Raw genomic sequence first — 71,295 nt, forward strand, 5'->3', positions numbered from 1 at the left:
GAAGTCGATACCCGGTGCACCCCCCGTTGGGGTGCCGGCGCCGTTGACTTGCTCGACAGCCGACGAGGCGCTGCCTCCTGCTTGGCCTTGGCTGCCCTGCCTTCCCCTCCGTCGGCGGGGAAGAAGGCGGGACGAGGTCGAAGGTTGTTCTTCCACCACGCGGGGAAGACGTCGTCGATTTCGCCGCCGGCGGGCGGGCTGTCGGCCGCCATTGTCGTCGTCGCGCGGCGGGGGAAGGAGTATCATGTCGTAGCTGCCGTCGAAGGACATGAACTCAAGACTCCCGAAATGGAGCACCGTCCCGGGTTGGAGAGGTTACTGGAGACTGCCCATCTGGAGCTTGACGGGAAGCTGTTCGTCAACATGCAGCAGGCCCCTACCTGGCACGCCAACTGTCGGCGTTTCGAGACCGGGGGGTCCCTGGGCCGACGAGTGAGTGTCGCCGCGTGCCCCAGGCCAGATGGGTCGAGCGCGAGGGCGAGCGCGAAGGGGGGAGAGCGAGGCGGCCGGAGACCGGCGTGAGAGAGGTGGGAATCCCGCGGCCTTCGTGTTCGTCCCGCGCCCAGGTCGGGTGCGCTTGCAGTAGGGGGTTACAAGCGTCCACGCGGGAGAGGGAAGCAAGCGGCTCTCAAGCGAGCGCCTGTCTCGTCCTCGTCCCCGCGCGGCCAACCCTCTCTAAGAGGGCCCTGGTCCTTCCTTTTATAGGCGTAAGGAGAGGATCCAGGTGTACAATGGGGGGTGTAGCAGAGTGCTACGTGTCTAGCGGAGGAGAGCTAGCGCCCTAAGTACATGCCGTTGTGACAGCCGGAGAGATTTTCGCACCCAGCTGGTGTGATGTCGTGGCCGTCGGAGGAGCGATGGAGCCTGGCGGAGGGACAGCTGTCGGAGCGGTTGGGTCCTTGCTGACGTCCTCTTGCTTCCGTAAGGGGGCTGAGAGCCACCGTCGTCATAGAGTATGCGGGGCGCCATCATTGCCTATCTGGCGGAGCTAGCCTGATGGGACGCCGGTCTTGTTCCCTGCAGCCCAAGTCAGCTCGGGGTAGGGTGATGATGGCGCCTCCTGTTGACGTGGCTGGCCTGCGCCCTAGGTTGGGTGATGTGGAGGCTCCTCCGAAGCCGAGGTCGAGTCTGTCTTCCGTGGCCGAGGCCGAGTCCGAGCCCCTGGGTCGGGCGAGGCGGAGGTCGTTGGCTGAGGCCAGGGCGGAGTCCGAGCCCTGGGGTTGGGCGAAGCGGAGTTCGTCGTCTTCTGGGGCTGAGCCCAAGTCCGAGCCCTGGGTCGGGCGGAGCGGAGTTCGTCGTCTTCTGGGGCTGAGCCCGAGTCCGAGCCCTGGGTCGGGCGGAGCGGAGTTCGCCGTCTTCCGGGACTTAGCCCGAGTCCGAGCCCTGGGTCGGGCGGAGCGGAGTTCGCCGTCTTCTGGGACTTAGCCCGAGTCCGAGCCCTGGGTCGGGCGGAGCGGAGTTCGCTGTCTTCCGGGACCTAGCCCGAGTCCGAGCCCTGGGTCGGGCGGAGCGGAGTTCGTTGTCTTCCGGGACTTAGCCCGAGTCCGAGCCCTGGGTTGGGCGGAGCGGAGTTTCCTATGGTGCCTTCGGCAGGGCCTGACTGCCTGTCAGTCCCACTCTGTCAAGTGGCACTGCAGTCGGTGTGGCGCAGGCGGCGCTGTCCTTCTGTCAGGCCGGTCAGTGGAGCGGCGAAGTGACGGCGGTGACTTCGGCTCTACCGGGGGGCGCGCGTCAGGATAAAGGTGTCAGGCCACCTTTGCATTAAATGCTCCTGCGATTTGGTCGGTCGGTGCGGCGATTTAGTCAGGGTTGCTTCTTAGCGAAGGCAGGGCCTCGGGCGAGCCAGAAATATGTTCGCCGTCGGAGGGGGGCCTCGGGCGAGACGGAAATCCTCCGGGGTCGGCTGCCCTTGTCCGAGGCTAGGCTCGGGCGAGGCGTGATCGAGTCGCTCGAATGGACCGATCCCTGACTTAATCGCACCCATCAGGCCTTACCAGCTTTATGCTGATGGGGGTTACCAGCTGAGAATTAGGAGTCTTGAGGGTACCCCTAATTATGGTCCCCGACAGGGTCGCTGATGAAAACAGGAGCGGGCGCGGGCCTGCTCTTCATCTCACCCCTCGGGAAGCACCTCCGCTACGTGTTGCGCCTCCATTTCCCGGCGTCCAACAACGTGGCCGAGTACGAGGCTCTGGTTAACGGGTTGCACATCGCCATCGAGCTAGGGGTTCGACGCCTTGACGCTCGTGGCGACTCGCAGCTTGTCATCGACCAAGTCATGAAGAACTCCCACTGCCGCGACCCGAAGATGGAAGCCTACTGCGACGAGGTTCGGCGCCTGGAGGACAAGTTCTACGGGCTCGAGCTCAACCACGTCGCTCGACAATACAACGAGACTGTGGACGAGCTGGCTAAGATAGCCTCGGGACGGACAACGGTTCCTCCAGACGTCTTCTCCCGAGACCTACATCAACCCTCCATCAAGACCGACGACACGCCCGAGCCCGAGAAGGCCTCAGCTCTGCCCGAGGCGCCCTCGACCTAGCCCGAGGCACCCTCGGCTCAGCCCGAGGCAGCCTCGGTCCCGCCCGAGGCACCCTCGGCCCCCGAGGGTGAGGCACTGCGCGTCGAGGAAGAGCGGAACAAGGTCACACCTAATCGAGACTGGCAGACCCCATACCTGCAATATCTCCACCGAGGAGAGCTACCCCTCAACAGAGCTGAAGCTCGGCGACTGGCACGGCGTGCCAAGTCGTTTGTCTTGCTGGGTGACGAAAAGGAGCTCTACCACCGCAGCCCCTCAGGCATCCTCCAACGATGCATATCCATCGCCGAAGGTCAAGAGTTATTGCAAGAAATACACTCGGGGCTTGCGGTCACCACGCAGCACCTCGGGCCCTCGTGGGAAACGCCTTCCGACAGGGTTTCTACTGGCCGACCGCGGTGGCCGATGCCACTAGGATTGTACGCACCTGCCAAGGGTGTCAATTCTACGCAAAGCAGACCCACCTGCCCGCTCAGGCTCTGCAAACAATACCCATCACCTGGCCGTTTGTTGTGTGGGGTCTGGACCTCGTCAGTCTCTTGCAGAAGGCACCCGGGGGCTTCACGCACCTGCTGGTCGCCATCGACAAATTCTCCAAGTGGATTGAGGTCCGACCCCTAAACAGCATCAGGTCCGAACAGGCGGTGGCGTTCTTCACCAACATCATCCATCTCTTCGGGGTCCCGAACTCCATCATCACCAACAACGGCACCCAGTTCACTGGCAGAAAGTTCCTGGACTTCTGTGAGGACCACCACATCCGGGTGGACTGGGCCGCCGTAGCTCACCACATGACGCATGGGCAGGTAGAGCGTGCCAACGGCATGATTCTACAGGGGCTCAAGCCGAGGATCTACAACGACCTCAACAAGTTCGGCAGGCGATGGATGAAGGAACTCCCCTCGGTGGTCTGGAGTCTGAGGACAACGCCGAGCCGAGCCACGGGCTTCACGCCGTTCTTTCTAGTCTATGGGGCCGAGGCTATCCTGCCCACAGACTTAGAATACGGTTCCCCGAGGACGAGGGCGTATGATGATCGAAGCAATCGAACCAACCGAGAAGACTCACTGGACCAGCTGGAAGAGGCTCGGGACATGGCCTTACTACACTCGGCGCGGTATCAGCAGTCCCTGCGACGCTACCACGCCCGAGGGGTTCGGTCCCGAGACCTCTAGGTGGGCGACTTGGTGCTTCGGCTACGACAAGACGCTCGAGGGCGCCACAAGCTCACGCCTCCCTGGGAAGGGTCGTTCATCATCGCCAAGATTCTGAAGCCCGGAACATACAAGCTGGCCAACATTCAAGGCGAGGTCTACAGCAACGCTTGGAACATCCGACAGCTACGTCGCTTCTACCCTTAAGATATTTCAAGTCGTTCATGTACCTCATTTACATACACAAGCAAAGTCTAACCTTCAAGGAAGGGTCAGCCTTGCCTCGGCAAAGCCCGACCCTCCCTCGGGGGCTAGAAGGGGGGAACCCCCTCTGCGTCAAAATTTTCCTCGGAAAAAAGTCTTCCGCCAAAACGACTTTCGTGTCTCCCGGCCATGTCAGTAACAGAACCCCAAGAGACGAATAAGAGTGCATGTAAGCGGCAAGGCCGACCGAGCCGAGGGACTCCTACGCCTCCGGGATACGGATACCTCACTCGTCACCTACCGCGAAAAATAACTCTAACTTGGGTAAACGATCCTCCTACTGACGAACAAGTCCGGGTACGCGAAACAGGAGGAAAAAGATACAGCTTTATATCACGTAGACAAAGTGTTCAGGCCTCGGCGGCCGCAAAAGACACACACATGTTCAAAGCAAACTGCTCCGGCAGAATCAAGCATCGCCCGGAGGAGGAGCGGCACCCTCGGCTTCATCTCCGACCTCCGCGCCGTCTCCACCCTCAGCAAGACCCGCCCCGGCCTCGGACGGCGGCACGGGCAGAAGGATCTCCACCTCGAAAGTGGACGCCAGCACCACGCTCGGGCCCGCGGCGGCCGCGTCAAGCCTCTGAACTTTGGACAGGGCAGCTTTGTCTTCATCGGGAAGGCAATACCCCTCGCTGACCTGCTCTAGATCCACATCATAGTGGGAAGCGAGCACGGCGAAGGCCCGCCTAACACCATGATGCAGCGCCTCGTGGAGTCGGCTGCGCGCGTGGTCGCCCAAGGCCTGCAGGTGACTCTGAGGGGAGCTTCCCAAGGGGACGTCGTCAAGGCCAAAGATCTGGCCAAAGGCCGAGATAGCCTCAGACATGGCCGCGCGGTCGGCCTCCTTCTGCTCAATCGCCTGGGCAAGTGCCTTGGCGGACTCGCTGAGGGCAAACTCAAGCTCTGCAAACAGCCAAAGCAGAAGTCTTCAAACGCAAGCTGAAGAGTGAAGCTGAATCAAAACCTCAAAACAGCCAAGACATACCTTCCGCCCATATCCGCTGCTCCGAGGCTGCGGCTTGGGCGGACTGAGCAGACCCGATGGCCACGGCCAGGTCCGCCGCAAGGGCTCTGGCCCGAGCAGACACCTCGACTAGCTGGCCCCCAAGGGCCTCAGCCCGGCTTTCAGCCTCGGCGGCCCGGCCCCGAGACTGATCCCGCTCACCGATGGCCTAGCCAAGCTCCGACTGCCACCGCCGCGCCTCTGCGCGTGCCACCGCTGCCTCTGCCCCCAGCTCGTCATGGAGCAAACGAAGGTCCGCCGCCTCGGCGCTTTGTTGGGAGAGGTGCTTGGTAGCCTCGGCAAGCGCGGTCCTCAGAAACCACAGCGAACCCCAGACGTCGGCCTCGCGGTGAATGAACGATGACTTGGCGGCGCTCAGATTCGTCAGATCCTGAGGAAGGGAAGCGAGGCGTCACGAAGAATGCCTTGGTCACGTGAAAGGTATGCCTGAAATCCTTACCTAGAGGATCCTGGGAACGTCCCTAGAAAGGACCTCCAAGGTTGACCGAAGCGACCCCACCGTTGCCTCGGCACGCTCGCGAAGCTCGCCCCAAGACTGCTCCTCTCTCTCATCGTCAAGAACAAAGAGGGGTTTCGAAGCACCATGGGCCTAGAATCGGAGCGGTCGATGCCGCTCGCTGGGACCTCGCCGCGCAAGGACGAGGTCACCGCTCCCCAGGACGGGCCGCGGTTCTGCGCCCCCCTTCTCCAAGGCATCGGCACCCCCTGCGGTCGACGCGTAGGGAACCTCCTCGGCTAAGGGGACAGGTTTCCGATCGCCGGCCTCAAATAGCGGCGCCTCGGCCATCTCAGCATCGGCGGTGGCGGGTGGCCCCACAGCCGGAGCAGCTACAGCCTCGGCAAAAGCCGGTGCTAGCACCGACAACACGACTGGTGGGCTCAAGGCCGCGGCCGCGCCGGCAGTCTCCCTCGACTCGACGGCTGCCCCGACGGAGGGGTCAGCCTCGGGAGCTCGCCCCACGACAACTTGTGCCGCCTGAACCCCCTGCTCGGGGGCACCTTATGCAGAGGCTAGCCGGTCGCCGAGGCCCGGTGCGGCACCAGCTGCAGAAGCTGGCGCCGTCTTGAGGGCTTTTCGGGGAGTCAGACCGGTCGAACTGTGCCTCCGTTTGCTGGGAAGAAAAGGAAAAGCAAGATCAGGACAAACGAAGAAGGCGACGGGACAGAAGTACCCCCATATACTTACCCACTCCGGGCCACGACCAATCGTGCCTGCGGGGAGGCCCCTCGAGCCTCGGCCTCCGCGGGCGCCACCAAGGTTTGCCCCGCTGCCGGCTTTGGCACCATCCCTGCCTCGGGCGCCCGGGGCGCCGAAGGGACGGTCCGCCTAGGCGCGGACACGGCGACCCGAGGATCGGCCTCCTCTACTGCCGACACGGACAGCGGCTCTAGGGGCGTAGGCGGGATGGCCTGACTCCCTAGGGTCACCTTAGCTACCTGGGCCAAGGGGTCAAGTACCCCCTCGGCCTACCCCTGTTCTTCGGGTCGGGACCCTGACGCCCCCGCCCCGGATACCGACAGCGCCGGCCCACTCGGGGGCTGGCTCGACGACCCCTGGCCCAGCCTCAGATCCGGGCTGAGGCCAAGGCAGGCGGCCATGTCGTCGTCTTCGTCATCATCATCGTCGTCGTCATCATCAGGTGTCTCCGGCGACGGCTCCCTCGGGAGCCCATCCCTCTCCTGCCACCGACGACGCTTCTCTAAGGCGTCCCGAGCCCACATTCGCTCGCGGGCCCAAGCCTTCTTCGCGTCTTTCTTCTCCTTCTTCCTCTCCACAGCAACCCTCTGCGCGGCTCGGTCCACCGCGTCCTCTGGGACCAGTGGCAGGGAAGGCTTGTGAGGCCCCAGCTCCTGGAGACGAACGAAAGGTCTCGACTATGAGAACCAGGGGCAATCCAACACAAGAAAGAAGAAGGAGTGGACACTCACCAGGAGCATGCACCCGCACTCAGGACGCATCGGGAGCTGGGTGAGGGCGCCGGCGTCTAGCTTCCCTACCATACCGGCCACCCGGGACCGAGGACATCTGTGAACCCTCCAAGCCAACCCCAGGCGTCATCTCCGAAAGTAGCAGCCGTCGCTCCGTTAAGGGGAGCACCCTCCGGCGATGGATGGCGACAACCACCCCCGCGGCGGTGAGCCCTCCCTCTCGTAGCTTCTCCAAGGCCTCCAGAAGGGGCTGGAAATTCTTCTGCCTCTCGCGCGGGGCCCCATAGCGCCAATGGCTGCCGGCGGCGGTCACCAATCATTGAGAAAACAACGGGAGCCTCCCGTCGTCATTCCGGAGGTAAAACCACCTGCGCTGCCACCCCTTGTTCGAAGACACAAGGATGGCGGGGATGTACTGCTGCGCACGCGCCTACCTCAACTGAAGGATGCAGCCACCGGCCCGCACCGCCATGCGGACCCTCTTCTCCCCCGTCGCCGAGGCAAAGGGCTCCGCGGAGAAGAGATGAGTCCACAGATCCCAGTGGGGGGCAATCCCCAAATATCCTTCGCAAACCGCCGGGAAGATGGCCGCTTGCGCGATGGAGTTGGGGCTAAGGTTGTGCAGCTCCACCCCATAGTGATGCAGGAGCGCCCGCATAAAACGGCTTGCTGGCACACCAAACCCCCGCTCATGGAAGGAGACGAAACTCAGCACATACCCCGGCGGCGGGTTCGGGTCGGCCCCACTCGGAGGGACCATCCACTCCGGCCGCAGGACATCAGAGAGGGGGCGAAGCAAGCCATCGGCAACAAGGGCCTCCAGGTCGTCCACCGTGACAATGGAAGAAGGCCATGGGTCGCGCGGCGGAACGATGGTTACCCGATCGGCCATCGCCAAGCGAAGGAGGTGGCGGCGGGGCGGACAAGGTGCGAGGTTTTCTTTCTCTGGCTATTCCCTCAGGTTGCGGAAACCTAAGCATAGGCGAGCAGCAGAGTAAAGAACCACCACCAGACCCTCCTCTGAATATATAAAGACTCGGGCAAGACCCGTTCAACGCTCCGCCCGAACCCGCCGCGAAATCCAAAACTCGAAGGCGAAACGCCCGTTCCTCGAACGGCTCGCGCATACGCAACGGCTGCCCCACGAATCACTCGTCCCGTCGCATTAACTCTGTGGCAGGACAGGTGACACCTTTGGCAGGCGAAGCGGGCGACGCTTCACCTCCGCCATAATGACCGCGTCAGAAAAGGTGCGCCACATCGTTCAATTTCGTATCCTTTTCCTCTTCCCCTTTCTCTCTCTTGCTACAGGGACCGGGAGAGGGGATACTCTGAAAGGGATCCTTCTCCGCGAAGGAAGCGGGCCCCGAGCCCCCTACTGATCAGAGGTTCGAAGGCTTGCCCCTCGGAAGGGTTCGACAGCCGCCTCAGAGCACTCGGGCTCCGCGCCCACTACTGATCAAGGGTTCGTAGGCTAGCCCCCCCGACGGGTTCGACAGTCGCCCCAGAGCACGCAGAGTGAGGGATGACTCTGGGTATGTTCGATACATAACCAAGGCTCGGGCTACGCTCCCGAGGTACCCTAGGACATTTCCGAGACCAGCAGGAACGATTCTGTAACGGAATCCCATCAGAGGGAGGCATCGAGCCCTCAGACCCTATCGAACGGGACCGGGTCCGGCAAATCACCTGCAGGTACTTTTGGAGCGCGCCTCTGGGCCACTAGCCGACCTTTATCGAACGGGGCACGGGCGTCCACTCGGATCACCCGTTAGCAGCTCACTGGAGACACCATGTTCGGCGCCCACTGAGGGCAACATGGCACTTCCCCCCCTCCTCCTTGCGGAAAGGCAACGCAGGGGCGTATGAAAAAAGCCGAGTCTGCCCTTGACCGTCCTCTCGCCCTGTGCAGAGGCTCGGGGGCTGCTCTCGCAAACCCGGCTCCGGCCAAACCGTTGACAGCGTCAACATACCAGCCCGAGAACTCGGAACCTGACTATGCACCCGGGCAACGACCAGTTCGCATGAGGGAACGACCAGACCGGCCGAGCCATCACGAAAGGCATTAAGACCTCGAAGGAGTCAAACCACTCCTCCGAGGCCTCGGGGGCTACACCCGGCGGGTGCGCTCGCGCGCACCCACCGGAACAAAATGCAACCAAGAAAGGTCGGTCCCCTTGCAAAAAAGTGCGACAAAGCCTCCAAGCAAGTACCCACACTCCCTTTGAGGCTCGGGGACTACTGTCGGGGACCGTAATTAGGGGTACCCCCAAGGCTCCTAATCTCAGCTGGTAACCCCCATCAGCACAAAGCTGCAAAGGCCTGATGGGCGCAATTCCGGTTAAGGCTCCGCCCACTCGAGGGACTTGATCTCGCCTCGCCTGAGCCCAGCCTCGGGCAGGAACGGAAGACCAAGGCAGATTCACGCCTCGCCCGAGGGTCTCCTCAAGCAATGGGCGCACCTTTGACTCGCCTGAGGCCCAGCTCGGGTAGGCTTCACGGAGAAGCAACCTTGGCCAGATCGCCTCGCCCGTCGACCGGATCGCAGGAGCTTTCAATGACAGGATCGCCTGACACCTTATCCTGACGCGCGCTTTCCAGTCGACAAGGCCGAAGTGACCGCAGTCACTTCGCCCCTCCACTGACTGACCTGACAGGAAAACAGCGCCGCCTGCGCTGCTCCGACTGTTGTGCCACCCGCTAGGGTGAGGCTAACAGCAACCAAGTCCAGCCTCGGGCGCCATAGGAATCTCCGCCTCGCCCGACCCCAGGGGTCGGACTCGACCTCAACTCGGACGACGATCTCCGCCTCGCACGACCCCCGGGATCGGACTCGACCTCAACTCGGACGACGATCTCCGCCTCGCCCGACCCCCGGGCTCGGACTCGACCTCACCTCGGACGATGATCTCCGCCTCGCCTGACCCCCGGGCTCGGACTTAGCCTCAACTCCGGAAGACGGTCTCCACCTCGCCCGACCCCAGGGCTCGGACTCGACCTCGACTCCGGAAGAAGGTCTCCGCCTCGCCCGACCCCAGGGCTCGGACTCGACCTCAACCTCGGAGGAGTCACCACCTCGCTCGGGCCGACCACGCCACAAGGGGAGGCCATCATTACCCTACCCCTAGCTAGCTCAGGCTACGGGGAACAAGACCGGCGTCCCATCCGGCTCGCCCCGGTAAAACAAGTAATGATGACACCCCACGTGCTCCATGACAACGGTGGTTGTCAGCCCCCTACGGAAGCAAGGATACGTCAGCAAGGATCCAACAGCCCCGACAGCTGTGCTTCTACAGGGCTCAAGCACTCCTCTGACGGCCACGACGCCACATGAACAGGGCTCCAACACCTCTCCGACAGCCACGTCGGCACGTACATAGGGCTCTAGCTCCTCTCTGCTAGACATGTTAGCACACTGCTACACCCCTCGTTGTACACCTGGACCCTCTCCTTATGTCTATAAAAGGAAGGTCCAGGGCTCTCATACGAAAAGGTGGTCGCGTGGGAGAACGGGCAGCCTCACGCCCCCTATCTCTCTCTCTCTCCCTCGTGAACGCTTGTAACCCCCTACTGCAAGCGCATCCGCCCTGGGCGCAGGACAACACGAGGCCGCGGGTTCCCCCTTTACTGTTTTCCCCCCTTGTGTCTCCGTCTCGCGCCGACCCATCTGGGCTGGGACACGCAGCGACAATTTACTCGTCGGTCCAGGGACCCCTCGGGGTCAAAACGCCGACAGATGTGTTGGCATAAATCACCAAAAAGGGGGAGATTGAAAGGGAAATATGTCTTTGGGACATTTCTATTTTGTTTTTGATGATTAAATGCTCAACACATTGTTTTTGGACTAACATCTTGATGTATGAGCATAAGCACAAGTATTTGAAAGGCAAATTAAAAAACATAGGAAAAGTGCATTTTGGTGTATATTGCAAATCCTATTGCATTGAAGGAACAACGTATGATTTTAGCACTTAGTAAATTGTTTTAGTGGCTAACTATGTTTATCTAAGTGCTAGGAAATTTCTCAAGTTGAACAAATTTGGAGAAATCGTGTTTTGCTTGTGCCAGTCTAGGGAGCACCAGACTGTTCGGTGTACACCAGACAGTGTTCGGTGTTGAGGCTGTCAGCCAGCAAACAAGTCGCTCTCGGGAATCAGCCAGGGTGCCACAGTTATAAATCACTAGACTGTTCAGTGTGGCAGTCGAGCGCCTGGCCAACGGTCGGCCGCACAATCAGCGCCGGCCACATCAGCCTGGCCGATGATCACTAGGCTGCACAGGACTGTCCGGTGCACCACCGGACTTTCCGGTGTGCCGAGTGACCAACGACCGGCTTCGCCAGAAAAGGAAAGAAATCGTCTACTGTGTAGTGTCCGGTGTGTACCAGAGAGTCCGGTGCACCCTCGGACAAAAGGCAACCAGGGCCTTCCAAATGAAGATCAAATGGCTCATTTGGTCCCTTGGGCTATAAAAGGACCCCTACGTGCTTAGAGTAGTAAACAAAGCACTCTTTGAGCACGCTACAACTCTGAATCTTTGCGACCATGCTATTGTTTTGCTAGAGAGAGATTTGAGCGCGTTCTTGAGCTGCAACTCTGTCATTTTGTTTCGTGCGCTGTCTCTTTTCACTTGTGCGCGTGTTGTTGTTGCGTTGTGCTCTTGTGTGCATTTCTACTCCCATTCTTACTCCAGTTTTTTTTGTAATCAATTGTGTAAGGCGTGAGAGACTACAATTTGTGGAGATTCCTCACAACAAGATTTTGGTATAAGAAAAATATCTGTGACACTCAAGTTTGATCTTTGGATCACTTGAGAGGGGTTGAGTGCAACCCTTCACTAAAAGAGGTCACCACAACGTGAGGGAGGCATTGGTCAAATCACGGTAAAAATTGTTGTGTCACTTGTCCATTTATTTATCGCGATTACTATCTTCTTGGGTTCTCCACTCTCTTGCAATATATCCCCTAAGTTTAATACACATCTTAAAAGAGCAATCAAGAGAAGACTTCTCTCTCCATCTACCTTCTCATCCTAACTTAGTTTTAGTTTTCACTAACACTTATTATAAACCATGTTTGTGTTGTTTGGAGCTGATTTTCTCAGGATCACCTATTCACCCCCCCTCTAGGTGCTCTCAAGTGCTATGCCGTTGGATGGCAAGCACATGCGGTGATTGGTTTGAACACCAACTTGCAAGATTGATGACGTGGTGGGGCAGGTACTGTTGCTTGTGGAGTGGACTTTCAAAGTCGGCATGTTTGAATTGTTCGTGCTGCAACAACAACCTATTCTGTAAAGGGGAACATATCTGGTGCATATTAGTATTTGGTGTATATAGGTTGTACATGAACTGACAAAGTTCACAAAAAATTCTGAAAAAAATTTATACATATTTTTCCCAACATATTCCAACTATATACAAAATTTCAAGTTTGAACTAGTTATACTTTAATTGTAATAAAAAAGAGAACATTTTAGTTGATTTTCGAATTTAAACTTATCAGAATTTTTATCTTTTTATTATTGTTTATGTAATACGAATTTAAACTTAATTTTTTGTATATAATTGGAGTAGGGTGAAAAGAAGTATGGATTTTTTCAGAATTTTTTATAAACTTTGTTATTTCATGTGCAACCTATGTGCATTAAATGCTCATATGCACCGAATATGTCCAGTTCAACAACAGTGAACATACTAGAGAATCAAGAATATCACATGTTACAAAGAATCAAGAATATCATATGGTTATACTTTATTTTAATAAAACATAAAAATATGTGTGTTCTATTGGTTATATGTATGTAAAGCTAACAGCTAAGGTTTAAATCTCCATTTATGCACAATTTTTATTTTAATTTTGTATAAAGTGATTGTGGAAAACACTAAAACCGATGCTTTATATATTAGAGAATAAAGGTTTGTCCAGTTTCAAAAACAGACAAAAAAACGCATCATCCCATTTCACAATTTGTTTCTGTAGTTTTCTGTAAGTATGATAACAGACAAAATAAATATAAAAAATGATGCGTGTGTTTTTTTTCATAAACCGCCTCACACCAAAAAGAAAAGGAAAAGGCTTGCCTAATAACAAAAGGAAAAGATAGATTTAGAGCATAGTCGGCTCATGATGTATGGACTATCAATAAGGATTTCAATACTTGCTATTACTGTTGTGGTCCCTCAACTCCAAATAGCAATATCTAAGTATCTAGAAAAAACTTACAATTTAAATGCAACGGAGTAATATTTAGGCTCATGCCATTGTTGTTTAAAATTTTGTTATGTTTATGTCATTGTCATACTAATTGTAATGACAAAAGTTGTTAGATCATGAACAACATTTATATGCTACCAGTAGCATTGGTATAAATCTATACTACTTATTAAGGCTCTACGGGTAGCCTGCCTTTTCTCGTTCTGCCATCCGTGAATCTGGACCGTTCGCTTCATCCAGGGCGATCTGACCTGTTCTGCCTCCCAACCGTGGACGTACTCCCCGCGCCAAAAAATACATCTAAGTGCGGCACCAGAGGAATTAGTCTGAGTAACAAACAATCCACGCCAACCTTTATAAGCCACGTTTGGTCTGTCTCAGTGGCCGATATGGTACTAATCAAATAAATCCCATAACAGTGCCTACGTGCAGCCCAGTGGTTCGTGTGGCCCAACCGTTGGTGCGGCCCATTGTGCAGCCCAGCCTACAGCGCCTGTTATCCTCTTCGGCAGCCCTAAACCCTCTACCTCCACGACGGCGCGCCGCACGCAGAGATGTGCCCACATCCTCAATCTGCCTCCACGACGGCGCGCTGCACCACGACTTCAATCTCCTCCCCCACGACCTCAACCGCTCTGCCAGAGTCAACACCGTCCAGCTCCGATCACCGGTTCATGGCGGCGGCGGCGGTACTCCTTCGGCAGGCAAAGGAGCAAAGTTGGAGGCGACGAGGGTCCAGATCCGGCCGCCGGCGGCCTCCATCCGGGGTTTGGAAGCGCCGCTGGTCCAGATGGCGCTGCTGATGGCCTCGACCCTGGCGGAGAAGGGGAGGTCGGCCCTGGCCCCGGCACCTGTCCCGACCTCGGCGGTGGAGCAGGTACCTGCGTGCCGAGGGACACAGCGCGCTCGACAGGGGCAGGTGGAGGCCGCGGCCGCGGACCCGGCAGTGGAGGCGCCGCGCGCCACGAAGGGGCGAAAGCCGCCATCGCTGGCGGTGGAGGGGCACGCTGCTGCAGGTCGCCCGTCCGCCTTGCTCCCGGTGCTGGAGGAGCTGCGCGCCACGACGGAGCAGACGCGTGTGCATCTGGTGGAGGCACGTGCCCACGTACAGCTCGACGGCGCAGGCAACCCCGATGACGCACTCTGGCATCTCGACACGGGTTCGACCAACCACATGACGGGGTCGCGCGTCGTCTTCTCCGACATCGACGAACACGTCACCGGCACCGTCAGATTCGGTGATGGATCCCTCGTCAACATTGAAGGGCGGGGGACGGTCCTATTCTCGTGCAAGACCAGTGAGCACCGGCAGCTCGCTGGAGTCTACTTAATCCCACGCCTCGACATCAACCTCATCAGCGTCGGGCAGTTGGACAAGGATGGGTACGACATCCATGTCAATAAGGGGGTCATGCGGATCCGCGACGAACGCCGATGCCTCCTTGCTCGAGTGCGTCGCTCCCCCAACCGGCTCTACTCGATCCAACTCGACATCACGCACCCTGTGTGCCTTACTGCTCGGCGCGTGGACACGACGTGGCGGTGGCATGAGCGCTTCGGGCATATCACGCTCCATCGCTCCTCATGGTGATGCCGCCGAGGGAACCGCAACGACTACAACGAAGCCGTCCGCGATGCCGTCAGTGGTTGCCCACATAGGGGCATGTTCCACCATGCGCACACCTTGCCCTGCACACCGGCGGACACACCCTGCGGCTGCCCACACAAGGGTGAGTCTGTCGCTGCTCATACACGCGACGAATGCACAATCCCGATGAGTTCTTGGAACCCGATCGGCTTCTTCTTGATTCATGATTTGCTGTTGGTTCTTGTTCCTCCAAGCTACTACGAGTGCGCTTCCACACTCGGCACAGTGGGAGCTCTCATGGCAGCAGACGTTGTGCGACTCCGGACTCGGCGTAGATGGCCCACGAGGAGATTTGTTTCTCCCCCTATTTTTGGTTCGTTTCCCCCATTTTTGGTAGTAGCATCATGTTAGTTTTCACACACCACCCTCCCCCCTCTCATGATTTGCTGTTGGCAGCTGCTAATGGCGGAGGCTGAGCGCCGCCATGGATCTGACACAGTGTGGAATGGGGAGGAGCCGAAGTGGAGATTGGATCAAAGTGGACTGGGCTGGAGCCAAGCAAATCCCTGTATTCCCTCCCTGTTGTGCAAATTAAGCACATGAACCCTAAATTTAGCTTTTTTGTATTCGAATCATTCTTATCGAAGTGTAATACTAATACATGTATTCTGCCTATGCTATTTCTTTGGAATGCAGCCGCCAACTTGAGGTGTTGTTGGCTCATAATTCCAAGAAGATTTACCTGACTGCCTATGCTATTTTTCATTACTTAGTTTGTATTTAAAATTTTAGAATATGAGAAAGGTTTTTTGACACTCACTATTTCGATTGAAGATACTTTTGACTAGGTGTCCAGGACGACTGGGTTCGCTATGCTAAGATGACTGAAGAAATTGGAGAGCAACTACATATTGTCGGTGATGACCTTGTCACTAATCCCACTGTTAGTACATTGTTTTCTTTCCTTCTAAAATAGAAGTTAAAATTCCAGTTTGGTTGTTGCAATACCCTTATGTCAGCTGCTTTTAATATAGTAGAGATATGTTCTGGTGTTTGCTAATCAGCAGATGTCATGTGATTTACTCCCTCCCCAAAGTCTCGCGTCGCACCCGATCGGCCTCGCCTGCGCAATCCACGCGTCCTAACCTTCAATCAAGGCTCCGGGGCAAGGTTTGCATCGACGGCATCATTGAGGCGATAAAATGTCATGCGTTGGTGAGGCACCAACTCCCATCCTTCTCGGCGCTCTCCCAGGAAGACTACAGCCAGGTACGCCGCGCATCCTTCAGTAGCACGCAAGAGAAGGCAGTAGTAACGGGGATTTGCAATGTCCAGTACTTTACTATTAGTGGTGCTCTCGCAGTGACAGTACTTTACTATTGTCTTCTCTTGCCTTCTTGTACGCACTAATCTTTTTAATTTTCATCCTCCATCAAAAGTTGTGTTCTGGTGTCATACCATCATCTGAGAAAATAATTCGATAGCAACCCGAGTGATTGTACACTTCATAGAAAACAGAAATGAACTCTGACCTCTCTCACAGCTTAAAGTTTGACACAACTAGATCAATTTCAGATCGTATGTCTTTCTTGATTCATTGTTTGTTTAATTGAGTTTAAAATAAGCAAGATCATAGTCAGCAGACTAAAATCACGTCGCAAACCTCATTGTCACACTTAATCATGTGCTTCTCAATCCTAGGTTACATTTCTGTTTTTAATGGAGTGATCAAATATGAACAAACTGAATTGTTGCAACTACATTTAATTTTAGGTTTCCTATATGCATGGTTTTTGTTATGATCTTTGAAACATTGCAACATGGTATTTTAGAATGAGGGTACTAGTCCCCCTAGGCGCCATATGATTGTCCTTTTGCAAAGGAAACTCTGAATCTGGTTAACTTGTTTATCTTGTATTTTCATGTACTTGAAACTATGTGTTTTACAGACTTATCACTTATCAGTCCTCACAGTGTTGCTATTTGTATTTTGTTTCTGAAAATTTTTACGGGTTGCTTGCCTAAGTAAGTCTTCATAAACATTTAAGTGGTGATGCTATTACATGCTACTTTTAATAAACCATTGCTTTCCTTGCTATTACATGCTATTAGATAAAGTTCTCATCACTTTTACATTACTAATGCAGTTTTGGATTGTTGGCAGGGTCCAATTTTGTGAAAGGAATGCTTTTGCTCCCCTTGCCTTTTCGGATCGAAATCTTGGTGTTGACTGCTAATGAAATTTTGGATTGTTGGTAGGGTCCAATTTTGTGAAAGGAATGTTGAACTGTTGATGAGTGATGAGGGGCGATGATGCTCAACCTTTTCCAAAATGCATGGCACTGAGCAATGAAGGCTGCTACAAGTGTCTACTTTGAGCTAACCCTCTCCCCACATGAAGCCTATTTTAATCACCCCTTTTTGGTTTGTGGTTGTGCCTAGGATGGTCATTCGGATATGTGACAACCAGCACAGTTCCACTTACATTGAGGTGATTAGGTGGTGCTACAAGAGAAGTGAGAAGTCGGTTTGCATGGTAGAATAAGGGTGATTCTGAGCCTTTTTTGTGTTTTACAGACTTATCACTTGTCTATTCTCATAGTGTTGCTATTTGTATTTTAATTCTGAAAAAATTTACGGGTTGCTTGCCTAAGTAAGTCTTCATAAACATTTAAGTGGTGTGTACTTTTGGATTGTTGGCAGGGTCCGATTTTGTGAAAGGAATGCTTTTGCTCCCCTTGCCTTTTCGGATCGAAATCTTGGTGTTGACTGCTAATGCAGTTTTAGATTGTTGGCAGGGTCCAATTTTGTGAAAGGAATGCTTTTGCTCCCCTTGCCTTTTCGGATCGAAATCTTGGTGTTGACTGCTAATGCAGTTTTAGATTGTTGGTAGGGTCCAATTTTGTGAAAGGAATGTTGAACTGCTGATGAGTGATGAGGGGCGATGATGCTCAACCTTTTCTAAAATGCATGGCACTGAGCAATGAAGGCTGCTACAAGTATCTACTTTGAGCTAACCCTCTCCCCACATGAAGCCTATTTTAATCACCCCTTTTTGGTTTGTGGTTGTGCCTAGGATGGTCATTCGGATATGTGACAACCAGCACAGTTCCACTTACATTGAGGTGATTAGGTGGTGCTGCAAGAAAAGTGAGAAGTCGGTTTGCATGGTAGAATAAGGGTGATGCTGAGCCCTTTTTTGTTTTATGTTATGATGCTTTTTGTCCAATATTTTTATTTTGTAGTAACTCTTGAGTGGCTATGATGGTTTAAATTTCCATGGTAAAGCTGTTTACGTGCATCTGTTCGATCCGTGGCTTCTCGGCGCTCTCCCAGGTAATTTTCCCGTCTCTTCATTCGAACTCATAGCAGTAGCGCACAAGTTTTTCTTGATTAGTGGTATACTCAGATCAGTGGTATATTCAGAACAAGTTTTTCTTGATTAGTGTTATTTTTCTTGACTCGGTGGCTCGCCTAGGCACCTAGGCACCAGCCCGAGGATGACGAGCCACGCGGACGACAGCACGACGCGCCCAACAGCCAGAGCCGAAGGCCGAGAGGATGAAGACGTTCAACATCACCGGCCCTTCATCACGGGGTTCGCCATCACCGGCTTCATCGTCATCAAGATGACGACCAACTTCACCGAGGAGGACCTCAAGAACTCCAAGTTCATCTAGGAGCACAAGAGACGCTGACCAACCGGTGAGCCCCTTGATCCATCCGCTTATAGATTTTAGTTCTCCTTGCTGATGCTTCTAGATCTTGGCCCTTTTTGTTTAATTTAGAGAAAAGTTATGGTTGGGAGAGAGCCTTTTGTTTTTAGGCAACTCGAATGTAAACTATTTTTTGTTGAATGTGCATGGTCATGGTGGCTGGTTCATTAACCATTATGAAGTGCTTGTAGATGAGAGTTTCTGGCCGCAATAAATTTATGCTGAAGAGTGATGTGATCTGCATGCATGTTTTTGAACAATAAGAATAGGTCATTTTCAGAAATGGTTTATCACTAAGCTCATCAATGTTGTTACTCTACTCCTATTGATAATCTGAAGTAAGGTTCAACAAACTGTCCATGTCAGAAAATGTCAGGATTACTAATCAGTCTATTTAGACATTTAGAGAAGCCCCTGTGCCATCATTTGACAGTAGCAGAAGTCATTATAAGACCATAAAATGGGACCACAGTTTGAAATCTGAATTACTTGTACCTCACAACATTCAATGTCAACAGAAACCATTTCAATAGTTAGATGCATATTTGAACGTCATAAACCTTACCTTAAAGGCATCACCAACTATATATCTTACTTGGTCCTTTATCATTTTCAAATGTCAATCAGTGAACACCAAGTTTTAGGTTTGTAAAATGCCTGTTACCAGTCAGGAATGAGATATTATCTTCAGATGATAAATAAAAAAACTGGGAACTGGGAATTGTACCACTATGTTGTGTACTTAGTTCTTATCTAATTCTAATTCCTTGGCTTATTCTTCAATAACAAATTTCTGGGAGGAGGACAATGCACTCTTTCTACAGTGATGTTGTGCGCCTACAGGTTTGTTTCCTCTGTGACATGCTACCATGCTGCCACTACCACCATTTCCTCTGTTCCCAGTGTTCATTTTTTTCTGAATCCTTTGTTTTAGGGTCTAAGGGAAAGGTTTTCACATTGCAACTCAAACATGGACGCGGACCAGGTTAGTACTTAATCTTCAATAATATATAAAAATGGTACAGGGGCGTCGCGCGATCGGGATCGCCTCAGCAAGAAGCAGCAGAAGGACGCCAGGAAGGCGGAGAAGGCTGAGACGGTGGCGCAGCCCCAGCAGCAGCATCTGTTCAACACCGAAGACCTATTCGCGGCCAACTATGGTGATGTCACCGTCGAGGTGATTTAGTTAAAGGCCATCTCCGACCGCTTGTGGTCCCAAATCGGTGACCTCGACGAGTCCGCTGCGGGCTGCAAGGTGCTTATCCGTGGAGCCTCTATTCAACCTTGCATCCCATGCTAACTGCTAACATGTTTCAAAATTACTTATGCAAACAAGTTGTTGTTATCTTGTATGACCTATTCTATGACTACCTATTGCTCTTGCATATGTGTCTATAAGTTGATCCTTTGATGACTTATTTATGTCTACTAATTGAAATTTATAAACTTATATGTTAGTAATTCACGTGAGAGTTCCAAGTTCCACAAAGTTGTATATTCCCATTATAGACATGTTATGAATTCAGCATGATCACGAGCCCAACATCATAATGAGATTATTTGAACATTTTTTCAGGTTTTATTTTCCTTACTTTATTCTCATATGTGATGCTTTGTTCATTGCAAGCTAAATCATAATCCAACAGGGCAACAAGATAGCCTGCTCACTGTCTGGTAAGTGTAAGATATCTCAATCTAATTTGTGTAAAATTAGGTTGTACTATAGAAAGATAATATTGCAACAAAAAAGCCTAATGAAGTTTTATATTTTGTTTCGTGACGTAGATAGTACAATAGGATGTTCAGATGGGCCATTTTTCATATATAAAGAAGACACATGTTAAATTGGTTGCATACAAATTGTAATTGAGGGCACATTTTGATTACTGATAGTTCTTTCTTTTCCTTCTTTTTTACTTGAGGTTACGAAGGGTGCAGGGTGTTCTGCATGACAATATGTATTTGCTCATTATTATCAATTCCTTTATATTGTGAAAATCTGAAAGAACATGGAACCTGAAACTGATGTCTGGTGGCTGATTTTCATTTTCGAAGGCTGGTACATAGCTCTGTTTTGACTCCATACACCAAGGTATTTAGACATCCGGGTCCTCCCTTGAATCCTTACTATCATGGTTATCTTGTGTCGTCTCTAGATCAAACTGAATTGTGTCTAATGCATAGAATCAAGGCAGCCATCATCCGTGGGAGTAAGACTCTAGCCACATAATTGCTTTAATGATCTAGCTTGCTACATAAGATTGTGATTGTCAAGTCAATGAATAATAATAAGGTTTATCTTGCTTTTATATTTATAAGATCAAACGCCACAAATGATTTGCTTTCCAAAACAGCGGCTGCAATATCTCATCCCCTAACTCATGGCATCACTGCACGTTCCTTCAACGCAGACTGCACAATCATAGGTATTCATCCCTCCTCGAACAACCTACCTGCACCACATGACTCTGAGAGAATTTCTAACCAAGGTAGTGCAGCAGCACCAGGTGTGTAATTTTCAAATCACACAAATGTTCTTGTCACACGAGTAGAAGTGTCAGTCCTAAAAACGAGAATACAACCAAATGATGAAGCTCAACAGGAAGTGCAGACTCGGTCTATTCCTGATCCAAGGTACATTCTTGGCATTGAAATGTGAATCTTGAGTTATGTGGCACATTTCAATCTTCTTGCGCCTTGATATTCTTTTTGAAAATTTGCAACTGTTTTCTGGACGACCATTTTGCAGGGAGGTTGCAGGATGTCTGTTGCATATGTTGCTCCAACAAAGTCGTCTTATGCTATGTCTCATCCTGTGAGTAACTGTTATGAAATGTCTATTTTCTGATTTATTGATATGCATTTGAAACCTTTTAAAAACATAGTGATGGAATCCAGGCAGGCGTGTTATGAAATGTCTATTTTCTGATGTGCAATAAATCTGTGGAGGTACATATAACCAATCAACCCTATCTGTTATAAATTCTGGAAACCCATGATGTTTGATACATCCTGTGAGTAACTGTTCAATCTGTGTGTTTTGCTTACAAAGAATTGAAGACAATATTTTGCCATGACACTGCATGAGCGTGTTCATCCATCTCATATGATGGCGTGTTTTATGCTCTTTTCCATTTATTGTTGCAAGTAGCAAAATTAGAATATGTCCTTATGTTTAGAGTATGAAAGAAAACACTCAATTCAACTTGTAGTTGTATTTTTCTGTTTTAGTTGGCATATCATCATGAGGATGTGAATTCCACAGGAAGGCCCATGTGATCCTATTGCTCCCTTAGATCTTCCACATTTTTTACAGTCTTTCCACCGTGTATCAGCTTGTGACTCAATATGGTAAGAAATACCTTTCAGATGTGTGCCATATATAATATAGATCAGTGTCATATTGATTTTGTTTTTTCAGGAAGGATACCAGTATACCACACATTCTGTGGAGGATTCTGGAATTATTTTAGCTTGGTAAGAGTTCTCTGTAGTCTGCTTATTCTACCACTTTGAACCATAATTTTTTTCCTAAAGAATGTTTGATGGTGTATGGATACTATAGTAGATGCAAACATTTGTCATTTCTAATAGAGAATTATAATGTCCCAGTGAATCCTTATGTATTCATGCTTGAAGTATAAATCGGAAAAGGTTAGTAACCATGATAGTCGTAATTTGAACATACTACAGGAATGGATGCACAAGTATCTTATAAAGAGAAATCCACAGAAGTTTGGACACCTGCTAAAAAATCAAATATATTTTGTTTTTATGTTTGTTTTGAATACTACTCTTTTCTCACTGACCTTGACTTACCATTAGGATTTGCAAAAGATCAAGTTGAGGAAGTGCCTAGCATCAGAGTCGATGGAAGGTGAATAAAAATTTAGCCATTGAGAGGATCCAGATATTTCAATACTTGACAGTGAATAGAGAGCAGTAAACAAGATTTAATGGGCACTCCTTTGATGTACCCTTTATCATCTTTTGAGTTCTGACAGTGTAGAGTAGAGATGCTTGGTGATTGCCTCTTTGTAGATACTCTTCCTATTGCATGTGTATAAACTTCAGAGAGACTAGATTTGGGTTTAGTCATTTCATGTATTTAGTTCATTTATTAAGTTTCATGATTTAGTTTAGTTTTGTATTGGTTGTTTCCAAAGAATTTGTAAGATTTTGAGGTCAATAGTATATATGATATTTGATTTATATATTCGTTGTGCACTAATATTTTATTGAATATTTTGTATACCGTTGCAACGCACGGACATATACCTATATTATAGAAACAACAGCAAATGTCAAAACCATAATTGCACGGTGGACAAAGCCCGTTGTTTTTCCTACTAGATTGTTTTAACTGGGTCTATAACACAGTGCCCCATTTCCCTTGCTCGAATGAGATTATCCATGTAGAGTATATGTACGCTGTCTTGTTTCAAGTTCTGATAACTCAACATTGACGCTTCTAAATTTAGGATCAGTATGACAGTTCGCCTTGACAACACGCGGGGTTCTGGCTAGAGACAGAGCAGGCTCCATCACGTCAGGCAAGTTCCGTTAAAAGAAACCGTGGTTAGCCTAGCAAAATATTGCTTAAAACGCATTAATTTTGGCAGCACGATACCGTACAAACAAGGTATATCCTCGTTCCAATATCCGTCTCTAAGCAACATAAACAAAAACAGCATCCTAGGCCTTCCATCGTTCACCAAGCACTCAGAAAGCAGGGCTGAAGTCTTCTCGCTGGAACGGTACTAGCAGTTGGATTTCTTCGGTTTCTGCAGGTCCACAGACAAGGAGGTGAGCTCGATAGAAAGTGATACTGACTATTGCACCCAATGCTCGCAAGTATGTACACAATACACATATGTTTCTTTTGACAAAGACTAAGCTGCCAAGCATAAAGTACATGCTCAAAACAGTACAAGTTGCTGGGACAGATAGTTGACAAAAGAGCAGAGCATTAGTTGCTAGTGCCAAATGCCAGCTAAAGCCTGTGTGTGTGTGTGTGTGGAAAATATTGTGGGTACAATAGTGTAAAATGCATAAAGCTTCTTGAATTTACAGCACCACTGTTGATGGTCCTGCCTTTGCTGAACCATATAGGCATGAACAAGTATGAGATGAAGTTGGGTAGAGTTGTAATAAAATTAACTGACTTGTCATTAGTTTTTTTATGAATGAGGTATTCCAGTAAGAAGATTGAGTAGAGAAGTAGAAAGACTGTCACATGACTAGTCTCATTGTGTTTCTCTTTGCTGTAAAAGGTTATTGTTTGCATCATAAAGTTTAGGTTATTGCAGAAGTAGCTGTATACCTGTACCATAATGTAGAATATTGAAAGTGACTGTTGTGTTGCATATAGAAGGGGGTTACAATATATAGGCTCAACCCTAACCCTAATGGGCCAACAGCCCAACAGTGGTACCGGCCCACACACACAGTCTAACATCCCCCCACAGTCGCAACGGGGGCACCACACACGATGAGACTAGAGTTGAGGCCAAAGGTAGGAGCCGACGGGTTGAAATCCCCCCGCAGTCGCAGCGTCGTGATGGTGCGAATGTTGCGGCTGGAGAAGCCTGATCTTCGAGAGGGGTCGACGTTCGAGCGTCAACGATCGGCAGGGCGACACAACAAAAGGGCCCCGGCAGGCCGACCTTCCTGCTTCTTCGATCGTCCGGGCATCAAGGAGCCCCGCTAGAGAGGCCGACAGCCGCGCACGCGTCTGTTCCGGTCATGGTGTCCGCGTCGCGGCAGAATAGAAGGGGAAACAGCATATCCGACCGGGAAGGCCACGCCAGCGACGGATCCAGCCGGGAAGACGCGATCCAGCCAAAGGGACGGCGGATCGAGCCAGAAAGGTCGCAGCAACGGGGATCGGTCGGGGAGGCCGCGAGAGCGACGGATCCAACAAAGGCAATGAAGGGGATGGGCAGCGGGGTGGGTCCAGCCAGGCAGGGCCTGCGCCAGACCTGGCAGGGGATGGGTGACGCCGGTGACAAGAGAAGTGTGGAGAGGAGGCATTGCTCGGTGACGGCGCAGTCAGAGGACGCGACGGCGGCGCGGATCCGGGCAACACTGTAGAGCCTCAGGAGGGAGGGGTGAGCAGCGCAGGGGCCTGCTCGGCCATGGACGGGGAGTCGACAGCGTAGAAGGAGAGCGAGTCGCTACCGGGGGCGCCTGCTGCGGCGGCAGATCAGGTGGCCAGCGGCGCAGTAGAGCCGGCAGCGGGGCCTAGACCTGGCAGGGTCGGTCCGGGGCCGCGAGGAAGGGAGGTGGCCTGCGGTGAGGGGCTGTCGCGCCGTGGCCGGGGAAGCGCGCTAGCGCCGAGGAGGGTCGGGGCCGGCCGCAGCGGACAGAGGGAGGGCTACAAGGACGGCGGCTGTCGGATGGTGCCGGAGAGCACCGTCGCCACCGCGCTGAGCTTCTCCGGCATGTTGCGCGAGCTTGGCGAGCTGGAGCGGAGCGTCGCGTCGTGGGGCGCTGCGACACAAGCAGCAGAGGAGGGCCAAGGGCGAGCCCAGGGACTCGAAAGAGAATCGCTTCATCGATGCGGGCGCGGGGGCGTGTGGTGGTCGTCGGCAAGGAGCGCGGACAGCCCCATGCTGCCGGTGGGGAAGTGGCAGGACGACACGGAAATCGGCCTCCCGAGGCTGGCGGTCAGGGACGGCGAGGAGGCCGCGGAGGTCGAGGACGAGGAGGTCGCGTTGGAGGACCAGACGACGTCGCGCTCGTCGAGCTCCAACTCCGGGATGCCGTGGGACTGGGTGTTGGCGTCGTCGGGTTGCTTGAGCAGGCTGAGGAAGCAAAGCGACGGGGAGGCAGTGGCCATGCGGCGACTGAAGAGAGGAGAGGAGGTGGCGGCTGCTGGGGAGCGGCGGCTGGGGTGTGGCCGCCCCGGGGAGGGAAGGTTGAGCCTCCCGGGGGGCAGCGGCAGCGATGTCCAGCGGCTGCTATTGGGGGTGGGTGGCGGCTGTGGTGTGGCCGCCCCCGGAAGGGAAGGTTGAGCCTCCCGGGGGGCAACGGCGGCGGTGTCCGACGGCTCTGGCGGCTGTTGTTGGGGGTGGGTGGCGGCTGTGGGGTGGATAGGAAGAAAACCCTTAATCTGATACCATGTGGTGCCGGCATACACACTCACACACACAGTCTAACATCCCCCACAGTCGCAACAAGGCACCACACACGATGAGACTGGAGTAGAGGCCGAAGGTAGGAGCCCATGTAGAATATTGAAAGTGATTGATGTATTGCATAGAGAAGGGGTTACAATATATAGGCTCAACCCTAACCCTAATGGGCCGGCAGCCCAATAGTGGTGCCGGCCCATACACACTCTGTCATGTACGGGCACACGTACGCCAGGCGTAGGAGAGCCCGCGACGTGCGACGTGCGGTTGAGCGAGCAGCAAGGGCGCAGGAGCAGCAGGCAATCAGCTAGGATGGAAAGTACCTAGCTGAATAATCATTTCCCCATTTTGAATTGGCTAGGATAGAAAGTATCTAGCTGATTAATCATTTACCCATTTTGAATTGGCTAGGATAGAAAGTATCTAGCTGATTAATCATTTCCCTATTTTGAATTGGCTAAGATAGAAAGTATCTAGCTGATTAGTCATTTCCCTATTTTGAATTGGCTAGGATAGGAAGTATCGAGCTGATTAGTCATTTCCCTATTTTGATTAGTCCTACAATCAAGGAGGACCTTCTACATTTTGTAAGGCCACCGGCTATATAACCCTGTGCTGAGGCACCTTGAGGGGAAGGAATATCACTACTTTCCAGCTCTCTCTGTCTATCTCTCTAAGCCGGCGACTGGAGAATTCACCAGTCGACGTTGAAGCTCGGCGTGGGGGCATAACCCTGCCGGCAACCACGGACCAAGGCTACGAATTACGTAGCCGAGGCCCGCCTGCCTTGGGCACTAACGCCCTTGACAGCCTGGTATCGTGAAGCCGATGATCCTCGTCTTCTTCTCAACCACCCACATCCACCCCAGCCGCCACCAATTAGCCATCCCCACCACCCTCGCCCTCAACCTCCACCGCGTCCACAGGCCACGCCACCAACATGTCCGACCCAACCATGGCCGACCTCATGGAGCTGATGAGATCCTGGAAGACGGAGATCACGACGGAGATCAGGGAGATGAAGGACGAGATGGCCTCCATGAAGGCGAAGTCGGCCTCGTCATCTGACATGGGAGTCGGCGGTCGCATGGAGCTTCCTCGGGAGTAGGATCGACCCCCCAGGTTCCAGAAGTTGGACTTTCCCCGTTTCGACGGCAAGTCTGACCCGAGACTCTTCATCAACAAATGTGAGTCCTATTTTCGTCAACAGTGCACCATGGCCGAGGAGCACGTTTGGATGGCGACATACAACCTCGAAGGCGTCGCACAAGAATGGTTCATGCAACTCCAGGAGGACGAAGGCACGCCATCGTGGGGGCAATTCAAAGATCTCCTTGATCTGCGATTCGGCCCGGCGCTGCACTCAGCGCCCCTCTTCGAGCTGACGGAGTGCCTACGCACCGGCACCGTGGAAGAGTACTCCAACCGCTTCCAGAGTCTCCTCTTTCGCGTTGGGCGGCTCGACGAATCCCAGCAAGTCCAGCAGTTCACAGGCGGTCTGCTTCCGCCTCTCAGCCACGCCGTCCGGCTCCACAGTCCGGAGACGCTGGCCGCAGCTATGAGCCTCGCACGACAAGTGGAGTTAATGGAACTCAACAAGCTGGCGGTGGCCCCGGCCAAACCGGCACATCGCGCGCCCCCGGCAGCCCCGACACAACACCGGGCGTTGGCAGGACCACAGGCACCCCCACTACTCGCGCTACCGGCACCACCGGCGAATGCTGCACCAGCCACGCGAGAGCCACAACCAGGTCGCCGTCTATCCAAGGAAGAACAGGAGGAATGCCGCCGGCTCGGGCTGTGTTTCAACTGTGATGAGGCATACTTCCGCGGCCACAACCGCACCTGTCGCCGCATCTTCTACGTCGAAGGCGTTGCGCTGGAGATAGACGACGAAGCCACAGGCGCTGCTGATCCAGCAGGGGAGGCCCCCATCTACTCCCTACATGCAGTGGCCGAGGTACCTACCTTCGACACGCTGCAGGTCTAAGCGCTCCTTGGGACAGCAGTGCTGGTCGCCCTCCTCGACACGGGATCGACGCACAACTTCATCGACGAGCGCGCAGCGTACCGCTTCGGGCTGCACATCCAGCCGCGCCCACGGCTCACCGCCACCGTGGCCAACGGCGAGCGCATCATCTGTCCGGGGGTCATCCGTGACGCGCCAATCTAGGTGCATGGCGAGACGTTCCACGTCGACCTTTTCGTCATGCCTTTGGCAGGTTTCGACCTCGTCCTCGGCACGCAGTGGTTGGGTACACTCGGGCCCATCGTCTTGGACGTCGCTGCGCGGACTATGCAGTTCCAGCGCACAGGACGTGCCGTCCGCTGGACCGGCCTTGCCTCGTCTGACAGGTCGGCCCTCCGCGTGGCCACGTCGACTCCGACACCGATGCTGCAGCCCCAACCGAGCCGGAAGACCCTCCTCGACGCCCTTCTGCACTCCCTCGGCAACGTCTTCACCGAGCCCCGCGGCCTCCCACCCAAGCGCTCCCGTGACCACTGCATCACCCTCAAGCCGGGAGCGCTGCCGGTGGCGGTCCGTCCGTACCAGGACCCGGCCGCACACAAGGACGAACTCAAGCGGCAGTGCACCGCCATGATCGAGCAGGGCATTGTTCGCCGTAGCGACTCGGCGTTCTCCTCACCAGTACTCCTCGTCAAGAAGCCGGACGGCTCCTGGCGCGCATGCGTCGACTATAGGGCGCTAAACGCGCTCACCGTCAAGGACGCCTTCCCAATCCCAGTGGTGGACGAGCTGCTGGATGAGCTCCATGGCGCGAAATTCTTCACCAAGCTCGACCTGCGATCGGGCTACCACCAGGTCCGGATGCGCTCGGAGGACATCCACATGACGGCCTTCCGCACCCACGACGGCCTATACGAGTTCTTGGTGATGCTGTTCGGGCTGTGCAACGCCCCGGCGACATTCCAGGCTTTGATGAATGATGTGTTGCGCCTGTTTCTTCGCCGGTTTGTTTTGGTGTTCTTTGACGACATTTTGATATACAGTAAGAGCTAGGGAGAACACCTTCGTCACATCCGCACCGTCCTCGAAGAGCTTCAGCACCATCAGTTGTTCCTCAAGCGCACCAAGTGTGCGTTCGGCGCAGCGTCGGTCGGCTACCTCGGCCACGTCATCTCCGAGGCAGGCGTTGCCATGGACCTGGCCAAGGTCCAGCCCATCCGGGACTAGCCCACGCCTCGATCATCACGGGCGGTACGAGGCTTCCTCGGCCTGGCGGGCTACTACCAGAAGTTCGTCCACCACTACGGTACCGTAGTCACGCCATTAACAACCTTGTTGAAGAAGGACGAGTTCTCGTGGAGCGAGAAAGCCGCAGCGGCATTTGCAGCACTCAAGGACGCGGTCACCTCGGCACCCATCCTCGCCATGCCAGACTTCTCCAAGCCGTTCGTCGTCGAGTGAGGCGCGTCATCCCACGGGTTCGGCACAGTGATGGTCCAGGACGGCCACCCCATCGCTTTCTTCAGTCGGGCTATCACACCCCGACATCAGGCGCTGGCGACCTACGAACGGGAGCTCATTGGGCTCGTCATGGCGGTACGGCACTGGCGGCCATACCTTTGGGGACGCCGGTTTGTCGTCAAAACCGACCACTACAGCCTCAAGTACCTGCTGGATCAGCGGCTCGCGACGATTCCACAACATCACTGGGTGGGCAAGCTCCTGGGCTTCGATTTCTCTGTCGAATATAAGCCTGGGTCGACCAATGTGGTGGCGGATGCCCTCTCCCGCCGCGACACGCCAGACGACGGGGCTATCATAGCCCTCTCAGCCCCGCGCTTCGATATCCTGGACCGACTTCGTCAGGCGCAGCTCACCGACTCCGCCCTTGTTGCCATGCATGACGAGGTGAAGGCCGGCACCAGGCGCGCACCTTGGGCGATGGTCGATGGGATGGTCCAGTACGTCGGCCGACTCTACTTACCACCATCTTCACCGCTGCTTCAGGAGCTGCTGGCAGCTGTGCACGCCGACGGCCACGAGGGGGTCCAGCGCACGCCGCACCACCTTCGACGCGACTTTCACTTTCCTAACATGAAGCAGGTGGTCCAAGACTATGTGCGGGAGTGCCCTACCTGCCAGCGCCACAAGTCCGAGCACCTACACCCGGCCGGGCTCCTACTTCCCCTTCCGATCCCGCAGGGAGTTTGGACAGACGTGGCGTTGGACTTCGTCGAAGCCCTGCCCCGAGTACACGGCAAGTCCGTCATCTTGACAGTGGTGGACAGGTTCAACAAGTATTGTCACTTTATTCCGCTGGCACACCCATATTCAGCGGAGTCCATGGCTCAGGCGTTCTTCATGGAAATTGTCCGCCTCATGGGGTGCCGCAGTCCATGGTGTCGGACCGCGACGTCGTGTTCACCTCCAAGTTCTGGCGGGAGCTCATGCGACTGATGGGGACTAACCTCCACATGACATCGGCCTTCCACCCTCAGTCGGACGGCCAATCCGAGTCGGCGAACAGAGTCATCACCATGTACTTGCGGTGCCTCACAGGTGATCGACCACGACAATGGCTGCAGTGGCTTCCGTGGGCAGAATACCTCTTCAACACCGGCTACCAGAGCTCCCTCCGTGACACGCCATTCCGGATCGTCTACGGACACGATCCTCCATCCATCTGGTCCTATGAGCCGGGGGACACACGTGTTGCTGCTGTGGCTAGGACCATGGAGGAACGCGAGGAGTTCCTCGCTGATGTGCGCCATCGTCTGGAGCAGGCTCAGGCCGTCTAGAAAAAGTACTATGACCAGGGACACCGCGCCGTCACATATCAGGTGGGCGAGTGGGTGCTGCTCCGCCTCCGCCACCGGTCCCCTGCCTCCCTCAACACCGACACCACCAGCAAGCTGAAGCCTCGGTTCTATGGGCCGTACCGAGTGCTGGAGATCATCAACGAGGTCGCTGTCCGCCTCGAGCTACCGGCACGAGCCCGTATCCACGATGTGTTTCACGTGGGCGTCCTCAAGAAGTACCAGGGCACTCCTCCACAAGCTACGCCACCACTGCCCCCGCTTCACCATGGAGCCGTCACCTTGGAGCCAGCCCGGGCCGTCAAGACCAGGATCGCCTGCGGAGTGCGCCAGGTACTCATTCAGTGGAAGGACCAGTCCCCAGCATCGGCGACTTGGGAGGATGTCGACACCTTCAGCGCCAAGTTCCCCACATTCCAGCTCGAGGATGAGCTGCCTCTCGAGGAGAGGAGAGATGTCATGTATGGACACACGTACGCCAGGCGCAGGAGAGCCCGCGACGTGCGTCGTGCGGCTAAGCGAGCAGCAAGGGCGCAGGAGCAGCAGGCAATCAGCTAGGATGGAAAGTACCTAGCTGATTAATCATTTCCCCATTTTGAATTGGCTAGGATAGAAAGTATCTAGCTGATTAATCATTTCCCTATTTTGAATTGGCTAAGATAGAAAGTATCTAGCTGATTAGTCATTTCCCTATTTTGAATTGGCTAGGATAGAAAGTATCTAGCTGATTAGTCATTTCCCTATTTTGATTAGTCCTACAATCAAGGAGGACCTTCTACATTTTGTAAGGCCACCGGCTATATAACCCTGTGCGGAGGCACCTTGAGGGGAAGGAATATCACTACTTTCCAGCTCTCTCTCTGTCTCTCTCTCTAAGCCGGCGACTGGAGAATTCACCAGTCGACGTTGAAGCTCGGCGTGGGGGCATAACCCTGCCGGCGACTGGAGAATTCACCAGTCGACGTTGAAGCTCGGCGTGGGGGCATAACCCTGCCGGCAACCACGGACCAAGGCTACGAATTACGTAGCCAAGGCCCGCCTGCCTTGGGCACTAACGCCCTTGACACACTCACACACAGTCTAACACATAATATTATCAATCAATTTATAGCATGCTCACAGAATAAGCAGAGCCTGTTGCAGTGTGCATCTATTAGGGAATTTTTCTATTTGACACCAAAAAAGCTTCTGCTTTCCAATTTGACAGAGTTGTAAGAGACACCCTTGTTTTAAAGGCGTCTTCTAGGCGTCCAAGCGCCCAAAAGATCCAAGGCGTCCCCATTGCCTAGGTAAGAATCAGCAAGAGCGCATAGGGCAGAGGGGAAGGGAAAGGGGCGGCGTTGTTTCGAGGAAGCAGCGCCAAATCGGGAGCGGCGGAGGCCAAATCCAGGGCGGTGGAGGCTGAATCGTTGGCGGCAGCGTCCAAATCGGCGACGGCAAATCTGAGACGGCGGCGGCTCAATCGGGGGCAGCAACAGCTGAATGGTGGGGGAGAGAGGCAACCTAGGGTTGCCAGAGGAAGGACAATATGGGTTGGCTGGTGGGCTGGGCCTCCTGCCCCTTCCTTCTCCTTTTTTCTTTTTCTTTTTTCTTTTTCTTTCTCCTCCATGGGGCTATTTTGCTGATTCTCAGGTTGATAAGGCGTCGCCTTGCTCGCATTAGGCATCGCTTAGGCGTCTAGGCGGTGGTCCAGCGCCTTATCTCGCCTTACCGCCTTAAGAACCATGAGAGACACCATAAAATATTTTAGCTAACTTAACAAAAATCTGAATGCAAGAGACACCAAGTATAACTTATACTGTTTCGAACATGAAGTGATACTGACCATTTCAGTTTAAGTTGCTGCCTAGCATAAATTGATACTCCCAGCAACAGCAAGAGCTCTACAAGTTTTCTATCATACAAAGTACAGATGCAACATCTATCATGCAAACCCTGTGAATACCTGTAAGCCTATCTCTTCACAACCACATTCACTTCACATCACATGATAGCAGCAAGCGCTCTGCAAGCAATGTGGGAAAAAATAATCAGCAATAATCATATAAACAAACTTCAATTGCAAAGCTGTTAAGAACTAGAACTTACTTAATTTCTCTCTTGAGCCAAAACAACCTAACATTGTGGTTTTTTGAACTCATAAACACTTCTCTGTTGAACCCAGATTCAAAGACTTCCATTGCATATGATCTATCCTCATCTGTCAGCCCATCAATTGTATCCAACTCCTCTAGACACTTTTTAATAGAGAAATCTTCATCATGCTTCTTCTTTTCTTCAAGAGCTTCGAGCGTTTTGGCTGCGGTGCTCCTCTTGAATTCCACGAAACTTTCAATAGCTGCTCCAGTTTCGCTTTGCTCTTCAGAGAGGAATGAAAGTATAGCAGGGAGAAGAAGAAAGAAAAACTCTTCATCGTCTTCTTCCTCATCCAACAAAAGCTGCCTAGCTTGGCCCTCCCAAGAACCCATATCTAGAGAAATGGAAGAAATAGTATAAGCACTTATAAAAAACTGCCTTAGCAGCAGCGGTCATCCAATAACAAACAAGCATTGTTTAAAAAAGCATAATTCTAATATGATAAAACAATATAATATGTTCACAAAGAGCATAGTACTCACCGTCAGAGGCAAAACTGCTGAACTTGGTAATTATGTGAATCAGATCTTTGATATGAATCACCTGAAAAAAGTATGTTGCATTTTTTTTATTGTTGAATGGTCAGCAATGTGTGGTTAACTATATCAGAGTTCAATCGATTGCTCGGTTCTGGGTTGCTAACAGACATCACAAGCTTACAAATATAATTTTTTTGTCAGTTCTTTGGTCTGCTTGGAAACCAAGAGATGAAATTTGCTTTCAGGCAGGGTAGGCCTTGGCACAGCAAGTGGAGAACTTTATAAGACAAGAGGAAATCGAGGCAAAGCTATCCGACTCAACTGCAGTGGAGGATGGTCCATTTGACACTTGCTGTATGTATGGCGTACCAAAGTTCTACTGACATTTTACACATAATAGAGTAAGTACCTTGCAGCGGATTACTGACCAGCTAGCGACATCTACGAGTGGAGGATAACAAGATGCGCACCTGCAATATAAAGGGCGTACCAAGTGCCGTAGGCTTCCCGCACTGTGCGGGGTCTGGAGAAGGGTATCTTTAAGCGTCAAGCCTTACCCGCATAATATGAGGTTGTGGCTCGAACCCAGGACCTTCCAGTTACAGACGGTAGGCTCTACCGCTGCGCTAGGCCCACCCTTCTTTAAAAAAGGGTGTACCCAGTGTTGTAGGCTTCCCGCACTGTGCAATCAACAGAAGGCAATCAAAAGGTATGGGGGAGGAAAAATAGGGCAAGATCCTGACATTTCTGTCCATTATGCAAACGAGAGAAATGACAGCAGTAGCACAAAAGGTATGGGGGAGGAAAATCAAAGTGCTAAGAGTTTCTGTTGCAAGATGGATAGGCAATGAGTGACCTAAAAAAGCAAAAATCCCTATTTAATTCTGAAGATACAAGGTCAGCATCAGCCCTATCATGCGTCCTGATTGCAAGAATCTCAAATTCAGATATTTGCATTTGTATAGAGGCACTAGACGATGACAAGCAGCAAGCAAGCTGATAAAATAAAACTGAATTCGGGCTCTGAAACAGAGAAAATGCTGAATTTGGGCGCTAGACGATGACAAGCAGTAAGCAAGATAACAAGAAGCAAGCAAACTGATTAGGTGTGGTAAGTGGTGTAAATTCAGATTAGCAGTTTAGAGATAAGAATAGTCTGTTGGGATAAGGATAACTATTAGCAGTTTGTTGTTCCCAACAGTTTTGGCTGGCACCCCTGAGGACCATAAAATCAGGGACGCACCACCTTGTATGGGCAGAGAAGAAACCCCTGGCCTTAAGAGAAGGTACATGAGCTTCTTCTCACCTCCTATCTGCTGTAATCTATTCTAGTCATCCAATACAATCTCCAGCCATAACAAAGCCATTTTGTAAATATTTGGCAAAAGTAGTTTTAATGTGAGTTTTTAATATTTTTTATTAAGTTTATGAGGAGAAGCCAAGAAAAAATTATACTTATGTGACTTCCACTCGTACATAAAGAGCCGGACTAGCCCTTAGGTAATAACTCTTTTAGGGCTACTTTGGCAACTCCATTTTTCCAAGGGATTCTTATTTTTCCAAGGGAAAACGAACTAATTTCCCTTGGAAAAATAGGGTTGTCAAACTAGCCCTTAGGTATTGCTATGTATTTGGACCCATTTTTTAGATGATGGTTTGGCAAGAATCTTTGTAAAGAGCCGCGAGAAGCTAGAGCCGAGGCCCTATCAAATGAGAACTTATTTAATATTTATGGATGCTTAAAGTTTCTTATGACACCTAGGATGATCTTGGACTATTGTGCCTTCTAGTGATAGGTTTCACGGTTCCACAACTAAATACAATATTAGTAGTTTTATCTTTGCTAAGGCTTTGTCCTAGCACGTTGGTCCTAAGGATGTATCTTAGTGTGTTTGCTTAGCTCATAGAGCAGCTGCTAACCATAGTTTAAAATTGTTTTTTAAAGTTTTTAGAGCCCCATTATTCTCTCTTTGCCTGTTTGGTCCTCCCTTGGATCGGTCCTAAATTGCTAATTAGCGACACAAAGTATTGTATACACATCGTCTGGGCATTAGGGTAAATATCAATGAAGAAGGGTAAAAGCACCGTCGTGAAGACTTGCATATTTGTATTACAGGTATCTGAGCTACCCTCCTGCTTATTATATATATTATTGAAAAGAATAATGGTATATTTGACCACAGACTTCCATAGATCCAACCAGTGTTGGAGAACGCGCCAAAATCAAGGTGTTGCTAACACACCGACGAAAGAAAATTCACAACATAATCTAAAGCAATTTATAGCTACAAAATAAGCTATGAATGTGAAAAATACCTTATTCAAGAGTCATCGTGATCGTAGTCTATTTACAACCAAATGCCATATAGTGAATACTGAATAAAATCTAAAAAGGAGAAAATGAGTTAATGATGGCAAACTAAAGTAAAAACTGTTAAACAAGTCAAATAATAATATACTTCTAGTTGAGTCTAGTTCTAGGAGACCTAGGCAACTGCATTTGTCTAGTTTTCTTATTTTGAAATACCTTTTTAAATTTTCTGAATATCAAGTACATTAAAGATTTCTCTTTCAATGTAACCAGAACGAACTAGAATGTGTCAATTGCTGAACACGAACACACCGTCAAAGAAAATTTCTGTAGTTAATTATCTAACAAAACAATAAGCGCTCCCTATACAACTTGAAACTAATGGTTACACTGCATAACTCTCTGCCTGTGACATGAACTAGACACAGCTTACATGTTTCTCAGCACAAATGGCGACTATCACTGTTGGTTTGCAAACCATCAATGATAATGCTATCAAGAATGGTTCATAATCAGTGACAGTTCTAGCTTCGGACTTTCACCACCAAGTACACTGGTATTGCAACTTTATCAGTGGAGGAATCATGAAAGTTGACAGGTATTTTAGTTTTTGAGAAAAAAAAATGGCAAGGTATAATCTATAACGTGAAGAGCAGTTGTACCAGAACAGGTTTCTTCTCCCCAAGATGGCATTTGAAATGAGGATTAGAGGGATATGAACCATCTATAGGGGAAAACGAAAGAGGAAGAGGGGTCAGTCAAGATCATCTTGAATGATGCGTTCCATTGATGGCTTTCACATGTGACCGTCTGGACGATGTACAGTCGCCCAACGTCAGCAAGTAGGCAAGAGGGCAATGACTAGTGCTGCTCAGTCACATATCAAATGAGGAAAACAATCTCACATCAAATAAATTTGAAGATTTATTACTGGAGCAAATCAAATTCACAAAGCCTACTGGGCAGATAGATAAACTGTACAGTTGTCTACCTTGATTTCCACCAATATCTTACATTTGAAATCAAATTCACAAAGCGGTGGGCTGCGGGAGTGCGGGCAGAAGCACGGACCTGGGCGGAGGCCGGAGGGGATAGGACGGTTGGACGGCGGAGCCGGTCCTGGGCGAGGGAGCCCCTGGCGGCCAGCGGCAAGTCGGTCCCGGCGGAGCGCGGAGGAGCTACTGGCGGCACCACTCTTGCGAAGCCAAGGAGGAGCCGAAGAGACGAACCTGTTCGTGAAGGCCGGAAGCGCACTACCTTCTTGGGCCGAGCCAACGTGCCTCTTTAGGGCCTGTTCCTTTTTATCTTAATCTAGCGGATTGGAGAGAATTTTGTGTGTTACCGTAACAAGTTAACTGAGTAAGATCATATTTAGAAGGAACCGGTTTTTAAGAAACTGGTTTATAAAAATTAGGATGGTTTTAAACATACCAATCTATAACACAATTTATAGAAATTAGATTCTCAGTTCCTTAAAAATCAAGAAGCTGACTTCTCTTAGCCACTTGTTGAGGCGCCTCTTATTCTTGTCACTTGCTTTGTATATGAGGATAAAATCCCCCATCAGCAGCCTCTTATTTCCAGGTTGTGGTTTCAGCTCCTAGATTTCTTGCAGAAAGGTTGTCTTCATGCAATTTCTCGTAGGGCCATAAACAACAGACAGAAGGAAGGCAGCGTTGGATGCTGTTAGTTTGACCTTGACAGAAATGTGGAAATCACCCACAAAAAAAATCAGAAAGTTCCACATGGATGGTGCTCCATAGCAGCGTAATCCCTCCTCTGGTGCCACTAGGCCCTCCAGCCAGTTTGAAAAAGAAACTATCAAAATGGCAAGCTCCTAGTTGCAAGAGCAAGACTGTGGCCTGGTCGAAGGAGCACAATTTTGTTTCCTGCAAACAAGCTAAGTGACACCTAGTTAAGGCAATTGTCTCACGGACTGTGTCTTTTCTTGCCTCGGAATTTAGGCCCCCTCACATTCCAGCACAAAACCTCAAGGTCCAGACCTGCCGTTAAAGAAAATTGAGGAACCCACCGACTTGAAGGTTGCCACTCTATCAGCGAAGGGCCAAAGCTGTAAGCGTGCAAACCACAAAATCATTGAAACAAGCACGTTTTGGCATTGCTGGCGCGAGACAGACAAAAGAGCCACACTTAAGATGTCCAAAACATACATCGAGCACATGCAACAAACTGAAACCTCGACACACAAATGAGGCAAAGGATCGAGGTCTGATGAAAACATGAATTAGAGGAAAAGGCCCTTAGTCGCAGGTCGCTGGATCACGCAGTCGCATGCAGTTCATCAATGCGCAGGCTACCAAGGCCATCTTGTAGATCCACAATTCCTTCCTCTACCATCGCAAGCAAAGCATCCTCGAAGTTCTCCTTCGCCGACCCATCGAGGTTGAAGGCAGACGTCAGGGCTGCAAGAACCTCTTGTGGTAGGGTCCCCTGGAACATGGATAAGAATTTTTGTAAGGCGGTCTCAAAGTTACTGGATTCATCGTTTAGAAGCCCGAGCTTTTTTGCAGAGGTTGCGCTGAGCACGCTGGATTACAGGCATTGGGCGAGATTTTGCAAGTCGGACGCTACGCCGTACCGTGGTTGTGTTAGAAGAACGATGGGATCGACGACATCGTGTTGGAATTTCCATGCTTGCACCTTCTTCAGGGACTCTTGTCTTCCTTGCCATGTGCGCTTCAGGGGCAGTAGCGCCAGGCAGAATCGGCGGCGTGGGTGCCCTAAAGAAGTCCTGTAGAAACTTGTTGGTTACCTGGGTTTAGGGGGGAAATGGCTCTTCTAGTTGAAGGTTTGGGGGTTGGAAAAGATACACGTATTGAAGAATACATAATGGACCCTGATGACGAGCTTTCTGATGAAGGGCTAGCCCCAGATCCAGAGAAGATCAGATTATATGGCAGCATGTTTAGTGTTGCTGAACAGCAGCAGGTAAAACCTGACTGGGATGCTAAGAGTCAAAGGGAGAGTTGAATAGAAAAACCCTAACCTTAGAATAGGGTTGGGCAGTGTATTAATAGACCAAATAACTGGGTCAGACCCATTACAAGAGACAGGTATCTAACACCCCCGCAGTCACAACTCTATTCTGTACAGATGTTGAGACTGGATCGAAAGTCTAAAAATACACTCGATGGTAACCCCTTGAAAATGTCAGCGAACTGCAGCGTGGTGGGGACGCTGAGAACCCGAACGTCACCGGCAGCGACACGCTCGCGGACGAAGTGCAGGTCGATCTCCACGTGCTTCGTGCGCTGATGCTGCACGGGGTTGGTGGAGAGGTAGACCGCGCTGACGTTGTCGCAGTAGACGAGGGTGGCGCGCTGGAGGGGACTGTGGAGCTCGTGGAGGAGCTGGCGCAGCCAGGAGGCCTCTGCCACGCCGTTGGCCACGACACGGTACTCGGCCTCAGCGCTGGAGCGAGAGACGACGTGTTGTCGCTTGGCGGCCCAAGAGACGAGGTTGGCGCCCAGGAACATGGCGTAACCGGAGGTGGACCGGCGCGTGTCGGGACAGCCAGCCCAGTCAGCGTCGGTATAGACCACGAGCTCCGACGTCGGGGATGGTCGGAGTAGGAGGCCGTAGTCGAGGGAGCCACTAGGGATGGCAACGGGTACAAAACCCGTGGGCATTGGTTTTATAAACCCATACCCGCCAGCAAATAGCAAACCCGTACCCGTGCCCGCAACCCGCGTCGGGTACCGTATAACATCCGTACCCGTCACCCGCGGGTTTTATAAACCCGCGGGTGCGCCCGCGGGCGCAATAGACCCACGTCACACCCCGCGGGTGCACCAGACCCGCGAACAAACCCGCGTGGCCATACAACAAATGTCAAACAAATTATAGGATAACAAAGCTTTGATGTACAACAAGTAATAATTTCAAACACAAACAATTCATAGCAATAATATAGTTTACAACTTCAGTTCCAGTTTCAGTTCCATACAACAAACGTACAACTTCCAAGACATATATAGTTCCATACATATATAGTTTACAACTTCCAAGACATCAGTTCATAGCAATAATAAATGTCAAACAAGTTATAGGATAACAACCACAAATTTAAGTTTAAACTAATCATCCGAGGCGATACAAGGATCCTCCTTCATTTCCTCTTCAATGTCTTCAAGACATGACCAAAAGCTATTAACATCCACATTATCTTCACCTATATTGTAAAACAAAATACATATTAGTATATAGAAAATCGATTCACTTAGAATATTAACAAGGCACATTTGTTTACCTTTAAGAGCATGAGGAAACCAACTTTGAGTGCACATCAAAGCTTCTAACATTTGTGGTGTGAGACGGCTCTGATGCTCACTTAGAACCCTACCACTAGTGCTAAAAGCTGATTCAGAAGCTACTGTGGTTATTGGAATAGCCAAAACATCACGAGCAATTAACCTCAATGTAGGATAACGAGTACCAGCAACCTTCCACCAACCAAGGATATCAAAGTACTCATTCTCATCATGAGGAAGAGTTTCTTCTTCCAAATAGCGATCTAGCTCATTCTTGCTTTTCACAATGGTTGTTGTCTTTTTACTTGCAGCAAGTGATTTGAATATTGACAAAACAGCAGTTGCACTAATTGTAGTTGTAAAAGAAGCACCACTAGATGATGTACCCACACACTCTTGATCAGATTGCAATCGGTACTGATTTATCAAATTAGTTAGCACTTCATAACTCTTTGCTCCAACTCTAGAGACACTTGTAGAGAGCATCACAAATAGCCTCACCAGTATGGGGACATGGCACATACACAAACCTACAAAAAAATGCACCATTTTAGTTCATATAGAATACAATATTGTAGCAAGAAGATTTAGTTATTCACCTCAAAATGCAGCTTCTAAGTGTCCACATGTCATCAATAAAATGTCCAGTGACTGCCATATATCCTCTCTTTTGGTTATCGGCTGTCCACAGATCAGTTGTAATAGCAACACGACATCTAATCTTTTGCAAGAAATTCCTAGCTTTTCTTCTCTCCAACCAGTAAAAGCTCATTATATCTTTCCTAATAGTGTTCCTAGTTCCCAATTTGAACAAAGGTTGCAACGAACTAACAAATTTATGGAAGCCATGATGATCCACAATGGATAGAGGGTATTCATGCAAAACAATCATAGAATATAATGCCTTTCTAGCCACTTCTTGATCAAAAACATAGTTCTCTACAGCTACTTTTCCCTTGTCAACAGCTCCAAATCTCAAATTAGTTTGCACTTTATCACCTGGTTTCTTTCGATAAATGCAAATTTTCAAATGAGTACGAAGGTGATTTGTACCATTTCTTGTATTAGCTGAAAGAAGCTTCTTGCAAAAGTTACACCTAGCCTTCCAAACTCCATCATCATCACATACTCTTGTGAAGTCTTCCCAAACAGTCGAAGTGAGCTTCCTTTGTGATCCATGAGATCGAGTAGCAGCAACACCTGATCCATCTTCACCTTGACCATCTGGCACATCAACAACCTCAATGGAGGCAGCTGCTGCAATCGGGGGAACAGACGTTTGCGACACTTGTTCATGTTGGCTGCTATTGGCAGGGGTTGCCATCACAACTGGTCAACTGATATTGGGCTGCAGAAATGAGGAATACATGAATCATGACTGGAATGGCTAAATAACTTCAGAGCTAGTAGTACAGATTATAGAACAATACAGAAAACAATGATGGTAGAATGTTGTGTTCTCTGTAACAGATAAAAAATACAGAAAACTGACTCTAGTTGCTGAGCACAAACAGATAAATAATACCTTGGTCCTTGGAGCTTGGACGGCGCTGGACGGCTAGAAGGACCGGCAGAGTGGACGCTGGAGTCTGGATTGGCTGGCCGCAGTCACTGCCGCAGCCCGCAGGCGCGCTGGGTCCTGGCGACCTGGCCTCCTGGGTGTGGCCGCGTGGGACAGGGCAGCGTGGTGCTGCCGTGCTGACTGCTGGAGCGGCCGAGCGCCAGAGCTGGAGTGCTGGACCGCCTGGGCCTGGCCTGGGGCCTGGTCGCCTGGTCGCCTAGAGCTGGACGCCTGGACCGCCTGGGGCTTGGAGCGGCCGAGCGCCCGAGCGGTGGCCGGTCCGCCGGTGGAGCAGCTGGAGCAATGGAGTGCTGGAGCGGTGGGCGGTGGAGCAGCTGGACCGAATGGGGAATTGGGGATAGGGATAGGGGCGGCCGCCACGACGAGGAACGGGTGTAGGGTTTGCTGAGACAAGTTAGGGTTTCCAGCACATATATATATATCGGGTTCGCGGGTATACGGGCACGAGTTCAAACATTTTATACCCGCGAAGATAAACCCATTGGGTACAAATTTAAACCCATACCCTTACCCGCGGGTATAAACCCAAACCCAAACCCGCACCCTATAGGGTTTGTGCCCGCGGGCACGCGGGTAATCTGTGCCCATTGCCATCCCTAGGAGCCACGAAGGTAACGCAGAATCCGCTTGAGCGCGGTGAGGTGGGGCTCCCGTGGAGTGTGCATATGCAGGCACACCTGCTGGACGACGTATGCAATGTCGGGCCTGGAGAAGGCGAGGTACTGGAGCGCGCCGGTCAGGCTCCGGTATGACGTCGCGTCGGCGACCGGAGGCCCGTCGCCCTCAGAGAGCTTCGCCTAAGTGTCGACAGGCGTGGAGCAGGGCTTGCAGTCAGACATGCCAGCCTGCTCCAGGATGTCGATGGCGTACTGGCGCTGGTGGAGGAAGAGACCCTGAGGCCGACGCTCTGCGGTGATGCCGAGGAAGTGGTGTAGGGGCCCCAGGTCCTTCATCGCGAACTCCCGCTGAAGGGCGACGATCGTGCGGCGTAGAAGGTCGGCGGTGGATGTCGTGAGCACAATGTCGTTGACGTAGAGCAGAAGGTAGACAGTGTCGTCGCCGCGCCGGTAGATGAACAGAGACGTGTCCGACTTGGCCTCGACGAAGTAGATGGAGGCCAGGTAGGAGGCGAAACGACTGTACCAAGCCCGTGGCGCCTGCTTGAGGCCATACAGGGACCGGTTCAGCCGGCAGACCAGATCCGGATGGTCAGCGTCGACGAAGCCGGTGGACTAGCTGCAGTAGACAGTCTCCGTCAGAGTGCCATGGAGGAAGGCATTCTTGACATCGAGCTGATGGATCGCCCAGTCGTGGGAGAGGGCGAGGTAGAGGACGACGCGAACAGTGGCGAACTTGACGACGGGGCTGAAGGTCTCGTCGTAGTCCACTCCGGGGCGCTGCGTGAAGCCCCGAAGGACCCAACGGGCCTTGTAGCGGTCGAGGGAGTCGTTCGAGGTCAGCTTGTGGCGAAAGAGACACTTGTCGGTGACCACGTTGGTGCCTGGTGGACACGGCACTAGGTCCCAGGTGTGGTTGGCCAAGAGGGCTGCGTACTCCTCCTCCATAGCACGACGCCAATGTGGGTCGGTGAGGGCAGTGAGAACGGAGGAGGGCACCGGGGAAGCGTCGGGTGGAGTGCTGGAAGTATCGGTTGCCAGGATCAGCCGGTCGACGGGGCGAAGAACGCCAGCGGCGCGTCGAGTCACCATCGGGTGGACGTGTCTAGGGTCGCGGTGGATGGCGACCGGGTGGTATACGGACGGCTCGGAGCGGACCGCCGGAACGTCGAGAGCGGCAGGTGTGGCCGGCTCGCGGCGGTGATAGACGATGGCGGGGTCGGTGAAGCGGGTCGTGCTCGTCGACGGGCCTGAGTCAGGGGCGCCAAGGTAGTGGCATGGCTGCGGCGGTGGTAGACGAGCGTGGGGTTGGCGAAGCGATCCGGGGTCGACGGGGCCGAGCGTGGCACAGGCGGGGTCAACGGGGCCGCGCGTGGCACAGGCAGGATCGACGGGGTCACGCGTGACGTAGGCGAGGTCGACGGGGCCGCGCGTGGTGCAGGCATGATCGTCGTGGCCGCGCGTGGCGCAGGCGGGGTCGACGGGGCCGCGCGTGGCGTGGAAATGGGCGCGAGCTGTGGTGTCGTGGCTGCACGAGGAGCAGGTAACGGCGCAAGACAGGGTGCCGGGGGTGGGGGGAACCGGGTCGGACTCGAGGAGGGAGTCAAGATCGGTGGGTGGGGTGGAGCCTGCAAGGGGAAACACATCTTCGTCGAAGACGACGTGACGAGAGATGATGATGCGGTGGGAGGTGAGGTCCAGGCACCGATATCCCTTGTGGTCAGGGGAGTAGCCGAGGAAGAGGCAGCGAGTGGAGCGAGGAGAAAGTTTGTTAGGGGCGGTAGCGGAAATGTTAGGGTAGCAGGCACAACCGAACACGCGCAGGTGGTGGTAGGAAGGGGTTGTGCCGTACAGGGCGAAGTGAGGTGTAGGGTGGCTCACCACCTTCGAGGGAAGACGGTTGAGGAGATGCATGGCGGTATGAAGGGCTTCTACCCAGTAGGTGGCAGGGAGAGACGCCTGAAAGAGAAGGCAGCAGATCATGTTGGTGGTGGTGTGAATCATGCGCTCAGCCCGGCCGTTCTGAGCAGAGGTGTAGGGACACGAGAGACGCAACTGGACGCCGTGAGTGAGGAAGAAAGAGCGGGAGGTGTTGTTGTCAAACTCGCGGCCATTGTCGCACTGTAGGGCACGGACCGGGCGTCGGAACTGGGTGGATACCCAGGCGAAGAAGTGAGTGAGGGTGGTAAACATGTCGGACTTCAGCCGAAGGGGGAAAGTCCAAAGGAAATGGGAGTGGTCATCTAGAATGACCAGGTAGTATTTGTAGCCGGAGAGGCTAAGGACAGGAGATGTCCAAAGATCACAGTGGACAAGATCAAATGCCTGAACAGCCCTGGACGTGGAAGTGGAAAAAGGAAGACAGGAGTGACGGTCGAGCTAACAAGCATGACAGAGGTGCTCAGAAGAGCCCTGAGTATATGATATGTCGGAGTGGCCGGAAAGCTGGGACATGACGTCAGGTCCAGGGTGCCCGAGGCGACGGTGCCAAATGGCAGAGGAGGTGGTGGTAGTAGCAAGAGCATGTGATGGGGTGGTAGTAGTAAGTGCAGGAGATGAGGCTACTCTGGTGTGAGGAGTGGAGGGCAAGTGAAGAGAATAGAGGGAGCCGGAGCTGTCACAGCGAGCGAGCACAGCATGTGTGGGAAGGTGGCGTATGGTGAGGCCCCAGGGGTCGAACTCCATAGAGCACTGGTTGTCACTAGTGAAGCTGAAAGTTCCCTTTGGCCTGGGAACAGGATCTGGATGTCGCCTAGAGGGGGGGTGAATAGGCGAATAAAAATTATCACTTTAAGACTTAAATTCTTACTCTACTCGAAGACTAGAACGCAATGGAATGAGACGACCCTTCGAGTAGGTTGCAGCGGAATAGAAGATCCTGTCTCAAAATGTCCTGCACTTCAAATAAAGCTTATACCACAGATAAGTGTTGGAGTGCAGATATAAAAACTGAATAAGACAGAATCAGCACACAACACAGAGCAGAGCACGTGGACACAGGAATTTATCCCGAGGTTCGGTCAAGCCTGAAATGCTTGCCTAGTCCTCGTTGGAGTTAGCCACACCTGGGCTTGGAGTCTATTTCAACTCCTTCCTCCGTTTGCTCAGATCTGTCAGTCAGACAGATAGAGCCTTCCACTATGTTGAGTTGGTTACAACGAAACCGCGACTGCTTACAATCTTCTTGGCAGCACTCCGGCAGAGTAACGATATGCTCAAGACCTTGCTCTAGCTCTTAGCAGCTCTTCTCCACTCTCTAAAGGCTTATATCTTTGCCTTCTACACAAACTAGAGAGATACACACAAGAGGGAGAGTGAGAATTGATCAGAGTGATGTCTACACTTGTTGGCTACCCTTGTTTTTCATGTTTGAGGCGCCTAGAGGTCCCTTTTATAGGCCTAGGGGGCCTAGGAGCCGTTGAGAGCAATCCAGGAAGGCAATTCTTGCCTTCTGTCGGTTGGCGCACCGGACAGTCCAGTGCACCACCGGACACTGTCCGGTGCCCGATTTCCTTCCAAAATTGGCGCAGTCGACCGTTGCAGTCTTGGAGCCGTTGGTGCACCGGACACTGTTCGGTGCACACCGGACAGTCCGGTGCCCCCTTCTGACCGTTGGCTCGGCCACGCGTCACTCGCGGATTGCGCGGCCGACCGTTGGCCCAGCCGACTGTTGGCTCACCGGACAGTCCGGTGCACCACCGGACAGTCCGGTGCACCACCGGACAGTCCGGTGAATTATAGTCGTACGTCGCCAGACTTCTCCCGAGAGCGGCCTGTTCACCAGAGTTCAGTCTGGCGCACCAGACACTGTCCGGTGCACCACCGGACAGTCCGGTGTGCTAGACCGAGCTGAGTCTTGGCTGTATACAGCCAAGCCTTTTGCACTTCTTTTCTTTTCTTCTTTTCTCTGTTTCTAATACTTAGACAAATATGTTAGTACACAAAAACCAATGTACTAAGTCTAGAAACATACCTTCTCTTGGATTTTCACCTCTCTATCATTTGACATGCTAAAGATTGGTGTTGGACTCCTAAATCATCAAGTCAGCTTAGCTTGATCTAGACTAACATTTCTGAGCTCCAACATCCTGCAAAGGTCACATAGGATATCTCCAAACATAGGAACAACCCAAACTAAAGGTCGAAGTGCACTTAGCTCTTTTGGGCTGCTTCTAGTTCTGATTTTGACATTTGTTCTTCTTCTAGTGACTTTGTTCTCCTTCTTAGAGCTTGATCTTGAGCCTTATGACTTACACCACATAACTATAGATGTTTCCCCATTGGTTGTAAGTCACGTCCTTATGTAGTGATCCTTGATGTGTCATAGCTCTTCTTAACTCGATCACCCTTGACTTTGCAAGTCTTCTTCTTCACGCTTGGCTTTGGGTTCCTCAGCCTCTTTGACCTTCTCCCGTGTGCTTGGTACCTCGAAGCTCTACTTGCCTCCATCCTTGGCTTGATCAGTTGTCTCCGAGCTACGCACCCGAGTCTCACTTTATGCAATGTCCATCATACTTGTGATGCCCATTATCTATCCATCATCTAGTCCTTGGACCATCACACTTGTTCACTTGTGTTGAACCCTGTTAGCTTCACATTAAGCACCTGTTCAACACTTAGCACACTTGTTAGTCCTTTAATTGAGTTGTCATCCAAACACCAAAACTCACAAGAGAGCTTTCAATCTCCCCCTTTTTGGTGATTGATGGCAACACAATTAAAGCTTACATAAGAGTGAAATTTAAATCACAAATTTTGAGTTCTAAGATTGTAGAATGCTCCCCCTAAATATGTGCTTACATTAAAATCTTAGCTTTGGCCTTAAATGCCAAAATGCACATACTTAGGCTAAATCGAAGCATTGCTACACCTTAGCGCCTGTGGGATGCATTGTGTCAAGGATCAAACCATGATGCGTATAACACACAAATGCACAGAATCAGAGTTAAACACCATTAAATTGAGTGGATATATCACAGGAATATCAACTTACCACTATTCACTATTAAGATACCAATTTAAACTAAGATACCAATTTAAAACAATCTTAAAGCACCATACCATTTTAAAACTATCTTAAAGCACCATTAAACCATTAACCATATGCACCATTATCCACATGACTATCTATTTCAGAATGAACACAATAGATGCCAATTAATCCATAGCAGCGGACGCACTAGTCCATATGATGCAACACATATAATACTGCAAGAAGCATATGATAAGAATTATCAATAACACACTAACACACTAACAATGCTCAAACTAACACATCACCCCCTTAGGATAAGCTTTCCTCTCAGGTTGAGATAAGCTTTAATGCACAAATTCTCCCCCTTTGACATCAAACACCAAAACCATATTCAAGCAAGAACATAGGATGATGTCAAGGAACAGCAGGGTGTTAAGGAGGAAAAACACACTATCAAAACTCCCCCTTACTTATTGAACATATGCACTACCAATATTTGAGTAAGATACATATACGCAAAAAGATCAATACTTCCTTTTGTACCTTTACCATGTTGTGATGTACTTCCCATCTTGAAAGTATTAATCTCTTGGGAGCTTCTCCACACTTGTGCCAGATTCTTTATCCTAACCTTTTCTTGTTGCTAAGACACCAAGCTTAGAGCAAGTTATAGTATTGTGGCACAAGATGAAGCTTCTATTCTAGTGATTACTAAATGATGTCAATTGAAGCAAACTATCACAGCTACCAATTGAAAAGTCATTTATTATCATAGCTCCATGATATTTAAGGATAAGCATCTAGTATCACCAAATATTATAGAGCATGAGCAATCTAAAAATATGCAATTACTCACGACTTAAGATACCAATTTCTTGACTTACAGAGGTACCCAAGTCCTGATTGCTCCATTTCTTGCTCATCTTCTCTTTTCCACCCTGAGACTATACAAGATCGCTCAAGAACCAATTAGTCTCAAAAGACACAAGTTATGTGTGCTCCCCCTAAACTTGTGCATCAAGTATTTGAATAACTTGGACTTTGCACATTCTAGCTTTCTCAGAACTAGAGGGGATCACAACATATCTTGGTCAAGGCATACTCTCAATTTCATCACAAAGAGATACCAATTGAATACCAAATGAAAGGTTGACTTAATACAACTATGCATGCCTCAAGAAGTATAACATGTTACAAGCAACCTAGGCATGCTTCATACATGATAATCATTTCCATATATGCCAATTGAAAACGACAAGATCATGCACATAAAGCACAATGTCTAATCACATCAAGATTAAGAAAAATTTTCTTAGGTACACCAAGAGAAACAACATTTTAAGGCATAATTCACCTAAGCCAAGATACTACCAATGAAATGCAAGAACATAGCTATGATCACAATCAATGGAACTTCAAGATATTTAATGAAATTGCATAGTTCCATTTTCCATACCTTTGCCTTTTACCTATATGGCCATGAGAGCACCAGTTATTACCACAAGTTCCCTATTGTTTATGCACTTCATAGCTCGAGAGGGTGCATTAGAGGCATAACACATAGTGCCAAAATAGGGTAATCATGTGAACATGGACTAAACAAGATGTCATGCTTGCACACATAGGTTACTCATTACACACGTATAGCATGATTTACAAAGAAAACAGGTTTATCCATGAACACATAAAGGATTAATCATGGTAAATATTTCAAATGATAAGCTAATGAATGATTCAAAAGATATGACTTATAGAGCACCCAGTCATGATTAAGCAAACATGAATGTGATCTTTGAAATCATGAATCAATTATTAACAAGGTTCAACACGAGCAATCTTAAAAGCGTAACTACTCCAAGGACAGATAGCATGACAATCAACTTTTAAGAGTAATACTGATAATGCACTTAAGAAGCACAGGTACCGTCCTTTGGAGAGCCAGATGCACAATCAAGGTCCTTTGCTTGATTCACCAATAATGATTAAGGACTTCTACAACTTATTTCACTTGAGATGAACATGGGATTAGTGTCTCACAATAATTCAACCTTGGGTAAATGAATAAACACTAAAACAATTAACAGCTTAAGCATAGAGTTTGAGTTAACCATCTTAAGCTCTCCCATGGTCTCCAGTCCATCTCAAGGCACCTGCATGGTCTAGTTAGCACTGTTTGGTACCCATCTCGGGATGGGTCCATGACGTTCAACTAAAAGTCCCTTTGGTACCCAAATAGTCTTTGTGCTAGTTCTAGGTGATCTCGTTATAGATCTAGCACAAGTGTATGATTTGGGTCTCCTAAGCGAATGAGATTGAGACAAATTCACTTGCTTAGGAACCTTACCTTTATTACATACCTTGGATAGATGAACCTGCTCACCACACTTGTAGCAGAAACATCGCTCAACCTGACATGACGCTTGCTGTTTTTCATTTTCCTTGGTGAGAGTCATCTTGGAGAATGCACATCTTTGATTCTTCATGATCAGACATGAAGTGATCATGTGGTCCTTGTTGTTGCATCCAAAACATCTCCTTATCCCTTCGTCCTTGTCTTTGTATGGACAAGATGCGATGAGGTGGCCTAATGCCTTGCACTTGAAGCATCTCCGTTTTCCTCTTCTCTTGTTACTTTTAGATGACATAGAGAAATTATTAGTGCAAATAACATGATTAATTGAATCATTACCCTTTTCCTGTATCATGTTGATTGCTTCACTTATTGCTTTAGGAACATCTTTTTCAAGGAGTTTGACCCTTGCTGCGGTTTCTCCTTCCTCAAGCTTCTTCACCACGTTTTCGCAGATATCTTGAGGAAGTTGAGCACGGCGTCTTCTCCTTAATTGTCTTTGTTTCTTGTTCCCAAGCAATTTCCTTTTTGACCCTACAACTTGTTGCTCATTCAAACATTCGCTTCCTTTTGAGCGACAGGGGTTAGCACATGACGATATATTATCTAGATGTGTACTTGTGCAAGAATGAGGTTCACATGAATTTAAGTTTGTAATTACAACCTCATGAGCAACATTAAGCATGATATGGTCATCAACTAGTTTACTATGAGAATATGACAACCTATCATACTTTTCACCTAGAGCAAGTTTTTCTAAATTTATCATTTCTACTTGACTCCTAAGCATGAAATTTTCAGTTTTAAGTTGAGCAACATTAGATAATGCATCATGATTATTTCTTTGCTCAATTAAAATAGATTCATACCGTTGGACCAAATCATCATGAGAGCACTTTAGCTCCTCATGTTCTTTGGTCATCTTCTCCAGACTGTTGTTGGTTTTGATGAAGGACTCCTCTAGCCTGAGAAGCGTCTCACCTTGTTCCTTGTTCCTTCTCAACAGCTTAACCAAGAGTGCTTTGTCCTCTTTGTTGAGATGGATGTAGAAACGGCGAATCTCCTCTTCTTCCACATCATCGGTCTCATTTTCCCTGTCATTAATGTCAGTGGAAGCAATATAGGAATATGTACCTTGTGGTGATGAAGATTCATCCTCGCTATCATCCTCATATTCCTCCTCATCATGGCTTTCGTCTCCACCGTCATTGTTAGCAATAAAACATTTATTACTAGTGGAGAACAAACTTGTTGACGAGGTGGATTCATCGTTTGGTGCCCAATACTTTTCTTCTCCTTTTGAAGGGTTAGTATCACAAGTAATATAGGGAGTAGGAGCATCACAATTTGCCACAGAATATTTTCCTTTAATTCTATTCCATAAATCATGAGCATCAACAAATAAATCACTATCACTACTCATGATGGCAAAATAAGCACTTCTAGAAAGAGAGTCAACTAAGATGTTGCAAGCACGGTGATTGAGAGATAAACATCTTAGTTCAGCATTAGAAGGATTTTTACGAATATCAGAGGGAAAAATACTTCTACTAAAGATCTGTCTCAAATCAGGATCAACATGCATGAAAGCATTATAAATAGAGACAGACCAAGATTTGTAATTAGAACCATCGCCTAAAAGAAGTCCTACCGTTACCTCTTGTGATGACATCGTCATCTCCGGACGGCTAAGCCCACACTGGAGAGGCCTAGCTCTAATACCAATTGAAAGTTCCCTTTGGCCCGAGAACAGGATCTGGATGTCGCCTAGAGGGGGTGAATAGGCGAATAAAAATTATCACTTTAAGACTTAAATTCTTACTCTACTCGAAGACTAGAACGCAGTGGAATGAGATGACCCTTCGAGTACGTTGCAGCGGAATAGAAGATCCTGTCTCAAAATGTCCTGCACTTCAAATAAAGCTTATACCACAGATAAGTGTTGAAGTGCAGATATAAAAACTGAATAAGACAGAATCAGCACACAACACATAGCAGAGCACGTGGACACAGGAATTTATCTCAAGGTTCGACCAAGCCTGAAATGCTTGCCTAGTTCTCGTTGGAGTTAGCCACACCTGGGCTTGGAGTCTATTTCAACTCCTTCCTCCGTTTGCTCAGATCTGTCAGTCAGATAGATAGAGCCTTCCACTATGTTGAGTTGGTTACAACGAAGCCGCGGCTGCTTACAATCTTCTTGGCAGCACTCCGGCAGAGTAACGATATGCTCAAGACCTTGCTCTAGCTCTTAGCAGCTCTTCTCCACTCTCTAAAGGCTTATAGCTTTGCCTTCTACACAAACTAGAGAGATACACACAAGAGGGAGAGTGAGAATTGATCAGAGTGATGTCTACACTTGTTGGCTACCCTTGTTTTTCATGTTTGAGGCGCCTAGAGGTCCCTTTTATATGCCCAAGGGGCCTAGGAGCCATTGAGAGCAATCCAGGAAGGCAATTCTTGCCTTCTGTCGGTTGGCGCACCGGACAGTCCGGTGCACCACCGGACACTGTCCGGTGCCCGATTTCCTTCCAAAATTGGCACAGTCGACCGTTGCAGTCTTGGAGCCGTTGGCGCACCGGACACTGTCCGGTGCACACCGGACAGTCCGGTGCCCCCTTCTGACCATTGGCTCGGCCACGCGTCACGCGCGGATTGCGCGGCCGACCGTTGGCCCAGCCGACCGTTGGCTCACCGGACAGTCCGGTGCACCACCGGACAGTCCGGTGAATTATAGCCGTACGTCGCCAGACTTCTCCCGAGAGCGGCCTGTTCACCAGAGTTCAGCCTGGCGCACCGGACACTGTCCGGTGCACCACCGGACAGTCCGGTGTGCCAGACCGAGCTGAGTCTTGGCTGTATACAGCCAAGCCTTTTGCACTTCTTTTCTTCTTTTCTCTGTTTCTAATACTTAGACAAATATGTTAGTAACAAAAACCAATGTACTAAGTCTAGAAACATACCTTCTCTTGGATTTTCACCTCTCTATCATTTGACATGCTAAAGATTGATGTTGGACTCCTAAATCATCAAGTCAGCTTAGCTTGATCTAGACTAACATTTCTGAGCTCCAACATCCTGCAAAGGTCACATAGAATATCTCCAAACATAGGAACAACCCAAACTAAAGGTCAAAGTGCACTTAGCTCTTTTGGGCTGCTTCTAGTTCTAATTTTGACATTTGTTCTTCTTCTAGTGACTTTGTTCTCCTTCTTAGAGCTTGATCTTGAGCCTTATGACTTACACCACATAACTATAGATGTTTCCCCATTGGTTGTAAGTCACGTCCTTATGTAGTGATCCTTGATGTGTCATATCTCTTCTTAACTCGATCACCCTTGACTTTGCAAGTCTTCTTCTTCACCCTTGGCTTTAGGTTTCTCAGCCTCTTTGACCTTCTCCCGTGCGCTTGGTACCTCGAAGCTCTTCTTGCCTCCATCCTTGGCTTGATCAGTTGTCTCCGAGCTACGCACCCGAGTCTCACTTTATGCAATGTCCATCATACTTGTGATGCCCATTATCTATCCATCATCTAGTCCTTGGACCATCACACTTGTTCACTTGTGTTGAACCCTGTTAGCTTTACTTTAAGCACCTATTCAACACTTAGCACACTTGTTAGTCCTTTAATTGAGTTGTCATCCAAACACCAAAACCCACAAGAGAGCTTTCAGAAGCGACGTACCGAGAGGAGGGGATGAGTCAGTCCGGGAGCAACAAGGACGTCGTTAAAGGCAGAATGGTCCAGGAAGAACCGATGTACCTACTGAGGTGACCGGGAGGGTTTAACCGTTGCCGACGGCGATGGAGGTAGGATGTGAGGGGTGGGGTGGATGGGAGTGGAGAAACGAATTAGTGGTGGGGGTAGTGTGGAAGGAGGCCCCGGAGTCAACCACCCAATCGGTGGTGGTTCGGGGAGGTGGAAGTGGCGAAGGTACGGTGTGAGCGGAGAGGGCCAAAGAAGGTGCCCCGACAGAGGCACTAGGATGGGAGGGAGATGACACAGGCTCAACCGCTAGGGAGGCGATCACAGCACATGGGAAGACAAGCGGTCTAGGGACATGACGGCCCGCCTGAGGGTGGACTTCGACACAGTCCCGAAGAATAGGGTTCCAGACTGGATCGAAGGACACGAACACGCCCCGGATGAGCTGGCCGTCGTGGAGGAGGACGCACACAGTCACGAGAGTGACGGGCGGGGTAAGGCTCATGTATGGCGGGGTGACGCCATGGAACCGATGTGGGTGGGGACACTTCTGGTAGGAGAAGCGCAACGGCGCGAGGAGCGCGGAAGGCCGTCTAGAAGGGCGCGCGTAGCCATGAGGAACGAGTCGGGCGGTGTGGCTGGGAGTTGGGGCCGATGGCAGGGAACGGCCGCGGTGGCACTGCTGGGAGCAGAGGCAGACAGCGCCCGACAACAAGGGAAGAGGAGGCTGCAGCGGAGAGCGCTCGCGGCAGGGAGAAGGGTGAGGTGAAGCGAGGTCGACGGCCGGAACAGGAGGGGCGAGGTTCTGGCGGCATGCTTCAGCGCTGCACTGGGCGATATCGGAGATGAGCGCCGACCAGACCACGGCATGCAGTGCCGGAGCAGAGTGGAGGCACGACGAGGAAGGACACCGGCATGGAGCAGGGACGGCGGCGTCGAGGCTGCAGGTCCGGCGGGGCTTGGGGTGGCCGGGCGGGTCAGCTGCGCAGCACGGTCAGCCGGGTCGGCTTGAGAGCACCTAGAGGGGGGGTGAATAGGTGATCCTGTGAAACTTGAAAACTTAAGCCACAAAACTTGGTTAATCGTTAGCACAATAATTGCCAAGTGGCTAGAGAGGAATCCTCAACAAAACACAATAACCAATAAGGATCAATCACAGAGATGGCACGGTGGTTATCCCATGGTTCGGCCAAGACCAATGCTTGCCTACTCCATGTTGTGGCGTCCCAACGGACGAGGGTTGCAATCAACCCCTCTCAAGTGGTCCAAAGACCCACTTGAATACCACGGTGTTTTGCTTGCTTTTTCTCAATCCCGTTTGCGAGGAATCTCCACAACTTGGAGCCTCTCGCCCTTACACTTGAAATTCACAAAGAACACGGAGCAAGGGAGGGATTAGCAACACACACAAGACACAAGAAACAGAGTGTCAACACGCACACAAGTCGCAACAAGAGCTCGCAACACAACTCAATGAGTTCACAACTCCACTAGAGCTCTATATGCTATCACAATGAAAAGAATGCGCGAAATCGATGTCTTGGTGCTTAGGAATGTTGTAGGAATGCTTGGTGTACTCCTCCATGCGCCTAGGGGTCCCTTTTATAGCCCCAAGGCAGCTAGGAGCCGTTGAGAGCAATCCAGGAAGGCTGATCTTGCCTTCTGTCGACTGGCGCACCGGACAGTCCGGTGCCCGATTTCTTTCCTTAAATGGCGAAGCCGACCGTTGGCAGACTTGGAGCCGTTGGCGCACCGGACAGTCCGGTGCCTCCTTCTAGCCGTTGGCTCGGCCACGTGGCCCGCGCAGATCGCGCGGCCGACCGTTGGCCCGGCCGACCGGTGGCTCACCGGACAGTCCGGTGCACACCGGACAGTCCGGTGAATTATAGCCGTACGTCGCTGGTGAATTCCCGAGAGCGGCCATTTCGCTCGAGCCAGCTTGGCGCACCGGACACTGTCCGGTGCACCACCGGACACTGTCCGGTGCACCACCGGACAGTCCGGTGCCCCCAGACTCAGCAGATTCTTGGCTGCTCGAGCCAAGACATTTCCAATTGGATTTTTCCTGTTTCCAGCACTTAGACACAACACATTAGTCCATAGAACAATGTACTAAGTCTGAGAAACATACCTTTATCCTTGATTTGTACTTTGTCCACCTTTTTACACTAGGGCACTTGTGTTGGACACTAAATCACCAAAATACTTAGAAATGGCCCAAGGGCACATTTCCCTTTCAATCTCCCCCTTTTTGGTGATTTATGCCAACACAACATAAAGCAAGTAGAAAAAATACAAAATCAATTCAAATAAGAACTCAAATTGTTTTGATTCAAATTTGACATATATGGATCACTCTTTGCCACCACTTGGTTTGTTTTTGCAAATCAAACTCTAATTTCTATCTCTAAGTCAAACACACGTGTTAAGACATAAAGAGAGTCATTCCAAAAGAAATTGATTCAAGATTTCAAAAACTCCCCTTTTTCCCATAATCAACACTTCTCCCCACTAGAAACCAACTTTTGACAAGAGAGACAATAAAAGAGTTTTGACAAACCAAAAGCTCTATTCTACTATTTTCAAAAACTCTCAAGTGGTAGCTGATCCATTTATCGCTTTGGCCTTTATTTTCTCCCCCTTTGGCATCAAGCACCAAAACGGGATAAATCTTGGCCCTTTAACCCCATTGCCTCACCAAAATCTTCAAATAAGAGTACAAAGGCAATAAGAGTATAAAGATGAACTTGGAAAAGTTACTCTTTTCATCGGAGTGCAGTGGAAGTCTTGCATGGTCCAAGTCCACCTTTTCCCTTTCAATCCTCCTTTGAGACTAAAACAACCAAACTCAAGAACATGGTTAGTCTCAAAGGGTCAAGTTGTAGCACAGCTCCCCCTAAATATGTGCATCACTTGCAAAAAGGACTTGTGAGGTCCAGGGAGTGTTTGTACAACCTGAGCACCACAATAAGCAACAAAATGCAGAATGAACATGATCAAAGGCATAAACACATGTATGCTACATTTCAATCCAAGTTCCGCGAATCTAAGATATTGAGCTCACTACGCAGCCTGCAAAAGGTCTTCTCATCTAGAGGCTTGGTAAAGATATCGGCTAGCTGGTTCTCGGTGCTAACATGAAACACTTCGATATCTCCCTTTTGCTGGTGGTCTCTCAAAAAGTGATGCCGGATGTCAATGTGCTTTGTGCGGCTGTGCTCAACAGGATTTTCCGCCATGCGGATAGCACTCTCATTATCACATAGGAGTGGGACTTTGCTCAGATTGTAGCCAAAGTCCCTGAGGGTTTGCCTCATCCAAAGTAGTTGCGCGCAACACTGTCCTGCGGCAACGTACTCGGCCTCAGCGGTGGATAGAGCAATGGAAGTTTGTTTCTTAGAGTTCCATGACACCATGGACCTTCCTAAGAATTGGCACGTCCCCGATGTACTCTTCCTATCGACCTTACATCCAGCATAGTCGGAATCTGAATATCCAATCAAGTCAAAGGTAGACCCCTTTGGATACTAGAGCCCGAAGCAAGGCGTAGCAACTAAATATCTAAGGATTCGCTTCACTGCTACTAAGTGACACTCCTTAGGATCGGATTGAAATCTAGCACACATGCATACGCTAAGCATAATATCCGGTCTACTAGCACATAAGTAAAGTAACGACCCTATCATTGACCGGTATGCCTTTTGATCAACGGACTTACCACCTTTGTTGAGGTCGGTGTGTCCGTCGGTCCCCATCGGAGTCTTTGCGGGCTTGGCATCCTTCATCCCAAACCGCTTCAGCAAGTCTTGCATGTACTTTGTTTGAGAGATGAAGGTGCCGTCCTTGAGTTGCTTCACTTGGAACCCAAGGAAGTAGTTCAACTCGCCCATCATTGACATCTCGAATTTCTACGTCATCACCCTGCTAAACTCTTCACAAGGCTTTTTATTAGTAGAACCAAATATTATGTCATCGACATAAATTTAGCACACAAAAAGATCACCATCACAAGTCTTAGTGAAAAGAGTTGGATCGGCTTTCCCAACTTTGAAAGCATTTGCAATTAAAAAGTCTCTAAGGCATTCATACCATGCTCTTGGGGCTTGCTTAAGTCCATAGAGCGCCTTAGAGAGCTTACACACGTGGTCAGGGTACCGTTCATCCTCGAAGCCAGGGGGTTGCTCCACATACACCTCCTCCTTGATTGGCCCGTTGAGGAAAGCGCTCTTCACATCCATTTGGAACAACCTGAAAGAATGGTGAGCGGCATATGCTAGCAAAATACGAATGGACTCTAGCCTAGCCACAGGAGCAAAAGTCTCCTCAAAGTCCAAACCTGCGACTTGGGCATAACCTTTTGCCACAAGTCGAGCCTTGTTTCTCGTCACCACTCCGTGCTCATCTTGTTTGTTGCGGAACACCCACTTGGTTCGCACAACATTTTGCTTGGGACGAGGCACCAGCGTCCAAACTTCATTTCTCTTGAAGTTGTTGAGCTCCTCCTGCATGGCCAATACCCAGTCCGGATCTAGCAAGGCCTCCTCTACCCTGAAAGGCTCAATAGAAGAGACAAAGGAGTAATGCTCACAAAAATTAACTAATCGAGATCGAGTAGTCACTCCCTTGCTAATGTCACCCAGAATTTGGTCGACGGGATGATCCCTTTGAATCATTGCTTGAACTTGGGTTGGAGGTGCCGGTTGTGCTTCTTCCTCCATCACATGATCATCTTGTGCTCCCCCTTGATCACACTCCTCTTGATGAACCTGTTCATCGTTTTGAGTTGAGGAAGAAGGTTGATCTTGCTCCTATTGTTCCTGTGGTCACACATCACCAATCGCCATGGTGCGCATAGCGGCCGTTGGAACGTCTTCTTCATCTACATCATCAAGATCAACAACTTGCTCTCTTGGAGAGCCATTAGTCTCATCAAATACAACGTCGCTAGAGACTTCAACCAAACCCGATGATTTGTTGAAGACTCTATACGCCTTTGTATTTGAGTCATAACCTAACAAAAACCCTTCTACAGCTTTGGGAGCAAACTTAGAATTTCTACCCTTCTTTACTAGAATGTAGCACTTGCTCCCAAATACACGAAAGTAAGATACATTTGGTTTGTTACCGGTTAGTAGCTCATACGAAGTCTTCTTGAGGAGGCGATGAAGGTAGACCCTGTTGATGGCGTGGCAAGCCGTGTTCACGGCTTCCGACCAGAAACGCTCGGGGGTCTTGAATTCTCCAAGCATCGTCCTCGCCATATCGATTAGCGTCCTGTTCTTCCTCTCAACCACACCATTTTGCTGTGGTGTGTAGGGAGCAGAGAACTCGTGCTTGATCCCTTCCTCCTCAAGGAACTCCTCCACTTGAAGGTTCTTGAACTCGGGCCCGTTGTCGCTCCTTATCTTCTTCACCTTGAGCTCAAACTTATTTTGAGCTCTCCTGAGGAAGCGCTTGAGGGTCCCTTGGGTTTCAGATTTATCCTGCAAAAAGTATACCCAAGTGAAGCGGGAAAAGTCATCAACAATAACTAGACCATACTTACTTCCTCCTATGCTTAGATAGGCGACGGGTCCGAAGAGGTCCATATGTAGTAGCTCCAGGGGTCTTGAAGTGGTCATCACATTCTTGCTGTGATGCGCTCCTCCCACTTGTTTACCTGCTTGACAAGCTGCACAAGGTCTATCTTTTTTGAATTGCACGTTAGTCAAACCTATCACGTGTTCTCCCTTTAGAAGTTTGTGAAGGTTCTTCATCCCCACATGTGCTAAGCGGCGATGCCACAGCCAGCCCATGCTAGTCTTAGCAATTAAGCATGCATCTAGACCGGCCTCCTCTTTTGCAAAATCAACTAAATAAAGTTTGTCGTTTAATACACCCTTAAAAGCTAGTGAACCATCACTTCTTCTAAAGACAGACACATCTACATTTGTAAATAGACAATTATATCCCATATTGCATAATTGACTAACAGATAACAAATTATATCCAAGAGACTCAACTAAAAACACATTAGAGATAGAGTGCTCATTAGATATTGCAATTTTACCTAACCCTTTTACCTTGCCTTGATTCCCATCAGCGAATATTATTGAATCTTGGGAATCCTTATTCTTGACGTAGGAGGTGAACATCTTCTTCTCCCCCGTCATATGGTTTGTGCATCCGCTGTCAATAATCCAGCTTGAACCCCCGGATGCATAAACCTGCAAGGCAAATTTAGGCTTGGGTCTTAGGTACCCAACTCATGTTGGGTCCTACAAGGTTAGTGCAAATATCCTTAGGGACCCAAATGCAAGTTTTGTCTCCCTTGCATTTTGCCCCTAACTTCCTAGCAACTATTTTCCTATCCTTTCTACAAATAGCAAAGGAAGCATTTAACTCACGATAAATTGTAGAAGGTTCATTCATTACTTTCCTAGGAGCATGAATAATATTCTTTCTAGGCACATGATGAATAGCATTTCTCCTAGACATATTTCTACCATGCATATAGGAAGAACTAGAAGCAAACATGGCATGAGAATCAAAATCATCATAAGCATTATAACTCCTATAAGCATTTCTAGTTTGTCTCCTATCATGGTACATAAAAGCATGGTTCTTTTTAGCACTACTAGCCATAGGAGCCTTCCCTTTCTCCTTGGCGGAGATAGGAGCCTTATGGCTTGTCAAGTCCTTGGCTCCCCTCTTGTAGCCAAGTCCATCCTTAATTGAGGGGTGTCTACCAATTGTGTAGGCATCCCTTGCAAATTTTAGCTTATCAAAATTACTCTTGCTAGTCTTAAGTTGAGCATTAAGACTAGCCAATTCATCATTAAGTTTGGAAATTGAAACTAGGTGTTCACTACAAGCATCAATGTCAAAATCTTTACACCTGTTACAAGTTTCAACAATTTCTACACAAGATGTTGATTTACTAGCTATTTCTAACTTAGCATTCAAATCATCATTAACACTTTTTAATTTAGAGATGGATTCATGACAAGTAGATAATTCACTAGAGAGCATTTCATTCCTTTTTATTTCTAGAGCAAGAGAATTTTGTGCACTAACAAATTTATCATGCTCCTCATATAAAAGATCCTCTTGTTTTTCTAGTAATCTATTCTTGTCATTCAAAGCATCAATCAACTCATTAATCTTATTAATTTTAGATCTATCTAATCCCTTGAATAAGCATGAGTAATCTATCTCATCATCATCACTGGACTCATCCTCACTTGAAGAAGCATAAGTACTAGTATCATGAGTGCTTACTTTCTTCTCCCTTGCCATGAGGCAAGTGTGACGCTCGTTGGGGAAGAGGGATGACTTGTTGAAGGCGGTGGCGGCGAGTCCTTCATTGTCGGAGTCGGAGGAGGAGCAATCCGAATCCCACTCCTTTCCGATATGTGCCTCGCCCTTGGCCTTCTTGTAATGTTTCTTTTTCTCCCTTTTGTTCCCCTTTTCCTGGTCACTTTCATTATCAGGACAGTTAGCAATGAAATGACCAATCTTACCACATTTGAAGCACGAGCGCTTCTCCTTTGTCTTGGTCTTGCTTGGCTGTCCCTTGCGACCTTTAAGCGCCGTCTTGAAGCGCTTAATGATGAGGGCCATCTCCTCATCATTTAGCCCGGCCGCCTCAACTTGCGCCACCTTACTCGGTAGTGCCTCCTTGCTCCTCGTTGCCTTGAGAGCAATGGGTTGAGGCTCATGAATAGGACCGTTCAACGCGTCGTCCACGTATCTCGCCTCCTTGATCATCATTCGCCCGCTTACGAACTTCCCAAGAACTTCTTCGGGCGACATCTTGGTGTACCTAGGATTTTCACGAATATTGTTCACCAAATGAGGATCAAGAACGGTAAAGGACCTTAGCATTAGGCGAACGACGTCGTGGTCCGTCCATCGCGTGCTCCCGTAGCTCCTTATTTTGTTGATAAGGGTCTTGAGCTGATTGTATGTTTGGGTTGGCTCCTCGCCCCTTATCATCGCGAATCGTCCAAGCTCGCCCTCCACCAACTCCATCTTGGTGAGCAAGGTGACATCATTCCCCTCATGAGAGATCTTGAGGGTGTCCCAGATCTGCTTGGCATTGTCCAAGCCGCTCACCTTATGGTACTCATCCCTGCACAAAGAGGCTAGCAACACAGTAGTAGCTTGTGCATTTTTATGAATTTGCTCATTAATGAACATGGGACTATCCGAACTATCAAAGTGCATTCCACTCTCTACAATCTCCCATATACTAGGATGGAGAGAGAACAAGTGACTACGCATTTTGTGACTCCAAAATCCGTAGTCATCTCCATCAAAATGAGGAGGTTTACCAAGTGGAATAGATAATAAATGAGCATTTGCACTTTGAGGAATACGCGAATAATCGAAAGAAAAGTTCGAGTTAACCGTCTTTCGTTTGTCGTAGTCGTTGTCGTTGTTGTCCTTGTGGGAAGAAGTGGACTCATCACTGTCGTCGTAGTAGACAATCTCCTTAATGCGCCTTGTCTTCTTCTTCTTCCCATCTTTTCGTCTATGACCCGAGCCCGATTCGGTAGGCTTGTCATCCTTTGGCTCGTTGACGAAAGACTCCTTCTCTTTATCGTTGATCACGATACCCTTCCCCTTAGGATCCATCTCTTCGGGCGGTTAGTCCCTTTGTGAAGAGAACGGCTCTGATACCAATTGAGAGCACCTAGAGGGGGGGTGAATAGGTGATCCTGTGAAACTTGAAAACTTAAGCCACAAAACTTGGTTAATCGTTAGCACAATAATTGCCAAGTGGCCAGAGAGGAATCCTCAACAAAACACAATAACCAATAAGGATCAATCACAGAGATGGCACGGTGGTTATCCCGTGGTTCGGCCAAGACCAACGCTTGCCTACTCCATGTTGTGGCGTCCCAACGGACGAGGGTTGCAATCAACCCCTCTCAAGCGGTCCAAAGACCCACTTGAATACCACGGTGTTTTGCTTGCTTTTTCTCAATCCCGTTTGCGAGGAATCTCCACAACTTGGAGCCTCTCGCCCTTACACTTGAAATTCACAAAGAACACGGAGCAAGGGAGGGATTAGCAACACACACAAGACACAAGAAACAGAGTGTCAACACGCACACAAGTCGCAACAAGAGCTCGCAACACAACTCAATGAGTTCACAACTCCACTAGAGCTCTATATGCTATCACAATGAAAAGAATGCGCGAAATCGATGTCTTGGTGCTTAGGAATGTTGTAGGAATGCTTGGTGTACTCCTCCATGCGCCTAGGGGTCCCTTTTATAGCCCCAAGGCAGCTAGGAGCCGTTGAGAGCAATCCAGGAAGGCTGATCTTGCCTTCTGTCGACTGGCGCACCGGACAGTCCGGTGCACACCGGACACTGTCCGGTGCCCGATTTCTTTCCTTAAATGGCGAAGCCGACCGTTGGCAGACTTGGAGCCGTTGGCGCACCGGACATGTTCGGTGCACACCGGACAGTCCGGTGCCTCCTTCTAGTCGTTGGCTCGGCCACGTGGCCCGCGCAGATCGCGCGGCCGACCGTTGGCCCGGCCGACCGGTGGCTCACCGGACAGTCCGGTGCACACCGGACAGTCCGGTGAATTATAGCCGTACGTCGCCGGTGAATTCCCGAGAGCGGCCATTTCGCTCGAGCCAGCCTGGCGCACCGGACACTGTCCGGTGCACCACCGGACAGTCCGGTGCCCCCAGACTCAGCAGATTCTTGGCTGCTCGAGCCAAGACATTTCCAATTGGATTTTTCCTGTTTCCAGCACTTAGACACAACACATTAGTCCATAGAACAATGTACTAAGTCTGAGAAACATACCTTTATCCTTGATTTGTACTTTGTCCACCTTTTTACACTAGGGCACTTGTGTTGGACACTAAATCACCAAAATACTTAGAAATGGCCCAAGGGCACATTTCCCTTTCACGGCTGCGCAGCACGGTCGGCCGGGGCGTCGATGGGCGCAGTGGCGCGCGGCTTCTGGTGGCTCTAGACGCGGGCACTGCTCGGCGTCGGGGTTGCAGGGCGCCTAGGCGCGGCTCTGGTGGGCGCGCTCGGGGTTGGGGCTCGACGGCGTCGGGGCAGTCGAGCGCAGGAGTGGCCGGCTGGCTACGCGGGCGGGTCCTGGCGCGGTTGCTGCTCGCGTGCAGGGGCGCGCGAAGCAGAGGGGCAGGGGGCGGCGGCTGGGGCAAGGGGAATGGCCGGCGGCGGCTGGAGGGAGGAGAGGGCGCGTCGGGCTGGGGCGGCGCCTGGGGAGAAGGAGCGCGTGGCCCTGGCGGCGCGACGGGCTGGGGGCGGCGCCTGGAGGTAGCCTGGACGGCACCTGGAGGGTGGCGGCGCCTGAAGGGTGGCGGCTAGAGAGGAGAGGAGAAAAAAAAAATCTACAGTGGCTCTGGTACCAAGTTGAATGGTAAAAACCCTAACCCTAGAATAGGGTTGGGCAGTGTATTAATAGACCAAATAACTGGGCCAGACCCATTACAAGAGACGGGTATCTAAAAGGGAGGGTGAAGAATGAAGATTATGCTTCAAATCATGGTGGCGATGACATTGAGGATAACCTCCAAAGCCCACTTATTTTTCGTCAAGCAACAAGTGTGGAAGGAAAGGGGATTGCTGCTCCTCATGGTAGCATAATGGGTGTTGTGGGAAGAAGCAGTAGCCTGCAGGGAGGGGAGGCAGTAATTAAGAAGCATGGGCATTGGAGGAGGATGGCAGTTGGCGTGGAAATGGACTGAGCGAGAGGGTGAAGATGGGCAAAAGGAAGGTGGCTTCTAGCGTATTTATTTGCATGAGGGCGTACAAGGCAACATGGGTTCTATAACGTGTGTTTGGTTGCGCGTAGCCGGGTAGCCTGGCCGCCGGCATGCGTTGATCAGGCTCCTGCGTGTGTTTGTTTGCCCGTATACAGGTGGCCAGACATATATGTACATGTGCAGTCATGTCTTTCCAGGAGGCCTTTTGTCCTGCATCCGCCGATACGTGTGAAACCTCCGTATCTGTAGGAACAGGCTTGCGTGAGGCCGGTTGCACACATGCAGCTATCCAATCAGGTAGATATTGTCATTGCCAGGAGGGGATGTTCCTCCTGGTGGTGAGTTCATCCAGGCTGCAGTTCTTTTTTTGAAAGGTCAGGAGGGGAAATCCCTACTGTGAGATTTTATTAAAAATGAAAAGGTACAACTCGACGTGCTCATAGGAGTTAGAAGTTAGCTGGTAAGATCTAATTAAAGAGCTACAAAGAGTGATCAGAGCATAACAGAAGTTATGGCTGCCACTGGTCCAACCAGTTTGGAATGGAGATGTCATATTTCCCTCGCGCTCTGTGAATAACCATCCATAATTCCTTACTGAATTCATTCTTACAGTGATGCATTGAAGGGTCTTTATTTTCAAATAACCATTCATTTTGACTTTTCCAAATGCTCCATGTCATGAGTATAATGACCTCCATAGAAAAAGGAACATTAAGTTGTTGTTTGAGGTTTGCCGAGGCCTCCTATGGTTGAGCAATTCTGGGGGTTATGCCAATTGTATTCCAACAGGCTTTTGTAAAATTGCATCTGAGAAACAGGTGATAAAGAGTCTCCACTCTTTGCCATAAACAGTTCTCATGAATATGGCTCTAGTGTCATGTGTTTCCTTCTCAGCATATTTCTGGTGTTGAGTCTGTTTTTAAGCCATAACCAATAGAAAACTTTATGCTTTGGTTGACATTTACTTTTCCATGGACACTTGTAAATAGAGTGAACCTGAATCTGCCCCATTAGATGTTTGTAAGCTTTTTTTGTTGAATACCTGTCTAAATCCCATATGTATCACCATCGGTCCTTTACAGTGCTTAGATCAATTTGCTCCCAGACTACCTGTAACTCCAAGTACTGTTCGTAAGCTTGTTCAGAAATAGGCAATTGAAAAATACGAAATATATGATCTTGCTCTTTAACCTCTGCGATAGATAGTTTTGTGCTTTTTATAAAAGAAAATAATTCTGGATATTGTTGACTTAGAATACTCTTATTAGCCAACCAGCTCTTTACTCCAAGGAACTGCTGGTCCTGCGATGATGCATCCGTCCGAGGCAGTTGCTAAGGGTGTGTTTGGTTGGATATACAAGAAGGGATGGAAGGAGATGACTATAGTTTTTATAATGTTTGGATGAGAGTCGCGTAAGGGTGAAGTGAACATCGAAGTAGTTTTTGGTGGCGGCGTGATCTAAAAAATCGATGGAACGGTGTGGCCCCCACCTCATCCCACTTTGACCTCAAACCAAACACATCCTAAAGGTCCAAAATGGACTGACCTATTTGAGTCTGAAGTGAAGCATGCACTGTTCGTTGGCATCGGAATAACAAGATTTTGCCTCTACCAAATATATATATGTGCCCCTTAGTGCACTTGGTATCAGTACTTAATTTAACACTTAATAAATGTCAAAAGAATTTATTCTAGTCCTTTGATACATTAAAGTTCTTTCTCTCAAAACTAAATAGTTAAACCAAGCATGTTGATTCATGTGCTTGACTTCTGCTAATCTCTACTACTCTATAAGACAGTAGTGTAGACGTACACACAATTTGGTGCACGGTTCTGCCTCCAGTCCGCCGCCCGCGCGACTGCTCCAACGAAGGAAAGTCTGATCCCGCCATGGCGCCATCTCCACCCCCGCTTACCTCTCTCGGCCGCCATCATGGAAGGTCCGACCCCGCCATCGCTGTCCCCACGCGGTTGCTCCAAGGAAGGAAACTCTGATCCCGCTATCCCCGCCCCCGCTCTCTCTCGCCATCTCCGTGCGGCTGCTCCAAGGAAGGAAGGTCCGACCCCGCCATCGCCATCCCCGCGTGGCTGCCTTCCCCTCTCGCCATCCCCGCGCGGCTGCTCCAAGGAAGGAAGGTCCGACCCCGCCATCGCCATCCCCGCGCGCCCGGTCGAGCGCCACCAGCCGCATAAGTCTGGGCTAGCGCCGCCGGCCACCATTGGCTCGGTCGAGCACCTCATGCCCACGACGGTCAGTCGCCGCCTTCATGGCTCAGAGTCGTCGGTCCCTGCCCACCAAGGTCACCATGGGCTCGACGACGATGGCAACAAGGTCAAGGTCGTCATCACAACCCAAGGTAGTAGCTCTTCAGTTCCCCCGCCATTCCCCACCACCCCTCCACCGTCTCCACCGCACACAGCATGCCCGACTCTATTCTCCTCCCCGAAATCCCCGTGGCGCGCAGATCTAGCCCCGGCTCCTCGCCGGCACAAACCACGTGCGCGCCCTCGACCCATGGCATCCCCAAATCCCGCCCCCGGTTCCTCTCCCTTCCCGTTCGCGGACGACGCTTCCGCGCGTTGACGTACGCGTCCCCAAATCCCCGGTTCCCCTCCCTTCCTGTTCGCGGATGGCGCTTCCGAGCCCTCGACCCATGGCGTCCCCAAATCCCAGGTTCCTCTCCCTTCCCGTTCGCGGACGGCGCTTCCGCGCGTCGACGTTCGTGTCCCCAATTCCTGCCCCGGTTCGGCGCTTCCCCACATCGAGGCACCACACCATCGCCATGGGGTATCGACAACGTCGACAGCGTGTGGCCCCATCGTTCGCAGACCAACCCGGCCACGGTTGCCCTGCTGCTGACGGATAAGGACCTGGAGTCGGAGGAGAGCATGTACGAGCGGTGGAGCAGCGTGCACACCGTGTCGCGGGACCTCACGGAGAAGCAGAGCAGGTTCGAGGCGTTCAAGGCGAACTCTAGGCACATCGGCGAGTTCAACAAGATGAAAGACGTTCCCTACAAGCTCGGCCTCAACAAGGTTGATAATACTGTTGGTCTGTCCAGTTAGAATAATCAATTTAATATCTATTTTGGCATGTATTCATAATCAGAAACCCCAAATATAAAAGAAAAATTGGTGCTATTTTTATAGCCGTGACGTTTCAGTCTATTAGCAACAGTTGCCATCACAGTAAACTAACCACTAACCAGTAACTCGAACTGATGATTGTGTACATGTTGAAGAACAAAAGGAAAGTTGAGAAGATTGAAAATGACTATGCCAAATGCAAGTTCGTTGCCCAATGTTTTATATATGGTAATATTTGTGATTCTTTGTTGGCTATATCACCATCAGTTATGGCCTAGGGTGTTCTAATTATCTTGTTTCGGTCGCAGGTGATAGTTTCAGCTCTGGAATTTAGCTGAAGTTGAATGCTTCATATGTTTAGACTGAAATTTTGGTACTAAACTGGTAGATTATTGTTATTTAAATATATAAGTAAGGGAGATGCCAATGTGCTAATTGTTTGTGTCTTTTTCTGCCTTTTTTATATGTCCGGGCTAGGTGTAGAATATAATTTTTAACGCCCCACTCTTGTTGCAGAAAAAATCATCTTCTACGATTCAGAGAAATTATGTGAAGCTTCAATTTGACTCCATGCAACAGTAATGAGCATAAATTTATAATGCACTGGTTTGTTGTAGCTTACAAGCACTAATCCTTCTGTTAGCATGTGCTTTGTGTTTATCTTTCTTCAATGCAATTGTTGCTTGTGAAATTCTATATAGATATAGATGTTGCTGAGTCCATCATTGAATATCCTGCAGGGTTTAGCTATTGACAACCTCGATTACATTTTCACAGTGGGAGCTCCTTCGATTATTAACCACAGGTCGTATGCTAAACTATTAGCTATATATTCGTTTATCTATTATCTTTACCAGATTAGATCAATTAATATATCACCACCTTCTCTATTCATCCATTTTTTTGGGTATATTTAGTTGTGTACCAAATGCAGTTTTGATATTTGATGGTAGGACAGCATATGTTCGTGCATTGCAACCGATAAATAAAGATGAAGAGGTAAGGAATCTATACCTTGCATCCTGATCATATAATCCTTAAATTGCATGTCACGCTTTCATTCTTTCTCCATTTCCATTGTTATCTTTCTGGTTAATATTGTTTGTGTATCTGACTGTCTGTTGTCACTTGTCAGGTATCTATAAGCTACATTGAGACTGCGGCAGTCACCAAGAAGAGAAACAATGATCTGAAACAGTACTTCTTCACCTGCACATGTCCACGCTGTGTAAAGGTTTATTTCCTGTTCATTATTTTTTAAACCTCCTTCATGACAAATTGACCAATCCTTGACCATCAAACTGTATCTTCTATACAATTTCTCAATGCAGGGTTTTGATGAGGATGCACTACTTGAGGGGTTCAGGTGCAAGAGCCAAGCATGTGATGGCTTTCTGCTGCCCAACTCAGGTTGGTTGCCAATAAGACGAAAAGTACTTATTGAATGGTTGTGGTGAAATAGTTGAAAATTGGTGGATCAACCAAATATATATTATGTTGAAATTGGAGACCTCATTTTGTTTGATCGGTTATTAATCTTAATCTTATAAGTTGTGTTTATCTGACACTATAGGTAAAAAGGCTTATACATGCCAAAAATGTGGTGCTTCTAGAGATGTGGAAGAGATAAAAAATATGAGAAGCAAAATACTACAGTTATCGGATAAAGCATCTTCATTTCTTTCATCAGGAAGTATCCTTGTCTAAAGATTAAATATCTCTGAAAAAAACTCTGACATCTGGTCAAAATGATCATCGAGTCCATTTGTTGTACCTAATACATATATTACCTTAATGAGGGAAATAGATAAGGCTGAAGCAGGTTCTATCTACAAGATAATCAAACAGTTAGAGAGAAATCTGTACCATGCTTTCTCAACTACTTTGCTGCACACGTGCGAAACACTATTGAAGGTAAATTTCAAGTTTATATAATAGAGAAAATTATTTGTATGCCACTGTAATTTTGCCCAATACCTTATTTACCGTCGTAAATGTTCTAATCCCTTCTATGCCATTGGAGATGATATGGAAGCGTAAGAAATTGCATCTGAGTGGCTTAGAAGGGATTAGGATATTTGAGATGATAAATAAGACAATAGACAAAATTGCAGTGGTATATAGGGAATTGTCCGTATATAATATGACCATTTAGTTATTGGATGCAAATCAAGCTGACTTGAATGAATTATATCTTTGTAAAATTCGTTCTAACAAGACAGGTTCTTAGTCCAACTATTTTATGGAATATGGACCATGAATACCACCATAACCATCCATTCAAATTTTCAGTTACATTCCACTGTCTTGCATAATCTATTATTGACGCAGATATATCTGGAATTACAAGATTGGTGGACTGCGTTGACATACTGTAGATTGACAATTCCTGTTTATGAAAGTAAGGCTGCTTAATATTATTATTTCAGCAAATTCTGTTTCGATTGGAGAACATTTTGCACACTAACTGTTTTGTTTGTGTTTATATGTTATGTAATAGTTTGTGATACTTTATCTACCTAATTAGATGCTGATGTTTGATGTTAACTTTAGAAATATTTTGCTCATCAGTAAGAAATCAAACATGATATTGTTTAATGAAAGGTTGTTTTTTCTGTTATAACCAATTACTATTTAATCACATTTGGTAGGGCTCTGTTTTAGATCCTGTTTTTTCACACTTTTTGTTACTTCCAACAAAGCTCAATGCTCACTAATGTTTTTATCTATCCTTTAGGAGTTTATCCACCTTTTCATCCGATGATTGGATTACAATTCTATACTTGTGGAAAGCTTGAATGGTATGGACTATTAGCCCTTACCTATTTACCTCACACAAGGACAACAATCATATGAGTTTATTCCTTATCCGGTATAAATGTTTGCTGTTAATGTCTTATGCTTTACTAATATAGCTGTTATTGATTCTGACAAAAGTTGATTTTGGATTTGACACTGATAGTATAGGGTCAATAAGAGCAACTCTAAAAGCCTCTGTAAATTTCAATCTCTATATCTAACATTTGGAGAGCCATTCAATGAATATTATTTTTGTATATCTCTCTTATCTGCAACAGGTTTTCCAATATTTGTTCTCTATACTTCGATAGCTTATCATATTTTTTCTTTGTTGAAAAACAAGAAAACTAAATGTAGCCGCCTCTTCAAAAATGGAGTGAAGGAAGGATGGTTTTGGAGAGTGGTTTAGAGAAGTTTATCTATTGGAGTTTTTTTATTTGTTTTCTAAATTTTGTTATAAAGAAACATGTAGAATGTCTTAGAGATTCTCTAAGAAAAATGCTAGCTATGAACTTTTATAAAGAGAAGTTCAGAATCAGTTCTTTTTATTCTCTAATATATATGTTGTTCGTTTCCATGTAATTATTATGTACTAACATTTATCGAATAATTTTTACGCCGTCGCAACGCACGGACACACACCTATATAGATATATGATGGTCATGTTTCGCCCGGACGCAGGGACTGGTTCGGAGGGAGACGGCCCCTCACTCTCTGCCCTCCTGCTGCCTGCCTACTGCTATACTGTTCTCTTGTGTTCATGTTCATATAAAATTCAGTTTCATGTTCATATTTTCATAACTGTATATGTTCATCTTATCATACAGTTTGGGTCCTTGAACTTTGGAACACTGAATCCCTACTACTCTCCCCCCATAAAGGTGTGTGACCTCATATGATGCGGAGCTGTTTTGGTCTCGAGTCATAAGGGTATTGATTTGGAGATAATGCTGCTCGGGCTTCTTTGAACTGAACTGATTAAGTCAGCAACATATCCAATATTAATGTGTGTTCATACATCAGATAGGAAGGAACACAAAAGGGTCAAATCAATACCCTTATGTCTCCCCTTCTGGACCAGGCTCCGCCGCCGGTGCCGTGGCCTGCATCGCATGCCCGACGCTCTACGCCTACCTGAAGAAGACAGACCCCGGAGTGCCCGCGCAGCTGCTGGAGTACGACGAGCGGTTCGGGCAGTACGGCTGCGACTTCACCTTCTACGACTACAACCGACCGGAGGAGCTGCCGGCGGCGATGAAGCACGCCTACCGAGTCATCGTTGCCGACCCTCCCTATCTGGTACTGTTTCTACCCTACCAGAGATTGCCTATTAAAAAGTGTTTGATCAGTTCTTAACATTTGAGATGAGAGGAAATATCGAGGAGAAATGGCTATTATTCATTGGTTGATGATGTAGAGTAAGGAGTGCTTGGAAAAGGTTGCCAAAACAGTATCTTTCCTCGCACGACCTGAAGGTTCATTCCTGCTGCTGCTCACAGGTAATTGTAGCTCATGGCAATGCTCTGTGGAGTGAAAGCGATTAATTTGATTTTAATTTGGTATTTTGATTTTGTTCTGCAATCAATAAGCTATTGTTTGGAATTCCTATATGATAGCTTCACGTTTATAATCTAGCCAAGAGTGTTGATAATGACTTCAACTTTTTCGAGCATGGTTAGTTTAATATTGTTTTGGCAATTTAGCAATAGTGCAAATATCCTAGATGATAGTTTCGCCTTATAATCTAGCTAAGGGTGCTGGTGATGACTTCAAGTTTAATGTTGTGTCAAGTGAACGTGATTAGTTTGATATTGCTTTGGTATTTTAATGTTGTTTATGCAATCAATAAACATTCTTGTTGAACTCCTATATTGTAG

General features: G+C 49.3%; 2 protein-coding genes and 2 long non-coding RNA genes across 42 annotated transcripts in view; 2 read left to right on the forward strand and 2 right to left on the reverse strand.

Moving 5' to 3' along the window:
• The first annotated feature begins 21,668 nt into the window (after window positions 1–21,668).
• LOC103639090 (uncharacterized) lies at window positions 21,669–22,446 on the forward strand. The gene is made up of 3 exons (XR_559231.2): window positions 21,669–21,789; window positions 21,860–21,915; window positions 22,264–22,446. It is a non-coding gene; the product is annotated as an uncharacterized lncRNA (long non-coding RNA).
• Window positions 22,447–22,913: 467 nt separating this feature from the next.
• On the reverse strand, window positions 22,914–36,558 carry LOC100275472 (uncharacterized). 8 transcript variants are annotated; one of them, XM_020543575.3, is made up of 8 exons: window positions 36,357–36,553; window positions 35,948–36,009; window positions 35,291–35,360; window positions 33,532–33,654; window positions 32,978–33,038; window positions 32,448–32,829; window positions 32,305–32,364; window positions 23,002–23,222 (listed from the first exon to the last, which is right to left on the reverse strand). In XM_020543575.3, exons 4-7 carry the CDS (start codon window positions 33,535–33,537, stop codon window positions 32,343–32,345), a joined length of 471 nt encoding a protein of 156 aa, XP_020399164.1. In that variant the 5' UTR covers window positions 33,538–33,654; window positions 35,291–35,360; window positions 35,948–36,009; window positions 36,357–36,553; the 3' UTR covers window positions 23,002–23,222; window positions 32,305–32,342.
• Window positions 36,559–37,379: 821 nt separating this feature from the next.
• On the reverse strand, window positions 37,380–38,182 carry LOC103639091 (uncharacterized). The gene is made up of 2 exons (XR_559232.4): window positions 37,885–38,182; window positions 37,380–37,736 (listed from the first exon to the last, which is right to left on the reverse strand). It is a non-coding gene; the product is annotated as an uncharacterized lncRNA (long non-coding RNA).
• A 27,172-nt stretch (window positions 38,183–65,354) lies between these two features.
• The window catches only part of LOC103639092 (histone-lysine N-methyltransferase ASHR1), a 7,609-nt gene continuing 1,668 nt past the window's right edge, over window positions 65,355–71,295 (forward strand). For 2 of the 32 annotated variants that reach the window (XM_008661887.4, XM_035962665.1), the window contains exons 1-12: window positions 65,358–66,567; window positions 67,359–67,423; window positions 67,536–67,617; window positions 67,754–67,852; window positions 67,950–68,028; window positions 68,192–68,311; window positions 68,426–68,532; window positions 68,950–69,019; window positions 69,356–69,419; window positions 70,100–70,299; window positions 70,500–70,717; window positions 70,836–70,917. In XM_008661887.4, coding sequence (XP_008660109.1) covers window positions 65,953–66,567; window positions 67,359–67,423; window positions 67,536–67,617; window positions 67,754–67,852; window positions 67,950–68,028; window positions 68,192–68,311; window positions 68,426–68,532; window positions 68,950–69,019; window positions 69,356–69,419; window positions 70,100–70,190 — 1,392 coding nt within the window. In that variant the 5' untranslated portion in view covers window positions 65,358–65,952 and the 3' untranslated portion in view covers window positions 70,191–70,299; window positions 70,500–70,717; window positions 70,836–70,917. The other 30 variants (XR_004852787.1, XR_004852780.1, XR_004852782.1 and 27 more) reach the window with 30 other exon arrangements.

The sequence above is a fragment of the Zea mays genome, chromosome 9 (genome assembly GCF_902167145.1).
Source record: "Zea mays cultivar B73 chromosome 9, Zm-B73-REFERENCE-NAM-5.0, whole genome shotgun sequence".
Classification (NCBI taxonomy): domain Eukaryota; kingdom Viridiplantae; phylum Streptophyta; class Magnoliopsida; order Poales; family Poaceae; genus Zea; species Zea mays.

Coding starts and splice junctions, on each gene's coding strand:
- LOC100275472 (XM_020543574.3), bottom strand. Junction 32,830..32,977: donor CAGCAGTTTTGCCTCTGACG/GTGAGTACTATG, acceptor CCATTTCTCTAG/ATATGGGTTCTTGGGAGGGC. Junction 32,365..32,447: donor TGGCTCAAGAGAGAAATTAA/GTAAGTTCTAGT, acceptor CATTGCTTGCAG/AGCGCTTGCTGCTATCATGT.